Below are 60317 nucleotides of genomic sequence, written 5' to 3'. Positions count from 1 at the left end.
CCCTATAAAATGACCTGAAGCAAAAATGCCAAAGCAGCCTTTGCTGGTCAGAGGGCTCCATTAACCCCACTGGTAAGCCCAGCTCAAATAGCAATATTTAACACATATTCTAATATTTAACACATATTCTACTTAAGCCTGAACACCACCACAAGTGGGATTCAGACATGCATTGATGGGTCACAAATCTTTCAATCCAAACCTTCATCTCGTGGTATTTGCTGGGTCCCCAGGACAAAGGAGGAATTGAGACTGTGACTCCATGTTGTTAGAAGGCTATTATATTATATTATGCTATACTAAAACTATACTAAAGAATAGAGAAAGGATACAGATAGAAGGTTACAACGAATGATAATGAAAACTCGTGACTGCTTCCAGAGTCCTGACACAGCTGGCTGTGATTGGTCATTAAGTTAAAACAATTCACGTGAAACCAATCAAACAACCACCTGTTGGATAAACAATCTCCAACCACATTCCAAAGCAGCAAAACACAGGAGAAGCAATCAGATAATTGTTTTCATTCTTCTCTGAGGCTTCTCAGCTTCCCAGGAGAAGAAATCCTGGCAAAGGGATTTTTCAGAAGATACGACAGTTATCTGTGTGAGATTGGGATTTAACTCAGCTTTTCCTCATTTAATGAACTAGATGTGGTCCTCCTCCAAACACCTGGTCATGAGTGTCTGGTGAAAAGCCAGGTAGCACCTCTCTGTGCAATATTAGAAACAACACATTCGTTGTAACATGAAAATTCAGTGCAGAACTGCAGGTGAGGTGCCTCAGACCTACATTTCACAAGTGCACCTACACAATGCACATGTGCTGTGGCCTGAGTAGCAGCTGGTAAAGTCCAGGGTAAAGAAGCAAAAAGGGCCTTTGCATGGTACCCACAGCTGTTTTATTCAGCTGTCTGGTAAGATATTCAGGTCCAAGGCACACACATATGGAGGGGCCAGGGGCTGAACCTGGTCCTGGGGCAGTACCAAGATGAGATCCAATCAGGGAATAGGGAGGGATGGCTCAAGGACATAGGAACAGGAAGATGAACCAATGGGGTCAAACAGCTTTGAGGGGAGCTTCTTGTGTCTCTCTAACTTAAGGGATGCTCCCCAGGCTCCCCACACATGTGAGCCTTAGAATATTTAAGCCTGAACCCAAACTTTCCTCATACCTCACTTTTCCACATCTACACAATTAGGAAGTAGAGGATCCTGCTTTACACATCTCCAGAGGACTGCATCAGGGTCACTCAGGAGATGAGAAGAGAACCAAAGGCTTTGGAAAACATCAGAGGCAAAAGTTAATAGTCACTGTGGAGGGTCTCAACTAAGCAGATGTTTCAAACATGTGCCTAATTTTAAAGTGCTGAGTTTGATGGCAGTAGATATTACAGTGGGCAAAAACCCAAGACAGAGCTAAGGAAAAAAGGCTAGTGGACAAAACAGGAAGAAAAGCAGAGCATGAAAAACATTATTTCACATGCTCTCTTAGTCTGTGTAATTTACCCTAGGGAGGTCTCAGCAAGCAAGCTAACTTCAGACCTCAATTACAGCACATGGGCAACTTTATTGCCCAACAAAAAGTCCATTAGACATTTATAATCTCATTTTATTAAATTTTCCTACTCATGATATTTACTATGGGGTGTGTATGTGTGTGAGGTTAATACAAAAATCTATATTATATTTGTATATTAACAAGATTAAAAGCTCACCTGTGTGGCAGGTGTTGCTGTGGGCACATACTTGGATTATGGATTAACCAATTGCTATAAAAAACTGGAGTCTATCACCAAACCTAAAGCAAGGAAGGCAGATGCTTTTCCTGCTGATCATCTAGCTCTGATTGAATTACATCAGGAAAGAACAGCTTTGTTTCCTTCATGAAATCTGATTACAGAAAGAGAGGGGTGACATCTCACACAAGGCAGTGAAGCTTAAAGGACAGCCTGTTCCTCTATGGTCCCTTCTGCTGGCTACTTTGATCTAAGTTTTATTGTCTGGGCTTAACAACTTCACCTTTGATTTCACAGGGAACTTCTTTGGAGGCATTTTCCTACTGCAATTGTCCAAGTCTTTTCAGAGAAACCACCAATTATCCAGGATGCTGGGAATTGAACACTTGTAGTTTTGGTGAAATAGAAGATTACTCTCACTGGTATTAAATATGTATGGGAAGACACATTAAAGACTCAAGTTTTGCTTTCTAAGAGCGGTACTTATTTAAAAAAAAAAAAAAAAAAAAAAAAAAAAAAAAAAAAAAAAAAAAAAAAAAAAAAAAAAAAAAAAAAGCACTGTCAGCAGGTCAGCACATCATGTGAGGAACCAATTCACTCCTAAAGGCAAGGAGACCTAACACAATAACACAGTAGGGGCCAGACTGGCTTCCCAGCTCACTCTAGAAGGATGCTCCTTGTACAAGGCCATTGTTACACCACCGCCCAGTTCAATACTACAGTGTTACAGTTTTACACCAGACACAAACCAGCAGTTCTTTCCTGGGAACTAACAAATCCAGTCTGCTTTTACCCAGAAACCTACACAATAACCCAAATTTTAAGCATAAAAGTCCCTTCTGGTCTTACCTAATGTGACAGGCTGCGTAACACAGTCCTTACAATTAAATTGTAATTTCTGCATCCAGCCCAGCAACCTGTGGTTGTATTAGAGGTAGTATTTCACCTTACACACACACCTGCTACCCAGCAGAACTTGGTCTAAAAAATGCACTCAGTTTTCTATTTTGACGTGAATCTCCACCCTCTTAAATGCTGATGATCCTTTGCCAGTGAGATTGTGCAGGGCAACTGGCCTCCTGGGCAGTTTTCCAAATTCAGTATGATGATGTAAGCACTCACCAGATCTGAAAAAGACTGTTTACTCACCTCCAAGAACAAAATACAAGAAGTACAAAGGAAGATGAGGCTAAAAGCATTTTTGAAGTGTGTTTCAGGTCCAACAGAAGGCTGGAGCCGTTGCTTAGGATGGTCATCCTGTAGTTTCCCTCTAGTTTGTACAGCTGAATAATGACTTAATAACTAGAATCTATCAGTTTACTGACACTTACCAAACTTCCAGCACATGTGCTAGCCTCAGCTCATCCCCACTAAATATTTATAAATAAGATGGCAAACCAGTTATAGTCCTCCCTCCTCCTTGGATAAGATAGGAAACAAGTAGATATAGAAATCTAGGGGTTCCAGGATTTTTTTTAAACTTTTAAACAAAATAAAGTTATATACAAGAATAGGCAGCAACAAAATTATAAATCAACTGATGTGGAAAAGTCAACATCATCTCCTAAACATGCAACTGAAGCTCACAGCTGGTGCGAAAAAAAAGAAGGCAGCATTGTGTGTTAGCAAAGGCAATGAGCAGGGACTGCAGGTTTTATTCTTAACTCTCCCACGGATTTCAAGCTCGGCTGCGGGCAGATCACCAAATATCTCAGCTGATCATCTACAAAATAAGGACAGCAATATTTTCCTAGCCCAACAGGATGTTTTCAGAAGAGTGCTTGGGAGGCACTCACTGCAGTGATGGGGTCCATGAAAGCCTCTGCACAGAACAAAGACAACACCTGCTCCACTGGTTAATGGGAAAAAGATGGCTGAGACTGTTAGAAGGAATTTCTAGCATTAAAGGGCAAGCTACAATGGCCTCTGGCTTACAGTTAAGAAATTCAGCATCAGTGCGCCATTCTTTTGTACAACTACTGTGGAAAAATTCAAGTATAGGACTAGACAAGAAAATGCAAATAAACTACATCAATAGCTGGAATTCCAGATCAGAGGCAACATTTAGGTTTTCTCTTATAGTGGGTAACATATATTGTTCATGACAAAAATATCCTTTTGCAAACAAGTTCATGGATGATGGAGGTAAATGGACATCACAGTTTTTCCCCAAGGATTGCAACAACTTTAGTTAACTAAGACACTTTTGAAAAGCATTTCTTATGCCTTGTGATTCCATTTTATATATATTCCTCTCATATTCTCTGTGGGACATAATGATAGGTGGCTCTTCCAGTGGCTTGCTGGACTTATCCCCATGTACTTAGTATTTGAAAAATGCCAGCTCAGCCTTGAGGTTTGGGGCTTTTTTTCTGACCATCTTCTTTTATTTTATGCTGGGAAAATTGTAGCTCTACAAATATAGAAGAGGCTTTGAGTTCATAATGAAATATGAACTTTAAGGAAGTCTGATGATCTGGTGTTTATTCCTGAATTAGCAATAGATTTCCTGTGACCTTAACTTCATCACTTAGATACTTCATGATCTATTTCATCTTTTAAAAAAGATAGCATATGTCTGCAGAAAAGAAATCCAGAAAGGCTTCGGATTCCCTTGGATCCAGGGAAACATCAGACCTATTTCAATTAACAAAATTAATTTTTAATCATCATTACCTTTGGTAAGGCAAGGTTCTGTAATATTAGGGTTAGTTACTACATCTTTGCTTTTTGTAAGGTTTTCTAGTTGTTCCTAGGATTTATGCTGCATCAGTCCCCTGGTATTATGCAGTCCTGGTATTAACTTTTGAATTCATTCACCAAACCAAGTTTGAAAGGAGAGCTGAAGTGTGAGAGGTATGAAAGTCATTTTGTGACATCGGTAGCAGGCAGAGCAGAGTGCCTGAACTAAGTGTCCTCATCAAGGGAAAAATCAAGTTATCCGACCTACTTGGCTTGTCAGTGAGCCAACACAAACTGGGAGAAGGGCAACACATGCCTTCTTCTTGTCCAAAAAGCTAAAGGCTTTAGAAATGAGATTAAAGGGAACCCAGCAGAGTGAACTGCATGGAGAACTACAGGGAGCTAATGCAAGGTCAAGTATCAGCAACACAGCACACACAGCTCAAGCTCATCTTCCTGGGTATAATGGGAAGCTGAAGGAGCATAATGTTGTTTTTGCTATCCCTACTTGTACAACACTTGCACACTGTAAATATTTGTAAGCCATCAGACCCAGCAGCACATGCTGTAACTACAAAAGCTAGGTTTGTTACAGCCACGGGAATTCTTCCCAGGGAAGCACAGAGAGGTGGGCGGAACAGGATCTCAGGAGCAGCTGAGCTACCACCACGCTGGGGCAGCTTCACAAACATCCAGACAAAGCAGGTGACTGTCAAATCCCTCCTGAAACAGCTCTCCAGCAAAGAGGAGCCTGCTCCCTCCCAGATACAGTGCTCAGAGCTAGGGAGCAACCCCAAGTCCAAACTACAGCTTCTCCTACAAGTAGCACACAGCAATTACACAGCATCAACACTTCGCTCCTCTCAGCCATTTACATATTTGAGTATTGGTTTTAAAAGTATTTGTCTGTCTCTTGTTGATCTGAACAAATTGCTTACTCTAAAGTTCTTCTAAACTCACAACTTTCATGTCTTAAGACCCCTGTTCTTGTCCTGTAATGAACACCTTCCCCCAACTATTTATTTTAAAATGTCCAAAACGGACAGAGAGAGATACAAAGGGAAGTACTATTACAAGTTACAGCAAAGCAATTATCTTTTGATCTCTTTCAGATGCTGTTAGCTCATTCAATTCTCAGTACACTACCAGCCCCATAATATTTGTCACCTAATATTACTTTTTCCCTGCCATATATTGGTGAATTTTAACAGTGCATATTTATCTCAAATTGTACTTTACTAATTTTGGTGATTTGCCCCAGTTTATCAAGGTCATTTTGAAACAGCATCAAATAGAGTGTATTGCTTAGAGACAGACTACAAAGCCAATTTTACTCCTCCACCCTTGAACCCCAAATTATTCCTACCTGGAATTCAGAAAACAAGTGGTTCTGCATATTTGTAACAACTTCAGATTATATCAAAACCAGATGATTCCTGGAAAGCTCACAAGAGTTATATACATTTTTAATTAGACAAAAAATCTAGTGGAAGAAAAAAATCATTAACACCTATATGGACAATATAGGCAAACAGCTATTTTTATTTTGTTTTCCATAAAAACCCCAAGACAGAGCGCTGGAATGATTGAATCTGATGAAAGCACCATGTTAAACTACAGAAGCTGGGGTAACACCCTATATTATTCCTGTTATACAGGCAGGTGAAAAGATAAACTATCTAGCAAGATAAGAAACAGCTCTGAAATGCAAGGTAAAGGTAACTAATCTATACCCTGCACCATTTTCCTACAGACTCTCTTTTTTTCTTTTATATGTCCATTTAAATTTTTTTTCTGCACTTTAAGAAGTGCTGGAGGGACGCAAACCAATATTCCCCAAAATGTGTCACATTCATAGCTGAGTGTGCCTGTGAGGTTCATCACTGTATTTCTGTATTTTTACCAAAAGAATCAAAAACACTTCAGTTGAATCCTTCCTCTCCTTCCACTCCTAAATCTTTAAGCAATAAAAATTAATGGCAAACCAGGAAGAAAAAAAAATACATGAGGAATCTCAAATTAGCCTTAATTAGGTGATTAAGGTCTTCCTTCAGAAGCTAGAAAAATCTGATCCTGATTTAATAACACAAGGTGATCTCTATGCTCTGGCTTTCACATGCTCCACCTAAGCATCTACAACAACCACTGCCAGAGGCACCTGTTCCAGAACTGATTTTGTTCTATCCTTAGTAAAACCCCACCTTCCAAACCACTATATGCTACCAGAGAATACCATGGACTCTGCTAAATTATGTGTACAATCTGCCCCAGCTGAAATGCTCTGAGAATGCTTTTCCACCAGTCTCTTGAGGAAAAGAGAGATGAAGGAATACCTGGTTTGTAGAGATGGAAATGCAAATGAAAATCAACCTTCTCAAAACCATCAATGCTCAGTTCCAATGAGGTTTCACCTTAAAACTGGGTGTGCCTGGTTTCACCTTAAAACTTGGCACAGAGGAGGCTATGTGCCTCCAGAACTGGAAAATAACAAAGCAGTGATCTTTAGCTCTGCATTTTGAAACCAAGCACTTATATCTCACTTGCACGCAACCTCCTCCATGGGCTCAGCCTTTAACTGGCAAAAACAATGGGAACAGAAATGCCTGGCACTGCAGAAATCAGTAACAAGGGAAAGGCAAAAACAAACCACAGGAATCATTTCAACACCCCAATTATTTTCATGGTTCAAGAAGAAAAAAATTTTTTTAATAACTCAAACCTCAAATTTTACCTAATGACGTACATTCATTTCCATGATTTATACAATTATTGCATAAGATTTGTGGTTATTTACATCTTCCAGTTCAAGTGACATTAGGTAGCACAATTTTGTATTAAATTATAGTTACACTTTCAGTTGATTACACAAGTGTGAAACAAGAACAAGACAGACTATTCCCTTTAGAACACCTTCTCCACATTTATCCAGATGTAAAGATGGCATAATGGAAACAGTTGTGATGTTTATGGTAATCCCACAGCAATTTGTCTTGCTTTGGTAGATTGTAGTGTAATGTTGTTAAGTAATGGCAAAAAAGAAAAAAAAAAAAAATCAACCACAAAACCCCAAAGAACCTTAAGAGGCCAGAAAAAATTATCAAACTGGTAAGCTGATAAGAACCGGACACTTCATTTTGGCAAGGCAAAGCTATTTCAAGTATTCAGAAAAGTAGAAAACAAAACTTTTTTTTTTTCAGTAGAAAAGTAAAATATGCGTGCTTAACCACTGTGTAATAAGTCCCAATACATTGGTGGCAGTGATTATATATCCCACTAGAAGGAACAGAAACCATCCTGACATGAAGCCATACTGAACAGAACAAACTCAAAACTCAGAAAACTGTGTGCTGATGCCTTGAGCAGCTTGCCATGATGAGTGCTTTAAGTGCATGACTGAAAATAAGCATGATGATGCCACTGAAACCAGTGCAAGTGAGTTACTGGGGGGCTTAGTCTGGAACAGAGACAAGAGACTGCATGCAGACAAGGGCATGGCTTAAGAGGCAGGATTACAGAAGCAAGAAAAACTGCAGGAGTAGCTCAGAACTCAGCTCACATTTGTCCCACACATATGAAATCTACAACATATTTTGCTCTGCAGCACAAAGAAAATACAAGCAGAAAGGTAAAGAAACAGAAAAGGATCATTAAGTAATTTCTGAGCAGTAAGACAACAAGGCAAAAATATGATTTTGACCTCAAAAAAAACATCGGCACCATCATCCTGGATATTTTGCTCTCTTTCATGCAGAGAGAAATGGCAAATGACGAAAAAAGATGAGGAAAGGTACAGAGGATGACTGCTTGGTACTTCTGAAAAAACCTTTTTTAACTAGAAAAAGAATCAAGGGACTTTTTATAGAAGCCAATTACCTCCCCCCAAGTCAATACAGAGATGACCACAATAATGTCTATTTTGGTGACAAGTGTCTCGAGGAGAAGGCAGTGCCCCAAAGGGCAATTCCATTTGTACATATAAAACCAGTATTTGTGGTTGATTCTATTCCTCATAGCAGTTTACTAGTTATGTGGCAAGAGATTCAAGCAAAAACCCCTTTACAGAGGAACACTAGGGGATAACAAAAAGCATGTGGACACAGCTTACAGCGAATCTTCCACTTTGGATTTGTTGAGAAACTTAATGGTGCACAGCATGTGGTTGTTAAGCCATAAAGGAATGTGATCCTGAAATACTGGTTGAGCACCTTCAATTCCCACAGGCTCAAATTAAAATTTCAACAGTTAAGCACTTTGATTATCCCATTCAACCTTTTTTTTTCCTCTTCCCCCTTTGAGTGGGCGACTCCAGTGATCATGGTACAACATTCCAGCCAAAGCTGATTCCCCTTAGCTTTTTCATGAAATACAACACAGTGTGGAACAGGACTTGGAAGAAAGTGAAAGGAAGAGGTTCAGTAAAGAGTAACATGAGAATACTGACTCTGAAAGAGAGCTTAGTTTTACCACACTGAAAACCACGAACACAACTGCTCCAGTCCAGGCTCTAACAGCTCTCAGTGACCTAAATAGCACAACCAGCATGAACCCCCCATGGAAAGCAAAGAAAAACAGAGGATGTGCAAAGCAGGCAGTCCCTGTTACCAAGCTGGAGTTGATTGTGCTCTGACGCGATTAACTCCCAAAAATTTGGTAAGATATGCTGGTGTCACATTACAATAAAAATAGTGTCTCAGCTCTCACTAGAAGAAGATTAAGGATTTTGTTCTGGTCCTGCCTAATCTGTTCATGAATTGCAGAGTGCAGCCCTTGCCACACTCGGCAGCAAAAACAGGCAGTCCATTTTCCATTTTCTTGTGCTAAAAAAAGTAGCAGGCTTAGTGGTTATAAAGTTCATGTTTTAAAGTGCACTGTCATTTTAAAGAGACTTTCCCTATTAAAAAAGTAAATAAAACCTTCTGATATCAATACCCTATAAAAATAACAGCTGCAATACTCCTTCTGAAATTGCAACTCAAAATCAAGTTAGCAGGACTCAAATCTTTTTCAAAAAAAGATATGAACCCAAAATAAAAAACCTTTCTGCAGAAAATTCCCAAGCAAAATCTCACATAGTGTCCTACAAGCCCCTCTCCTAACAGCATCTCACAGAAAATCCATTCAGTTTCTTCCAGCTGACAACCTCAAGAAAACAGAGGTCTAAATAAATCAGTCCTTCCCACCAGTCACCTACATAAGTGCAGGTGTGGGTGCTGGTGCAGCTTTTCCATCAACTCCTCCTCTGTAGGTTCTTCCAAAACATCTCTACAAAGAAAAAGCATGAGTTGTTAGGGGCAGCAAAGGGAGCTTCCCAGCAATTGTTTTTGCAATGCTTATACTGAGATGTAACATGTACTTGTTTCAGGAATGAAACAAGGAATTAAAATTACAATAAGCTGATTCTCCCTAAAGATGCATCTAGTTGCAAGTGATCCATCCTCTACAGATGTGTCATGGAAACCAGCAGCTGTTTTCCCACAAGAAGCAGGGAAGCAATTTCCTGCACACAGTACAATACAACTGAAGGTCAGTGGATTTGTTTTCCTGAAAAAAACTCCCAAATGAGAACATGCTCCCAACGCTACTATTGAGTATCCAACATGCACCACAAGTTCCACTAATGCACGATCATCAAGTATTAACTCACCACCCACAATTTCATAATAAGCCAAGAACATGCATCACTTGTTTTTTCCTCCCTCTGCAGTTGCTCCCCTCACCCCCAGCACCTCTTCTCCCATCCTACAATGAGCACAAAGCATATAAAGGTTACACTACCAAGTCAGTTTAAAGCAGGCCTAACTACGGCACTTGTTGGATTTCTCCAAACAAACAGATTAAACAGTTTGCTTCAGAGGGAGGAAACAGAAGACATGTTGCAGCCAGCACACATTTCTTAAAACAGACAAAGAAAAAAAAGAGACATTGATTATCAAATCCAGCCCAACTCACCTGAACATGAGTTCAACTGTCCTCTGGTATTCAATATCTGAAAGAGACTCTCGCTGGCAGCGACGGTCCCACTTGTGAATAAAGTTCTGAAATGTAAAACAGCAAAAGATAGAAAAGCTTCTTCTGATGGCACCAGAAAAGAGATTATATCTGGTCACTATGTTTGCAGATAAGATTTGGGAGGCAGGTGAGGTTTGATTTTATATGGTGAACACTGATTTATTTAGGCATCAGCTTATTTACTTGGTGCAGGTCATTACTGTGACCTACTCAGGCCTTTGTTCAGCAATGAAATAACTTTCTCATCACAAAATGAAAGAAGAGCAGAGCAGAAGACAGCCCTGCTGCCTTCAGCTCCTAGCAAGGACTGCCTCCCTAAGACAACTGTGTGAACTACCCTGATATGAATTCACCTGATATGAATTTCTTCCTCTTTAAAAACCCAACAATATATAAATATACTGCTCGTCCAGGTTTTGCCATGTTCCCTTACCCATTTTGAATAACTCTGACAGATGAATACCTAGGGAGTATACACACAGCTCAGGCAAAAAAAAACTCAACAAAAACAAAAAACCAAACAAACAAAAAACAAAACACCCCAAAAAACAACAATCAAAAAAAAACAAACAAACAAAACCAACCAAAAAAAAAAAAACACCAACAACACAAAAATAGTGACATCCTGCTCTCCTGCAATGGAATGCTGCATCTTGGCTCTGACAACAACATTGGGCCACAGCCCTACAGAACATCTCCAACAAACTTTCATAGGGTTTGAGATCGGGTGAAGTGCCCTCTACAGGCTCTCAGTTCCTTCCACTACCTATAAGAGAAGTCTACAATGGTGAACTTGGAGGAGACTGTTATGATTAGCATTCCCTTCTCCATCAGAAGTTTGAGCATTCCCTTCTCCATCAGAAATTTGGATTTGCAGGAAAGTATGCCATGAGGAACTAGCAGAACCACACATTCTTCATGGCATTGCTAAGGCAACTGCACTCCCACAGTTTCTCTGAAAAACTCTAGAATATGATCTCTTGAAAATAACTGATCAGTTCCACTTCTCTAGAGTAGCACTGAGCAATGGTAGTAATTCAAACTGGGGTGGGAAGAAACACAGGAGAACCAAATAAAATAAAAAATTTAAATTTAAATTGCTCACTTCATTTGCTGATAAATTAAAATGCAAAAAAGCCATCAGCTCGAATAATTAATGCTGAATTTAAATGGCAACATATAAGAGACGAGTAACTTTATAATACTTTAAATACTTCTCATTTTTCTAATAAGGAGAATTGTACATACCCAATAAGACAACCAGTTTTGTGACAAAATTGCAAATAAAAACATACAATTACCCAGGAAAAAGAAAACAATTCCTCAGCTCCTCGGGCACAGGGCAGCAAGAAAAGTAAAGTAAGCACACACACAAACCCAACACAAAGTTGTCTGGCTTCTTTTCATTTCCTGCACAAATTAGAAGCCATTTTCAGGATCTCACACCAAATAAACACACTTCCTTACCTCCAGAAGTAAAGCCACAAAGAGATTAACCCAGATGACAGAGGAGATCAACCACCAGGCCACAAAATAGATCTTTGCCCACCTGCAGATCAGATGAACAGACAATATATAAAGGAGGCAGTAAATAAGCTCAGCATGAGCAGAGCACCATGAAATCGTATTTTTTTCCTTGAACTATAATACTACTACTTTTTTAATGGAAAAGGGGGTCTGAATCAAAAAATTAAAAATAAAAAATGTTTGCTTTTCATTAAGTTAGCTAAACAGACTCACTCTCCTAAGTTAACCAGCCAAGGGTCACTGGAACAGCTCAACCCAGGCACTATCCCGTTCATTCAAATATTCCCCATAAAGTCAGTAAATACAAATGAAAGGTATGTCCAAGGTTTCAAGTCTAGAAAAAATTGTTCACCCACATAGACAACACAGAAGCATTAGACTTATTTCCTATATATCAAAACTGGTTCAAAAAAAGGTAAGCAGCACCCCTCTGAGCAGATGGTAGGAGCTGTGCTATGTGTACACTTCTTGTACAGGCACATTATAAGCTGGATTTATATGGGACTTCAGTATTACTACAGCTACTTACGGACTTGAATATCTTGAAAATGCATCCAAAAAGACTTGCCAGTTGTTCACCACCATCACATCCCAGAGGGTCACCACTGCTGCCTAAAGAACAGGAGCAGAACAGTGTTTAAGGGGCTGTATCACAGATCTAAGCCTCAGAAAATGAGGAGGAAAGACAAGCAGAGAGTAGAAGAACAAGGGATTTCATCCATGATTACACTCACAGCAAAGTCATCAAAGTTGTTGGGCCAATATTCCAGCTGTTCATAGGTCCCACACTGCAGAGTGCCATTATCATGTGTGGTGTTGGCAGCACTGCAAGAGATTACAGGCTGATGTGAACACAGCTCCCTGTGAACTCTGCTTTAGAATTCTTCTGTGCCCCTTGGAGAAAGTTAGATTATCTCATACAGGCAGAAAACAAGGGAAATAGTTCAAAAAATGTATTTCAGATAAAGCAGGGTTAAACTACAGATAAGCGTTTCAATGCAGCAAAAAGAAACAGAAGGAGTAACAGATAGTGAAGCTGTGTGATTTAACATTAAAAGTAAGGTGGCTGCGAGAATGAGAGCAAAAAAACCTGAACAATACCAACCACAAACAGCTCAGAGGTAAAAAGATGCAGATGCTTTGGAAAAACAGATTCATTCTGAGCAGTGATGTTTAGAATCTTACCTGGTATTTCCCAAGGGAACAACAGCACCTTTAAACAGCATTATTCCAGTTATAGCAAATGCATAGAAAACCACCTGGAAGGAACACAACCAACTATTAGCTTTGAATATTTCTGTCACAAAGTAAGAAAGCAAAATGCAATTAACACAGAATTTATATTAGTACCACAGTTGAGGTAATTGCATCAAGAACAGTGCCTGTAGCTTTTAAACTGAAAATACTTCTCAACTACTTGTTCTTACTTTTTAATATTCTACCTAACTTTCAGTTATTAAAATGCATAGAATAATTTTATCATCTATTTTACTTCTCTGTGTCTCAGAATGCTGATATTTAACTACAAACATTGCAGAATAGCAACTTAAAATCAAAGCTCAGTATCAGTATTTACAAAGAACAACCTAAATATCTGAGTTTTCTGCTAGAGTCAATGAAAATAAACTTCTAGTGAGTTTACCTGAAAGACAAAATGATGTCATTATTTTATATTCCATCAGCACTTCCCTAAAAAATGCTAATTAGTCTAAAAATAAGGTTTTGAATAAAACAAAGGATTTGGGAACTCGTGTCTTCTAATTGTTAGAAATGCAAGTTTCTTTTTAAAGAGACACCTTTCAGTCTATAGCAGTTGCCTAGGTGATATTGCAATTTTTATCCTAAAAAGATTGTTCTAGAAATAACCTACAGTTTTGCTTTGCTTCTCTGAGAAGGAACCATTTATTCCAGGAAAGCTTGAAGCAAGCTGAATCTTCAAACAAAAATCTGGTGTGGGGCTTTTTTGTTTGGTTGGTTTTGGTTTTTTTTGGTATTTTGTTACAAAACAAACCCAAGAATGGGAAGTCTGGAATAAACAGAAGAGAGATGACCTGGCCTACAAACTTTGAACGCCACTGGAATAAGCTGAAGCTGACATTTCATAGCCTGCTATTAGATGGGGTAACAAACCTGGCACTAAAATTAATTTATTTTATTCTTTTAAAAAATAAGTATTTAAATCACTCACTGCCTGAGAAATTAGCTAATCAGTTACATTATTTTATCTGCATGTGTGTTCCATGCTAACATTAGGAAAGATATTTTGCATCAGCTGGCAATGGAGTCAGATTTGACTACAACAGAAGCTCAGTGAGAACTTCCATGTAGCCTCAAGTAAAAGCAAATTAATTGATGGAAGAGGCAAACACTATGGCAGACTTGTCTCAGAAGTGTGAGTTGTACAGCACAACAAGGTTTTTACCACCTTAGATTTGCCCCTACCAATATCTTTAATTCAAAGTGCAACATAAACCAATTTAAGCTCTATCCTCTACATATAAAAGGAGAAATTATTAGTGACAAAAATAGATATTCTGGTATTGTCATCTTATTACAGGGGTTCCATACTGTTGTCTCCTTAGCACAAAAGTTTCACACCTTCTTGCTGTTTCTCATGGGCATCTCCTCAGAGCACTGACTCCTCCTTCTTCACAAAGCAGCCAACTGACTCCAGTTCCCCTCTCACCCAGCCACCCCACTCTTTTATAGCATCTTCTTCTCACTGGTTACAGCCATGGCCTGGTAAAGTCGGGCCTGCTCCTAATCTTTGATAATTGGCCCCAGCTGCAACTCCTTAGGGGTGAGATTACTTTCTACACTATCTTTATTTTCTTATATTCTATCCCCCTGCATTCTGGTTAAATTGCATGCTAGGTATATAGACTAGAACAACAAATCATTATCTTTAACCATTCAAATTAAGGTACCCTAGAAAAACCCAAGAACAATAGCAGAACCAAACCTAGCCAGGCACTTCTTTGCCCTACCAGGAAGACACGGTTGCAAAACCAGAAACTCAAGAGTTGGGAAAATTTATGTAATGGACATCACACATTGTGATCCACCCTTTAATCATATTTGTTGAGTCTATGTTCTACACAGACACACCTAAAACAGGATGGCAGAGGCTCTTAAAAAATCATGTCCAAACATGCCATCTCAAGACCCTCTCAGCCAAAAACATTTTTAAAGTTGTTTTGCTATTTAATTTAACATATGCAAACCATGTAAGGAAAACTGATCTACTTTTAGCATGGATTAATTTTTACTTTGAATCCACACTACCCAAGCTAAGGCAAACACTCAAAGGAAGCTTTAATTAATCTTTTAAAGATACTCCTCCTAAAGGAGGCACTGCCACTGTGTGCTGGCTATCACAAACCAGTTTATTGTGGCTTTCCAAGACATGCCCTGGAGAAGAACTGGCTGGTTAAGGTGAAATGTTACTGCTCATGGTGATTGTACAAGAACCTTGTTAACTATGTTGGTGTCATATCCTTATTAAACTATAACAAAGGAAATTACCATCTTGCATCATGACTTACCACAAGGATTCCTGCAAAGGCTCTTAAGTTTTTCACCAGATCCAGCAGAGTAGTAACAACCAAAGCCATGAACTAGAACAGAGCAGAATTTTGAACCTATGACATTCATCACACTTCCAATCCATATAAAATTTTTACTACAAGGACAAAAAATCGTGTCAAAAGAACTTGAGCTGGTTTTCTTTGGTGAGGAAACAGGCAAGAGTCAGTGATTTTGTGAAGGACTGTGCAAAAGTCAGGACAGCTAGAGCTGAGCTATTCCACTTACGTGTTAGAACCTGAAAGACTCTAACAAAATTTATAGCTTGACCACCAAGGAGACCCAGGTTGTAGAGGGAAGAGCAATCACCTTCATGTTGGGGATAATCCGCAGGAACCTGAAGACAATTAACATGTTCACCAGACGCACCATATCCCACAGGGACAATAAGCCCATGAACTCAGGCCTCCTAGGAAGGGCAGAAAAAGGAACAAATCAGAGGAACAGCCCATGACAGAACAACACAGTTAAATCTACTGGGCTACAGGTAAATACATTGATTTACTTAGCAGGAATCTCAGCTACACTAAACTAATAACTGATGAAGGAAGGTATCCCCTTTAGCCTGGGCTCTTAAATATGTACAGAGAGCTCTCTGAAGAGCATGTTTGTGCCTTGTGCTGGGGAGGAGGCACCAAAGAGGATCCTTTCAGAAAACAAAGTGTATCAGAAAGACTGCTAGAGTTAGATACTTCAGGAACTTGCACAAAGAAGGGCATTAATCCTTCAGGGCATGCCTGGCCGAAGAAGGGCTTTGAAAGCAGCACTAGGTCAAAGGACTGTCTTGTCAACCTTCTTCCTTATGTGTTAACATTCCATAGGAGATGGGCATACACTTTAAAACCCTGAATTTTGGCTTTTACAAGAGCATGCTGAATGCTTCTTGGCTGGAAAGGAGGGCAGGTGGTGGGGATCTAAAGCTGCCAATGGCTTGGTAACACATACTAAGTCATGATTTGTACCTCCAATATATTCAACTCCAATAATGAATGAAATAATTTAAGATAACACTGCATAGAAGGCATAGTCTAGATAGCAGCAATATCACTGTCCTGCCCTGAAGGTGGCAATGGCTTGGTCTGTGGATGTGACAGCAGCACACATCAGGACTCAGAGGGAATCATCTGGATTGTAACCTGCTTGCAGTGACTGACACAAAGACCTAACAAGAATTTCTGGTGCTCCAAGACGACAGAGCAAGCAATTGCTTACATTTAAGAATCAAAGGGCAGAATCAAACACAAATATAATGATAACATCAATAATTAACATAATTAGTTAATAGTCTGTAGCAATTACTCTTCTGGCAACTATCACTTCTAGGTGATAGGAATACAAGTAGTATTCAAATATAAACCCTTCTAAAACCATAAGGTCTGACTTGTCTAACCCTGTTCAGATATTCTAGTGAAATTAAGAGAACTTCTTGATTGTTGGAATGTTGGGGGACACAAGACAGATGATGGACTTTGTACCTGGTTAACATAAGAGATTTGATAACAGGATGCCTTGGCAAAAGCAAATGGAACTTTGAAAATCAGACCTGGATTGCAAGAAGATTAAATCAAAGTGGTTTACCAGAAAAAGAAAATCCCATTAAACTCTGCAAACAAGAGATGCTGTTATATGCAGAAGTTTGTGTATGTGATTTTAACCTTATCATTGCAGTACACATTACTAGTCTCCCTGAAATAGTATATAAGTGTTTGTATCCCAGAATAAAATCAGATTCTGATCACCAAATCAGTCTCTCTGTCTCTCTCCATCCCTGACACTTGATGGCAACATAACAAATATTCTGAAAAATCGGGGATACAACAAAAATCCTGAAAAATCAGGGAGTGTCAGTGTCTTAAGTGTGAGCTTGCATGAAGACACAAAGTAACAGAATGTGTTATGAATCACTTGTGAAGATTCAGGAAACCTTCCAGAATTCCTTTGCCTTCCTCTCTTCTTGTGGAGACGGTTTTCAAATGTTAAGATGAAGCAATGATATTTATGTTTTTTACAACAAAAAAGAAATCGGGATAGTTATCCAAAAGCTGTTTGAACTTAAGAAAATCAAAAAACAACTGTTTGCTATTACAATATCAACAAATAGTGTTTAGTCCATGGGATTTTCTTACTACACTTTCTTACTGCATTTTACCTTCAGTCTACACACAGGGTTGAAGAGCTCTCATCAGCTGTTTGGGAGTTCATCTAACTGGATTAATGGACAAGCTGATACCGAAACATATTTGGTACCACATACACAACCTTATTCCCACTCCTGCACCCCTGGTAAGCACAGACCTGCCAAGATATTATTTTAAATCACATTACAATTAAAACAAATGCATCCTTCTCAGAAAAGCAATACACAACTCTAAAGCACTAGGAAAAAAGAAAGATTTTTTCACTTATCGATATTGCATGGCATCTAGTGACTACAAGGGTGCAAAATTCTACCAAATTTGGTAAATTGAAGACTGGGCTGATGATCACAGCATCATGACATGTATAAATGACATGTGTGTGCTTCCCTGACCCACCACAGCCACTGAGCAAAGGGCAGCAGGTCACAGATGTTACTCACCAGCCAGGGTGAGGAAATCCATACACAGCAAAAGTTGCAATCTCCAAAATCTTCAGTTAGGAAAGAAAAACCAAAACAAAACAAAAGTCAAAACTTTATTTTATAAATCTGAGTTGCAGAAATTATGTAAGCTTCTTGACAAGAAACATTTTCAAGACCTTTAAGCAACTAACTGGACTCACTTTAAAGCTCTGAATTGTTGTATTTGCCTAGTTATTCTCCAAACAAACCAAATGTACATAGAGCATCCAACAGTGACTCACAAAAGGATATACAGTGAAAACCATTAACCATTAACTTGACCTCATCTGCCACAGGGCTGTCAGGCTTTGACCAAATAATTGTTATAATAGTCTGACAATTGTTTTTAAATTTAAAGAGAAAAGTGGTTTTAAACTATGGAACAGAATGCCTCATGCAATTATACCAGGAGCTGAATTTTTCCAAATAAAATGTAAAAGTCTTCTTATCAGGAAAAGCACCTTTTCCATGGATTTAAATAAGCCTATCTTCAGAACACAGACATTAAGAGAACCATGTATTACCATGCAAACTTTCCAGCCACAGAAACCCTCAACACTGGCTCATGTTGTTCAGTTCAGCAGATCAGTGCTAAAAAAAAAAGCAATCCCACCAACTCTTGAAGTTCCCTAAACCTCCCGAGCCAACAAATCCAAGAATGTGTAAGCAAACACAACACTCACCAGCAAAATTACAGTCAGAAGTCCATCAAATCTATTGCTTGGGTAAGACAAGTATCTTTTCAAGCCCATTGCTAAGATTTTTAGCAGCATTTCCAGCAGATAGTACAGGATGAAGAAGCAGTTGATAGCCTTCACCCCCCAAAAGAAAAACAACCATTAAAATTCCTGCCATCTCAGGGAACAGCAATAACTGCATGGAATATTGTTGCATCTTACCCCCAGGAAGAAGTCATCTCTTTCAGATGGCTGCTTATCTGCATCCATCACCAAAACCACCTTAAACAAAAAATATTTTATGAATCTGCTGCTTTACTGCTACATTAAACAGATTTTTAAGCACAAGAACAGTCTTTCATGTTTTGCATAGACCTTTTCAAGCAGCTTAAATTACATTTTTAACTGCAAGTATTCCCTCTTAACACTTTGCATGACTAAAGCATGCCAAAAACCCAACTGCTAGAAAAAGCAGTTATTTAATGAAAATTAAAGAACAAAAGCAGAAATTAAATTTTTAGCAGAGAAAAACCAAAAAACAATGACAAAAAGAAAAAGAAAGAAAACCACTGCCCCACAAGAAAAAAACCCCTTTACTTACACAAATAGAAATAATGTTTGCCAGGGCTACCACATTCCCCAAGTAGCCAAAGTAGGGATGGCCAAAGGCAAACTGCACTTTCTGCATAAATTGGGATTGGTACTCTGGACTGGGAGGGTGCTGAAAAGAACATAAAGGATTTGCTGAGTCACAAAGCATAAGCATTTTAAAAATAATACAATAATTTTAAAAACACACCCCGTCTCAGATTTAAAAACCCCAGACAGTTTCAAAGCAAATCTTCAGGGACACAGACTAATTTTGACATTTCATCAGGAAAATGTTTTCCAGCTGTGGCTACTAACAGCAAGAGACCATTTTGATTATGGCACAGCACAAGGTAATGGCAAGGGAAGATAATCCAACCTCTCTCCAATGCCCCAAGCAGATAAACTAAACACCAAGCTACTATTTGTATACATCCCTTCCCCATTTCCCAACATTTTATTCAGAAGTCTTAGATACATGCAAACATAGAAGAGAACATTTCTTAACCCTGAAATAATTTAGTGTTTTGTTTTTTTCTTCCTCTCTCTCTCTCCAAGTGGAGAAAACTGCTTTCTGCCCATCTTCATCTGAACACTGAGAGAATCCACATTTTGTTCTTCATTCAGGGACTGGGGGAAAAGACTGAACCATTTTGCCTGAACAACTCACTTTCAAATGCTGACAGAATAAACAAAGATGTATTTTGTACATTTAGCACCACCTAACAATCCCAAACTAACGCTATAAAAGCCCACAGAGCAATTTTGTCTGTGGCTATAAAAGCTGCTCACAAAAAGCTTAAAAATCAATGTGACCACACCTTGTGTTCACATGTTGCAAACTTTGTTTATACACTTTATACTAGAGTACTCTCACTTATTTTTGCACAAGGTCAGACTACTTCTGATGCTTTATAAATGATGATCGCATCCATACTTGCTTAATGGCATCTTTGTCTAGTTCTTCAAAGAGCTTCTGGAACTGGGCAGCTGACAGCTGGTCACAGGAGCACATTTTGAGTGACTTCACATGAAAGAGAAACATTCAGATCAACATCTGCAATAGGAACATCTGCAAAGTTTGCCAAAACCCCTCAGACTACCTTGGAAATCTAGGAATAAAGATGTAATTCAAGCTGTTTGAGTAAGGTTCAGTATTGCTCTGCTTTAACACAACACTCAAAGTGACTGGAGGACATGTCTGGCCTTTTCTGTTTTTCCTCTCTGGGATCACACGCTCTTTTGACTCACTAAAATTTTAGTACCATGAAGTAGTGCCACTATTCTGTTATGATCCAAGGAATGCTGCAACAGAGAGATCTTTGGATTTGCTAGTCAGGATTGATAGTCACCAACGTAAAGGCTACGAAAATATTTAAAAATTTATTTAAATAATATTTTAAAATATTTAAAAATAAAGTTCTTACTCTCATGATGGCTTGCTTGCAGCGAGAATCCATCTCAGCTTTCTGCAGCACCTGTAGTAAGGACCCAACACTGACACAGGACCTATTTAAAAGAAAACAGAATGGGCCCTGCTAGAGATAAGTTCATACATGGCAAAATTACCTGTTCTAAATATATTCCTACCTCTTTGTTTTGAAAAGCAAACGAAACTAGAAGTAGTAAAAAAGGAAACAGACCCCATAGAAGTCACGAACAGTGTGGTATGAACATCCAGTTGCAGAAGAAATAAATAAATTAGATGAGCAACAAACTGCCATTTTCGAGACTACACCCTCAAGTAAATATATTAAAACAAAACAAAATTACCAAAAAATCTACTTTTTTTTTTCTTTTTTTCTCTAGATAATCTACTGTTCCAAGGTCCTTCACTTACTGTTGGGCACTAGCAGGAGTCTCTTTCAGGGAAGACAGCACCTCAAACGCAGCCCGGATTCCCAGCCGCCTCCTGAAGAGCGAGGACTGAACTGATTTCTGAGCAGTAAAAACACCACAGAGGAAACAATTTACTCACACTTCAGGCACTACTGTGTCCTATGGCCAAATAATACACTGATCCTCGGGCACACATCCCAGATTTGTGATTAGAGATCAGAACAGGAGACTGCCCTAGGCCACACTCCTTGCAAGAACTCCATGTACAAGGAGGAAGGAAGCAAGTAAGCAAACAAGTCCCTGGAATTCAAGTAAGCATGCAGGTTATGGTTTATTTTCTATTCTGAAGCGCATAGGCATACGCCTCTTCCAGAGGCACTGGCAACAGCAAAGCTCAAGCATTCACAGAAATTCACACTAGCATGCAGAGAGAAGAGTTAGAGAGCTTGTGCCACTCCAGCTTCTTGCCTAAAAGCACAAATCCAGAGCTATGTTTTTTCAAGGGTTTTTTAATTACAGGAATCACTTTCAAACTTAGTTACTTTATTAATAGTCAGATTGTGTCATGCTGTCATGTAAGAAAGAAGAAAATTGAGAAAAATGGGATGAAACAGAAGAGGAGGAAAGGATTACCAAAAATCCTTTCTGCACATAGTCTGTTTACTCACTCCTCTGCCACAAGAGGGTGGGGGCCATTCATTCTGACTAATATTGCCTTGGGCTTATTATCCAACAAACTTCACCTTCTCTCTGAAACTCTACTAGAAAAGCTACTGGGCCAGTCTGGGTAAGGCCTGGTCTAGTGGGAGGTGCCCCTGCCCATGAATGATCTCTAAGGTACCTTCCAATCCCTTAATATTCTATGATCTGCAACAGCAGTTATATAAACACCACAGCAGATTTCCTTCACACAGTTTAAGTTACTCAGCCACTTGTCCTTGGTCAGTCATACAACAGTTCCTTTCCCCCCCCCATAAACAGTCAAAATTGGAGATCCACAGCATATTTGGAAATATGCAAGCAGGTTTTGCCACCAGAGGGGATCAAGCTGTAACAGCACATAAAGGGAAAAATATCTGCATCAAAGAGCATTTAGTACCTTAAAACTGTATCTGCAACCAGAATGGGAAGGCTCCTTTAATACCTTAATTCTTCAAAGGTCCAAAGTTATGGCACAACATAGAAATTAGGAATGCTTTACTCACCAGAAGGTACCCTCGAAACTGGTTGTATATTATTGCTGTAAGCAAGTTCATCAAAAACAAGTTGCCTGTTGGAGAAAAAGAGGTAGTAAAATTTACTGAAAAGTATCTGTTTCTCAAAGAAGTTTCAGCATATGCAGTAAGTCAAAAGTAAAACTTAAAGAAGGTTATTTTTCTTGCGTTTGATTTCCCAAAGGTTTTTAATGTTTGAATATACTGTAATGTATATTCATGTTACCAAGAAACTCCAAACCATAAGCACCTTCCATGAAAATGATCTCACAGACACTTTGCAATAACTGGAAGAATCACAAAAGTGAGAAATTCATGATTAAACTTTCCTAGAAAAATAAAACAGTGTAGATGGTATGCACAAGTTGAAAGTGCATTAAAGACAAGAGGCAACTTACCTAACACAGTGAAGAGGATGAAGAAGATGGAATATGCTCGATTCTTAGAATACGCAGGTATCATCACTGAATCAAATTTAACAAAAATAGGAAATAATATTTTAATGCTTGAGATGCACAATAGAGACCTCTAAGAACTTTTGGTAATTGGTAAAAGCTCTCATAGGCTGGATTTTAGAGTGGCATATATAATTGCACCACAGAAAGGCAAAAATCAAGTTACCAAAGGCATGAAAAACCTTTACACAACCTTCCTGTGGCTGTACTAAGAACCAGCAGCTGAAAGAATGGTTACAGTATTCTGAACAGAGCAATCTTACTCTGTTGTTCTTCAAAAGGAGAGACAAGTGTTATTTCTGAAAGACTGCTCACCATCAGGATTATTTGCAGTAGTCAGCAGGACCAGCAGTGACGTCAGGGAATCCGGCAAATTCCGGAAATACACCACCCACTCCTTATCCTGCTGGTTATCCTGGGCAAAGATGTGTTCATTGTTAAGAAAAATACCAAGGAACCACTGTCTTAGCAAGGAAGGGGGAAAAAAGTTTACATTTTTTTAAACAATTAATATCAGTCAACAATCAATTTCTTAAACACCTGATCAAATCTACCCTGTGGAAAAAGCAAAAGCCAGAAAGTTAATAATTACACATTCTCTTAATAAAAATTAAGAGAATGTGTAAGAACACAGAGCAATCACATCACTTACTAATACTAACAAAAAAGCACAAGTAAGAGCAGGAAGGCCCACATGAAATTATGTATAGCTAGCATCTCAGACCCAGGAAGAACAATCACGCCACAAACGGACAGTGTGGGACTCAGAACCTTCATCAAAAACACACTGGGAGGCTGATCTCAGATCCTTGGATCCTCCACATGTATTTTTTTTTCTGAAGGTCAAAAGAGACAGATAAAAAAAAAAAAAAAAAAGCGGAGTGCGAACAACAGAAACATGAGTCAGGCACCACAGGACAAACAGCTCTGAATCTGCTGCAAAGACTGGAATACGTAACTCTAAAGGACATACACAAGAAAATGCAGAGTCATGAATTTCATTAATAAACCTACTTTTAGAATTTGCCTGCAGTATTTTGCCATGTTAGATAAAATTAGTTTGTATGGATGTCAGAGCAGCACACCAAAATAGGAAAGTCCACTCTCTAATTTGTTATTTTTTACCTCAATGTATACACAAGTGATTGGTTTAGGTATAAAGTTATAAATATACATCTGCTGGGGAAGCTTATAGCTGAAATTAGATGTGACAAACAGAGGTAATACAAAGGTCCAGAAGGCAACTAACAGTGGGAAAACAGACCTCTGCTTCTAATTCCAAAGATTCTGTAACATGGGAATTCAGGGAATTTGCTGATTGTGAGGAAGACTAGAAGCTGGTTTAAGAGCAAATTACAGCAGAAATGAAGGTGCAAAATTGAGATTAAGGATGGGACAAAATTAATGGGAGAAGTAGGCAAGAAATTGTAGTGTTTACAGTAACATATTTATGGAAGGCCTTAAAAAATAAGAATAAAAAAAAACCCTATATAATCTGAGTGTGATACACTAAGATACAGAAAGTCTAGAACAGAAGGAACATATCAAGATTACCGGAACACAAAAATAATTTTAACCACAAGATTTCAATTTTGCTTTTCAGAAGCAGGAAGAGAGAAACAAGAGGAAAACCCAAACGGATCAGAAACCCAAACTAGTACAGGCAAAAACCTACCAGGGCATGGCCTGGTAGAAATACCAGTACTGAAGAGTGAGAAAACACAGAAGAAACTAAAGTTAGCAAAAAGCTAGATAGGGAAGATAAAAAAATAAATGAGTGATAATATAAATGAAAGAGTGACAAGAGCTTTGGAGACAGAACAGCACAGAGGGTTTCAACAAAAGCAGAGAAAGTAACTCAAGGGATCAAACTGGGTCAATGTATAAGGAAATCTCCTGCATACACAATACCATGCACATGTTAAAGCTCTCCAAGTGGACTTCAAACTCATCTCAGTACATCTGACAACGTGACCTTTCTCAGGGAAAACGTTTGACTATAAAACTAGACAAGAAGCTGCTGTGCAAGTACAGGAAAAAGGCACCCAGATCTACCAGAGCAGGCAGAGCATTAATTACCTTTGTTCGAGCAAAAAGCAGCATGGCAAACATGGTGAAGAGAGACAGGTGAACAGCCAGTAGTAGAAGAACACTGTTGGAAAGCAAATATATCCAAGTATTAACAGTATCTTTGTCTTATTCTTAATATCCTCTTCTAAAAATGCAAAATTATGCCATATAAAGAAAACCAGGTATGTTTTTAAGAAGTTATATGGAGATAACAGGAGGGGATGTGAGTTTTGATACAAAATAAAAATCACACTTATGTGCCTCAGTTCTTCCCTTACAAAAGGGTTTAGAAAAGCAGAATCAAAACTTCCCACTTGACTAGCATTAAAAAACCTATGTCAAACACACAGTCAGGTCAAAATCTAGAGATCCTGTAGAGACTAACAGGAATCAAAAAGTTACCACAACCTTCACCCTCTGCGACCTGATCTCACTGAGCACTTAGCTACCCAATCCAGAAGGAAGCTGCTCAGATGCCCCAAACTGGAACTCCAGGGCTAACAACCCTCTACTCCCAGCCATCCTGTGAAAGGATGTTTTCTGTGCTTTAACCCACCTGGCCATTTCAGGCAATGTGCTGTTGATACTTTTTAATGTTTTCTTCATCATAGAGGAATTCTGGAGGAGAAAGAAGGGGCGAAGGATTCTCCTTATTCTCACACTCTGCAAAAAACAAAGGATCAGACACTGAGTTCCTGCAAGACTGGCAGCTCAAATATTTTGAATGCAAGTTCGTCAGTAAGCACTGGACACACACATTGACTAAGCAAACAGCAGAACAGAAAAAGAACTGAACTCTGCTCTTCTGAGCTCACAAAAGAAGAAAAAAGATTCCACACCTCATTAAAGTGAGGAGAGATTGCTTTAAAAACACACATTGACATTTCAATAGTTTCATCAGGCCACTAATTGGAAACAATCTAACTTCACTGCTCAGTAGACATAACAATCTGGCAAGAGATGGCATTTTTGTATTTTTTGCCAAGGTCCATCTCAAGAAAGGGATTAATAGAGAGCTACTTTCCATAAAAACAAATATATATTCTAAAAATAAGTCCTTAACTTCAATTTTCAGACTGTTTTATAACTAAAGGGCCTGGTAATTACTTAGCAATTTCTGTCTCTGACAAGACTCAAGCTGTCAGGGCTTTTTTCCCCCACAACACTGCAGCAAATTATCTTTTTGATTCTTGCAGTCAAGACATTTGCAAGCCTTCAAATTATTCCTGTCACTTATTTGCTACGTCAAGCGTTTCAGCATCTTGCACTTTATGATCAGTCTTCTGTGGGCCACACTTAGCAGCAAAAAAAACCCATAGAAATTACTTTATTTCTATTCTCTTGTTCATCCATCCCAGCAGTTCAACTGCTCCTTCTGCCACCGCTTTGTGTTGGGAGACTCCTGTCCAAACTCCCTGTCCACTATCTCACCTCAAGATTCCACATTTTAAGATCATGTCTCTCTCATTCATTTCCCAGCATTTTTACCACATTAGTGTTCTCTTAACAAGGATTTCAAGTGCACAACAACTCATTTAATGTAAATCTGTGGCAGGCAAAGCCAACTGGGAGAGTGCAGTATTGCATCAAGGAGGGCACTTCTAGAACCATTTCCAAACTTGATGTTGCTCTCAAAACACAATTGTTTTGAACACAGCACAGCTTCAGGTTAGAAAGCTGATGGTAAACTACCTAATTACCTTTTTAATTACCTTTTTCTTACGCTTCACTACAGAGGCTTTGCCATTCACTCAAGTTAAGCACATAATTCTCCAATTGCATTTCAAAATCGGTGCCAGGCAATGAGTCTTCCCTGCACCCTTCAACTGCTGATACACTAAAGCAATGAGTGCTATTTAATTTCATCAACAGACACAAAACTTACATTAAGAATAAAATAGAATTCTTTACTAAGCTAAATTACACCAAACTTTTTCTGTGCTTCAGTGAATTATCCAGCTATGAAAGATCAAAGTAAAGCTGTTCTTACCTCTTTGCAGAAAAAACTCAGTGACACAATCCAATCAGCAAGGGAAACAATTAATGTCAGTATATAAGCCATTAGCCATTTATTTTTCCAAAATTCTTTCCATCCAATTAAGTAACTCTGGACAAGGGAAATAGAAGGAACAACCATAACTTACTTCAATAATAAAATCCAATACCCTAATAAGTCAGCACCAATTTTTTTCCAAGCGTCTGCAATTTTACATTAGTGCTCTTAAAAAGCTCTCCAAGATCCAAACAAAAATACATTGTTGAGGAATTTTTCTCCTACAAGAACTAAATAAAGGTCAGCAAAAGTTGCACAAAGATCATGAGAAAGAAATTCTCTGAATGCAAGAAAATTCCCCACTTAATAAACATAAAAAAGGGATTTTCCAGAAATAACTATCCTAAGAAAGGTGAGTTTCTGACAACTTATATTTTGTGTAAATGAACCGACATATATTTATTATATTCCCTGATTTTGTAGCCTAATACAAGCAGCTAAGCCAAAACACTTGCACTCTGAGCAAAAATTATTTCATTTAATTAAATTAGGAAAATCAGGTTAAAAAGAAAGGGAATAAATGTCTTAATTAAGTAAATATTCACTTGCTAATTTCTCCTGAAATGATGGTCTAATAAAGCAAGGCAATTTTATCCTGCAAACTCAAGATTTAAAAAACAATTCTACCACACACGTACTGCTTCATTCAGTACCAGATGAAGGAGATGCTCACCTTGACAGACACATCAACCACGAACACCAGGAAGCAGAGCAGCTCCATGCTCTCCGTGAGGCCGCAGGGAGGATTCCAGGCGGGAAGGCGGTAGCGCACATCGGACGTGATGGTGAGGGAGGAAGGCTCTTCAATGAAAGCCAAAGCCAAGATTACAGTAATGGTTAAGCTCAAAATCCTGTTTGGACAGAGATTAAATCAAAAATAAAACCAACAAAACCATAAAAAAAGTATCAAAAAACACCACCCCAAAACAAACCACATAATCCAGCCACAAAATGAGTCAAAATAATAACAAAATACTTAAGAGTAAAGCAATTTTCTTTGAAGAAAACCAAGCTTTATGATACCATATTTCAATCAAATGGGTTAGACCACAAGGCAGCACTTGACTAGCATGTTGTTGCCTGCACTGGAGATGTAACGGCTGACCACCAAATAACATGAGGTGGTGTCCTTTTGAAACTGACAGCAGCAAACAATCTTGCTGGTAATCCAACATGTTTAGAAACATACACTTTGAAAACTCTTAAGGCACAGTGCTTTAAATCATGCTAATTACTCCACTCATGCAACAATGCTGTGGCTGTTTCCAAAGAGCTATCTCTGTCATCAAACTTCCATAAAATTTTCTGTTTTCCACTTCTATCATGCTCACATGTGGTCATAAGAACTTACTTGCTTCCTGGAGTAAGTTCTTATAAAGATAAAAACACAATTAACTAATTATCTTACAAATTAGAAAGAGGAAGAGTAGTTTTTCAGGAAGACTAACTCCTAAACAAAAAAGCAAAGAGAATAACCAAGTTCTTACCACTGGCAAGTCCTGGAATAGTACCATCGATAAAGCCACAGGGATTTGGAGTCCACACGGTGATTTATAGATCGGTACTGAAGGCAGGAAGCAAAAAGGATCATTCAAACATTACATTCAGTCTGGCTCAAAAACAAACATCAAGTGACCAAAGCAAACCAAATTAGTACATGTTATTAATTATTAAAGTATCAGGTCACCCATGATCACAAAGGTGCTCTACATGTGCGAAAAGGGGAAGATTGTAAAGAATTTCTGCTATCTAAAGACCACAGAGCTGCTCAAATAAACTGTGTGCCGGTCATCTCAAGCAAGCACTGTCATCATTCCAAATAACAGCATTTGTAATAATTCAGTGACTGTCACAGACATCTTTTGTGAAAAATCCTTTCTTGGGATTTTTCTCCCTTCTGAGAAGCTGTGGCCTCAGCAACAAGATGTAAACAATGGTTATCTGCTGCTGTGGAACACAACAGGTGGATCCGTGATTGGTCTCCTGTGGATGTTTGGATTTACTGACCACTCACGGCAGAGCTGGGTCTTGCTCTTTGCCGGGAGACAGATCTTTGTTATTCATTCCTTTTCTATTCTTAGCTTAGCTAGCCTTCTGAGAACTTTTCCTTCTATTTCTTTTTAGTATAGTCATAATGTAATATATATCATAAAATAATAAATCAAGCCTTCTGAACATGGAATCAATATTCTCGCCTCTCTCTTCACCTGCAACCCTTGTGACCACCGTCACAACTGACTATTCTATGTACTCGCCAAAATGGTCCACCCACTTAATTCCCCTCTCCAACATTCATTCCACTCATGGCTATTCTTTTGTCTTTCTCCTCCAACAGGCCATAAAATGCAAACAAATTAATTCTGAACAGAAGAGACCTCAACCAATGTCTTTGAATAAAATATGCTTCCAGATCAGGAAGTGCCTGTGATTCTTAAGGAATCCACAAAATTCATCCCTCCTCTGTGACAGATCCTGGGCTGCTCTTACTCTGCCCCTGTTGAGCAGATGCTTCCAGAAAGGTGGCCACACCTTAAATACATCTGACCCCCAGAAATCTCCCAACCAAGCAGCAAGAGAACTCAAGAAATGCCCTTCAGCATTCCCACTGCCTAGAAGAAAACAGGATCTAGGAACCTGCAGTAGTGGTCAGTAAAGGAGCAACAAAGAGGGAATCAAGACTTCAAAAGGCATCAAGTTCAGCTGAGGAGTTCCAGCTTCACACTTGAAGCCAGTCTTAAACTCTTGAGCTTTTACCAGCTCTTAAGATGTGCAAGTAGTCAGATGGAGAGGCAAATTACAGGGTTTGCTAAAATCGTTTCTCTTAGCAGTAGGTTAGTCACTAGCAAAACATCCACAATCAAACCAACCCAAACAAATAAACAAACAAAATAACACCAGGAAAATCACTCCACAAACCAGCATGTCTTCTGAAACCCTGAAAGAGATTACTTCATTGTGGGGAAAAATATATTTCTCCTAGGCAGAAGTTCACTGAGACTTGCATACCACAGGAATTTGGAATTCTGATTTTGCTTTGTGAATTGAGATGGTGGTTTACAAACATTGCCTGAACACAGAAGAACTGGCAGAGTGTGTGACAAACACCCAGCACGGGAAGCATAAAAGCTAACAAAAAAATTGTTACTTACTTGTATTGCATCTTCAATAAATACTATGGCTTGGTTTATATAAAGGTCATTATCAGCTCCAGCATCTATGAAGTAAAAAAGAAATAAGAATCACTTGCTGTATTTTGGATAAAACTGCTTATCAGTTAAGAGAAGGTGCACAATCACAGTTCTCATGACCAAGGGCACTGTACACACACAAAAAAAAGAGAGTTCCTGCCACATCTGCTCTGTCAGCAGCACTGTGCATTACATTAAATATGTAATAATAATATCAAACACATCATGCACCTTTCTGTGTTTTGTTAAAAGGTTCTCTTTTAGGTTTAAGTAGCCAGATTACACTGGTGGTTAAGTACCACAAAACTACACAGAGACAAGTCCTAACAGACAAAATAATGGTAATTCAAATTGTTCTTTGACAGAGTATACAGTCAAGCAAAGCCAGGAAAATCAGGCACTATTACTATGGCAATTTTTATTTTTGTTTAATAAAGATACTGTGGTATTTGTTCTTCCAAAACCAGCAGGAATCTCCAGTCATATGAGAACTAAATTAAGTGCTTTTTAAATTTGTTCTGAGAGTTACTATTACCATACCAAACAGATCAGAGCTCAAGACACAGCAAGGGGTGAAAGAACACAATTTGAAATAAAATACCACTAAATTAGTTACTATGACACTTTTAAAAACCCATAATTAAGAAGTCTATGTGAAAATAGACACATAAAAAATAAAGGGCAGCCATTTGTGTTTACTTGAAGTAAGACCTTTTGGGAACTTAGCTGGCAATTAAGCAAAAAAGAGAAATAAAGGTTGTTAAGGTCAAAATAAGGAAGGGAAAAAAAAGGAGATATATAAAAAGAGATAAGAAATTGAGGGGGATTCCAGATACGAAAAACATATGCTAGTGTAACCTTCCCACAGAGGGGAAGAGTCCCAAGGAGCACTTCGCACCATCTCCACCCAGGAGACAGCAATGACAACGCGGGATACACGAAGGAGTCGATCCCAGCAGAAACACAATGCCCTCCCACACACACCAAGCAATGCCAGAAACACCATTCATGAGAGCCACAGACAGTTTTATGTTCCACATGATTCAGCAGCATCAATTTCCTACAAAGACTGCAAAGGGTTTTCAAATGTCATCCTTTATCTGAGCATCAGCAACAACAGTTTTGTACTGATCCTGATATGAACCATGGCACGAGAAAGATTTGAGCATAAACAGGAGACAAGCCAGGCTCAGGCAGTAAAGACATTATTTTTTTTTTATGACATCTCACACTAGTGAGATAAAACCAAAAGTTGCTTAAAGGAACCATTAGCTAAAAGGATTGCAAGGACAGAAAAAGCTTTAGGTACTTGAAGCACACCGCAAGCCACTAGTGTTGATGCCAAGGATTTTGGAAGGGCAGAATCTAAGTGGCTGCTTACAGTATAAAAATAAAACAGAGAAATTAGCCAAAAATGTTTACTATAGCAATTTCTCCACACATTCTACCATGGATATCCAACTTATTCTGCAACTCTTAGTCACAGCAAGTGACACTTAGTCACAAGTGATGATTAAAGCGTTAGTGGCTCGCTTTGGGCACACAGAATCCATCCCAGACCCTGAACTCAGCGCTAGCGTCTCGGTTTGGGCACGCAGAATCCATCCCAGACCGCGCTGCACTTCTGGAACTGCACAAAAGAGCAATCAAGTGTGAAGGTTCCCTTAGGTGATGCAACATCCTGAAAAAAGAGAACCTGAGGTCTCCAAATGATTCCATCCTGGGAGAATTGAGATGTCACACATAGGACAGCCACTGGGTTCGAGAAAACCTTGTCAGCAACTTAGAGGAAAACCCTAAAATCACATAAGCAACTAAAGAAGCCTGGGGCTGCAGCAGCAGCGCACGTCTCGCACCTGAACCCAGCGCTGACGGCTCCCTCAGAGCCGTCCCCGCCGGAGCTGCCGGGAGCAGCCCGGGCAGGGCGGCCGAGCCCCGCAGTACCGTGGGAGGCTTCCTGGGCTTCCTGGCGCTCCCAGGAGCGCCCCAGCTCTGCGGGAAAGACAAGAGCTCCGCCTGCTCCAGCGCCCCGGGCACTCACCGTCCTCGGCGGCCGAGCGGGCACCGCCGCGCTCCCGCCACAGCCCGCTGCCCGCCCGCCAGCGCCGCGGAGGCAGCAGCGGCTCCGCCTCAGCACCGGCCTCCATCCGCACCACCGTCCGCACCGCCGCCACCGCACCAGAGCCAGCTTGCGATGGGGCAGGACGGGGCGGGAGGGGAGGGAAGCGGGGCTCGGCCCGCCCCGGGCGGCTCCGCCCGCCGCATGTGACCGGCTGCGAGGGAGAGCGGGAGCCGCGGCCCGCAGGGCTCCTCCCGCCGGGCCCGGCGCTGCCCCGGCGTTCGCCCCCTGCGCGCCATTTCCCGCCCGTCCCTGGGGTACTGGAGCAGGCGGGGTGTGGGGGGCAAAGTGTCGCGTTTTCACATCCCGCACGTCAATTATGGGCTTAAAAAAATACATCCCCGATAAGGTGTTGCACATTTTTGCCTCAGGCTGGTTGCAGGCTCCTGGCTGGGTGCCTCCGGGCAGCTGAGGGGCCGCTTCCCGCATAAATCACAGTCCTAAAAAACCGTCCACATCCCTGGTTGCAGAAAGTACTTAATTTGTATTTAATCACCTTGGCATTCCATGAGCAGCCGTGAATGTCACTCATGTTGCTTTCACTGTTAAAGATGCTTCACTTTTGCTACTCGCCCGCTTTTCTCACGCTCCCATTCACTCGCCCTTCCCTTGGTCAATTTCATAAAGCTGCAATTTCAAAAGAAGCGTCAGGCCAATTTGCCAGCGCTTTTCTGCCGCATACTGGGATCTGTGGCAGCATAATGGTGAACACGAGAGCATATCAATCCCTCATTTTAGTATTCTAGCCGGGCAAGTAAAAGTAGACCCATCCTTTGCTCTTTAATTGAAAGCTACATTTAGTTTATCGAACGGAGTGCTCTTTACTTCAGTGAATATTTCACACATTTACTAGTCAAGACTGTTAAAAGGTGACTCTTAGTTGTAAGAACTAGTTGAATTGCAAATAAAGTCATGGACCAGGGAGCAATGTTCACTGTGGACAATGGTGTGTGATAGGCCAGCTCTCTTTCTGGTGGTAGCTGGTGGTATGTAGGGAAATCAACAAGCTCATAGCCAAATTCAGCCAAATGACAAAAAATTGATTGGTCTCTAAGGGCCACCTTTATTTAACTCTGAGACGAACACGTATGATTTTATATATACGTTTGATAAAGAGCAATGGGGTAGCCTTTGCTTTCACCTGCACCACTGTTTAGTCAAAAAATAAGTTTAACACTGACTTCCAAATAAGTCAGGGTAAGACCCAGCTGAAGATAAAAACAAAAAGTCTTTGATGTTATCTTTATATTGTTGTGCAATGGATTGACCTGGGCTGCTCCATCACTCCCTTCCTCCGTTGGACATGGAGAGAAAATATGAATTAAGGGCAGGGAAACAGAATTTTCATAACAAAAGTATTTTAATTTATTACCAATCATAGTGAAACAAGATAATGAGAAATAAAGCTAACCCTAAAGACAACCCAGCTCTCCCTCCTTCCTGGGCTTAAACTTATTCCTGATTTTCTACCCCTCTCCCTCACTGGTGTAGCGAGGTAGAGTATGGGGTTATGGTCAGTTCTCATTGCTTCTGCCACTGCTTCCTCCTCAGGGCAATGAGTCCTTCCCCTCCTTCAGCCTGGGGGTTTCCCTCCCACAGAGAACAGTCCTCCACAAACTTTTCCAATGCGAGTCCTTCCCACCAGCTGCAGTTCTTCAGGAACAGCCTGTTGTGGGTTTGCTGCAGTGCCACAAGTCCTGCCAGGACCCTGCTCCAGCATGGGCATCCCACAGGTTGGGCATCCCCCTGCTCTGGTGTGGGCTCCTCCATAGCCTGCAGGTGGATCTGTGCATCCCTGTGCCCTCCCTCCATGGCTGCAGGTGGGTCTGTGCATCCCTGTGCCCTCCTTGCATGGGCTGCAGGTGGGTCTGTGCATCCCTGTGGCCTCCCTCCATAGCCTGCAGGTGGATCTGTGCATCCCTGTGCCCTCCATGGGCTGCAGGTGGGTCTGTGCATCCCTGTGCCCTCCATGGCTGCAGGTGGGTCTGTGCATCCCTGTGCCCTCCCTCCATGGACTGCAGGTGGGTCTGTGCATCCCTGTGCCCTCCCTGCATGGGCTGCAGGTGGGTCTGTGCATCCCTGTGCCCTCCCTCCATGGGCTGCAGGTGGGTCTGTGCATCCCTGTGCCCTCCCTGGGCTGCAGGATCACAGCTGCCTCACCAGGGGCTGCAGGGGAATCTCAGCTCCAGCTCCTCCTTCTGCCCTGACCTGGGTGTCTGCAGCGCTGTTCCCCTCACATCTCCCCCTGCTCTTCCCTGGCTGCAATTACTTCTGCACAACACCTTTTTTCCTTCTTAAATTCTGTTATCAGAGGCATTACTCCCATCACTGGTTGGCTTGGCCTTGGTCCATCCTGGAGCCAGCTGGGATTAGCTCTGCCTCTGCTGCAGGAAGCTTCCAGGAGCTTCTCAAAGAAGCCACTTCTGTAACCCCCCCTGCCACTAAAACCTGGCCACACAAACCAAATACAAGTAGTCTCTAGTAAAAAGTGAACATCATCAGCTAGATGTTAGAATTATTTCCCATTCTCAGTAGGCAACAACGCACTGATAACATTGGAGCTAAGTGTTGATAACAGTCAAACTAGAGGCAGCAGTGAAAATTTCTGGATAGTAAAAGGCAAATAGGAGTGACCTGGTACAGCATTAGCAGGTAAGAAATAAAATGCAATTTGTACATGTGCTGTAAATGCAATTGCTAAAAAAGAAAAGTGTCTGAAATAGATTGGGTAACAACGCTAACTGTAACAACACAGAAGACATATGTAAATATTGTGGGTTTGTGCTCTTATTTTTTATTTGAATGAAAGCAAATGTTTCCTCTTCTGTGATTGTCCAGAAAGAGAAACCAGTAACTTCCAAAGGAAACAAAGAAATAAGAAGTCTTCAAATACACAACAAATTTTTGAACTTCTCTTCAGAATTCATCCACTCCCTGTAGCTGGAATTGGAAGTGTCCAACTAACTGTGAAGGAAGGCAAATCACAGCTGGGGGTTTTCCATTCTTCCTGCAGCATCTTTAACTCCAAGTGAATCAACTCCTGAGTTGTGGAAAACAAATGTGGAGAATGTGCCCTTTTTAGCAGACATTTTATGCTAGCACAATATAAGACTATTTTAACAGAAGTCTCACTGGGCCTGAGCTCTCCTGTTGCTGCAGTTAAGAATATTGTTTGCCCAGAACTGCAGAAATGCATTTCTTGTTTTCCCTATGAGAAGTGCACCTTTCAAATTAAAGTTTAAAAAAGAAATGGGAACAGCTAAACATTAAATGAAAAGGCAGAAAAGGGCCTCAGACAAAGGAACAAACCCATCCTTTTTTATTGCTCCACAGCACTGAACAAATTTAAAAGATCAGTTTGAAGACATTAAATTAAAAATGGATGTGGGTAACACTCTAATTGAGCTCAGAGGACGCTGGTTTTATACTTCACTCTGCAATATTCAAAGGAAACAAGAAGTTAAACTCTAAATTCGACCTCACTAACATGAAGATTATCCATCTGCTTCAAGACAGACATGCCTCCAACAACTTACAGAGTTTGACTTTGTGGCCACTCAAAACACTGGACCAGTCTACAAAGCCAGTGCCAGGTAAATAACAAAACATGTAGAATAAGAACTGAGTCAATTAGCATGACAAAATGACAAGTTTATTGCAAAGTAAGGTGAGTTCTTAAATTAAAGGCAATTAACTCAAAAAGTTGAAAGAGATCCTTAATGATCCCTTGGCCAAACTACAGTTTAAGTATATTGGGAGTAAAACAGGGAGTCAATTAAAAGAATTGATTACAACAGTCAGCTCAAGAACTGTTAAGCAGGTTATCCCTGCTCATTATCACAATATAATCCAGTTTTGAACATTCTGTTTGGCAAATTAATTACCACGGTTAAACAAGACAGGAAGTCAGTCCACATCTTCAACTACAGAAATTCCTTCCTTTTTTTCTAGCTTGGATACCTGCATGTAAAAAAGAAACCAAAAAATAAGCTGCTTCTTCCATCAACATCTCCTACTGGTTGTAAAAGAGACACACACAGATCAGGTTTTTATGAAGCGAATAAATCTTTTGGTTTGACCAAATGCAGCTAATCTTGTGGTGTAACACTGGAAAAAGCAGAGGATGGCCTGCAGATATCTCGTCCTTGCAGGCAGATTTGCCAGCTTTCTTCTGGCAAATCTGAAGGAGCTGCATCACAGTTCCTTCAAATTGTGGCAGCTATTAAAATCCCAGTGAGTATTTTGGCACCTGGAAGTGCATCATTTTTGCTCTGACCACAAATCCTTTAGTTCAGACACAGCTCCAAGGCAGAAGCTACAGAGTTCGTAGGGTTGTTCTAAACCCCCTCAGCCAGGTAGAGCAGAATGATACGAAGATTCCAAGAGCAAATCTCGTAATTCCCAGCAAATGATCTTAAATTATGATCTTAAATTCCTTTTACCCCTGTTCCTTCTACAGCAAATGCAAAGGGCATTTCGCATTAAAAATGAGTGGATAACTAAACTGGCTTGACTACATCCAAAGCAGAAAAGTACTTTCTACAAATCCAACAGATTTCTCTATCATTAGCACTCCAACTTGTTTCCATTCACAAATGAGCTTGAGCTGTAACATGACTCTCCTACAGGAAAACCTGGCATTACCTAACTAAAGGTGGGTTTTATGTCAAGTTTATGCCATATTTTCACTGTCCTGTTACTATGCTAGAAAAATTTTAAGTGCAGATTGAGTCCCAGAAGCAGAATCATCAGTGGCACACTGTCCCAGAGAGTGATTCTCTTCAGAATTACAATTGTGCTGAACGCCTTCATTAAGAAGAAACTCTTCCTATATTCCTTTTCTTGAATAGGGCAGATTTGACTCAAACCACTGCAAGTTATCGTTTTCCAATCTTGCAAAGAGCTGCAGGAGCTATCAGTTCAGGTTACTCTAATCTACACAATAAAATCCTCCCTAAACTTGACTCCTGGTTCCCAGGAATAAGTTGCAATGACCACTACCCTTACAGAGCACAACTGCTATTACATACAAATCTAGTTAGAGAATGTAAGAATATCTGCACCATTAAAAGATCTTAATTACTATAAGCATAAAATAATTACATTTTGGTCCAGACCCTACAAAAACATTTTCCCAGACTCCCACTGAGACCAAAATAACTTTTGTCCTGGACTTCAGTGGGAAAAAGTCCAATGTGATGTAAAAATCCCCCACTATACTACTTTACAATTAAGTACTGCACATGGTAGCATTTATCCCAGGTTTCAAGGTAGTAAAATACTATTACAACATGTCTGGCATTTCACAGATGAAGGAATTAGTATTTTATTACATGTATAAACATATTCTTAAAAGCAACTGGGGCATAAAATCTCTGCCAGAAAAACTTCAAGGTGCTAAAATTTTTCACCCCAGCATTTGTGCCACAAAAGAGACATTAAAAATAAGTTTGAAGGGGTGGCTAAAAACTATAAAAAGTAAAGCATGGTTTCAATAATTGCCTGGGCCCCTCCACATCTCAGTGCTCAAACTGAGCATGGTACCATTACTACTGCTGTGTTTGAGCAAACATGAATTTGTGAGTCAGCTAACTTGAGATTCAAAAAAGGAATTGTTGCAGAAGCAGCTGGGAGAAGCACTCACAGTGAATTGCTGCCTCTTACACTTGCTCTCCTCACACTGACGTGGGTCAAGTCTTAATTCTGCAATTAAGCAGATCCCTTCAGATAGGTCCTGAACTGAAATCAAAACCCAAAACTTGTTTATCCCATTAGCACAGGACCTCATGAGTCTGGGTACACCTATTACTTTCAGTCCTCAGTACACGTATTCTTTTATTTTCTTCTTGTTCTTGTTTTCATAGCAGTATGACAAAAAAGAACCTAAACAGCCTACACTGAAATCAGGGGATTTCACCTCACAGTTATGTGAAAAGAACAATCACAGTTATTTCTGTAATAACTGCTACCCTATGTGCTAGTTGTCTTTTCCTGAGATTCACTGGAACTGGGCTTGACCCACTTTGAATAATTTAAATGCAAAATCATTCCAGAAGCAGAAGGCATTTACCTGCTTGTCAGAAGGCATTTACCTGTTTGTCTATACACCTGAACTGCCAGGACCACGAGATGTTGTAGAGGAAAGGCCTCAGGTCGAAGCGGTTGTCCTCTGGACTGTAGCTTTCAGCGTGGTAGGAAGGAGTGAGGGTGGTCATTTTGTGCCTGTTGACTGAATACATCCTGAAGAAATGCTTAACCTTGGATGCCACCTGGTGTACAAAGAATGTAGCTTTTAACCAGATGAAGTTTCTTAGTATTTTAATTTAAAAACTGAGAGGAGCACAGTGTTTTGGAGACTGTTTTCTACTTTTACACGGTCTAGATATTCTTCCAAAACAAGAGACGTTTTTTGTCTCAGAACACATAACCAAAGGCTTCAAGAGTAGTTGGTCATCTGTATTTTAGAGAACAATTTTCCCCAAGGTATAATTCTGAAGTAATTGTTTTCAAATTACTCAATTAACAAATGTTTTAGCAATTTGCAGCATGAGACAACAAGCTCCATTTAAGAGATGCAGGCCACCTTTTCCAGCATACTCTGCTGCACCTGCAGAATAATCTCTAAACACAAAATAATGAAACTATTACTTTCAGTTAAAAGGAACCTGACCTTTCTCCAAACATGCTCTATTTTGGCAAAAGCATTAAACTACTTGATTTTTTTTCTCTTTGGTTTTGTTATTACCTCTCTTGGAGTAAAAATTTCCTTCCATATATCAATCAGCTTACAGAACATACTGTATGGTCCAGCCTTTCCAATTTTCCTTAATTTCCCATAGATTGAGAGCTCTGCATATGTCATCCCCATATCTGCCTGAAAATGCACACAGAAAGTCAAAGAAAATCTTAACTATGCAAATTTTAATGAATACTTTCATGGAGCAATAAAAATAATCCACTTAAATAAAAGAAACACCAAAATGATATTGTCAATATCAAAAAGACATAGTAATACTATGAGCAGAAATAAAAAAAAACACTGGTATTTCTCTGAATTGGGAGATTGGAGGCCACAGAGGCCATTTTATCAGTCCTCTCCTTTTGAAAGTGATAGCAAAGAAAAGGATGTGGGGAAAAGAGTGCTTTGCCACCAGTCATTTTCATAGCAGTAAGGCCCTCACTTTCTAGTAATATTAAAAAAAAAAACATAAAATAAATTGCATTTTACAACACCCATTCTTTTAAGTGCCAAGAAACCTAAAATAATTCAAAAATGTTAATTTGCTGTTTTGGAAATTATTGTCAACACAGATAGGGTTCTAAGTGTCCAAAAATCTAAAATAATTCAAAAATATTAATTTGCTGTTTTGGAAACTATTGTCAACACAGATAGGGCAGGTGTGGGGAACTAATGCCTTGTTGGCAGCTTTAAGACTGGTTATAACCCACCTGTCAGTAAGCATGGTTACATACAGGAGTAAACAAGAGCTATGGGACAAACCCCAGATTTTGGGGTAAGGCTTAAAGCATTTTAATGGCACTGCTCACTATTACCTTCTTACCATAATATTTTCTGAAAAATCCCTTTGCCAGGATTTTTCTCTTGAGAAGCTGAGAAGCCTCAGAAAAGAAATGTCAACAATAATTATCTGATTGCTTGGAATGTGGTCTTGAAGTTGCTTACCAACAGGTGCATCTTTGATTGGTTCCATGTGAATTGTTTTTAATTAATGACCAATCCCAGCCAGCTGTGTCAAACTCACCAAGTCTGTCACGGGTTTTTATTATCATTCTCTTCCAGCCCTCTGTTTGTATCCTTTCTCTATATTTAATATAGTTTTAGTATATAATTTTTTGAATATAATATCATAATATAATAAATCAGCCTTCTGAGAACATGGGGCCAAATTCTCATCTCTCACCTCATCCTGCGGACCCAACAACACCGCATTACCTCATCAGTTTGAGCCACTTGTCCATCCACCAGGGGCTCCAACTCTGCAGTGGGTGGAGCTGACATTATACTGAAAGACAGAGGGAAAAGGAAAAATATGGATTCCATGCAGTCTTATCAGTGTTGGTTTGTTAAAACAGCACTTCATCCCAAAAAACGAAGCACCTGGCTCAGACAGTTCCGCCAGTGGAATGAACAAACACAGTCACTGAATCATTGCTCACCTCCTGAGGGCTGTGAGCTGGAAGTTTTCAATGCAGTACTGAATGAAGCTCTTCAAATCAGTCTTGCTGATGCCACCAATGGGGTTGATATCAGCACTGGAGCAGTCGTACTTGGTCAAGTAACCACGGAGACTGAGCAAAACAGGAAATTTTATACAGCAACAGTTAATAATAATGTAACTGCAGCATAATATATAACCCTTGACACTATAGAGAATTTATATGAAGCATAAAGAAAGGGAGAAACAAACTGCAGATTAGTAACATATTTACACCTAAAGGGCAACATGTTTAACTGCAGCAGGGCTATCCTAAAGCCATGAAATTTCCAGATGATACTTTAAACAATCATAAAGCACTGCAAAACTATCCATGTTGAGGCAATATGTTCAAAACAATTAAAATACTGTGATGACTAATTAAAACAATCTCAGATCTCAAAACACCCACACAACCAGCACACAGCTTTAGAGGTTACCACTCCCACAATCTTACAGGGATTGCTTTAATCTTCAGATACCAGCTCTACTAACAGTACTCCAGATTTTAAGGTCTGCTTTTTCAGCTAAAAGTTCACATCTTCATTCCTAATACAGTAATTGAAAATTCAACAAATTGGGAAGTTAGCCTAGTGAATGCACAGGTAAGCTCTACTGAAAACAGCATTTTATGGGAAATGCTATAGCAATACTTTGGCTAAACCTCTGAAAAATACACAATTTCCCATTCAAGCTGATTTATCTATTTTCATTAATTTCACTGTTACCAGTGCATTCTTAGGTTGTTACCTCTTCTGAGCATAATCTACAGAGGTATTTGGTAGAGTGGCAGGAAATGACAGTGACCTGTTACACGTGGGTTTGGATTCCCAATTTTCACCAACCTTTCATCCACATTGGCTGTTCCCAGCACCAGCAGTCCCCCTGGCATCCCACGAGCCCACAGTGTCAGCTGAGCAAACAGGTAGGCAAGCACCATTCTTATTCTAGCCTGCAGAGAAAAATGAAAAGGAAAGCAAAATTTACATAGCAGAGTGATTTCTCCCCAGACACTTTTATTAATCAATTGTCTAAACAAGCTCAAGAAGAATAAAATTTGGGCAGGGTAAGCATTTTTTGTCACTATACGACATGAAAGAACACAAGCGCACACTGCTGCTCTCAAGGTGAAGAAAAAAGGAAGATTATTTTCTGACTTTAACATTTATAGTGTTCTAAAAGTGACAGTGGATTGGAGGGTGACAGTGTCACCTCTCCAATGACACTGGACAAACCAACAGTCTATCACATTTCTCTTATAAAAGAATGCAAAACAATGAGTTATTTACAGAAAATGTGTGAGAAAGTTAGTTACAAGAATGTAAATATCAGAAAGATTAGAAAATCTTAAAGAATTAGGGTGACCAAGCATGACTGCAAGAAGGACAGTCTTGTGGAGAAATTGCTGAACACAGTCAGGAAATCCAGGTTCAGTACCTGCTACTGCCACAGACTGAGGAAGTTTCTCCTGGCCAGCTGCAAATTGGGGAGTAGTTGCCATTTGCTACCTCTGATAGCACTAACAAGGATCCATGATGGATGAAGCATGCAGATAAACCATATCCTTTTATAGAGTAAATAAATCTCTCTAGTCTAATAGACAACATTTCTAAAAAGTTTACATTGCTTTTGTCCCCATTCTGAAACTCAGCTTTTTCTAAGGATGGCAGCAATGCCAAACCAACCTAGGATCCAGCTCCAGCAGAACTGTTGGTAATGTTAAGCAAATATCCACACTCCCCTGTGACCTAAACCTCTCCTGTTGCCCAAAAGCTGACAAAGAATTCAATGTTTGCTTCCAGAGCAAACAGCTGGATTTCTCCAGTAACAGAGAAAGATCAAGTCCTCAAATTAACAAAAACTACCAAACAGGATAACTAACACTCGGGAACTAAAGCAGAGTTGTTGGTTAGTTTAGAAAATAAAAAAAATCAACCCAAAGCCCACAGAACCAAAAGAGTGTGATGTGATTCAGCCTAGAGGACACACACCTGCACATTCTGGAGTGCCAGGCTCTCTCTGCTGCTCCCTCCATAGACAGAAAACTTGGGAGTTCGACCTGTCACCACACTGAATATCTTCACAACAACTTTCACAGCTGCATCGATGTTCAGGCTGATGTGGTAGCTGAGAAGAATTCAAGCACAAGTGACTCAGCCAGCACAATCTGACTAGATAAAATAGAAAAAAAACCCACCAAAAATCCACCCATCAAATGAGGTTTTAAGGTGCTAAAATCTCAGATCTGGTAGGAAGAAACTTGGGAAAGAATAACACTTCTCAGAGTCTGTTTCCAAAATTGCATGTCCTTTGCCAAATGCTTCTAAGTTGGCATCATTTTAACACTTTAGTAATAACATCTGTAGCATTCCTACTTAACCCACTTCCTATTCCTCTCTTATTTTTTTCCCCTTTTTGAGTTTGAACATTTTAGATGTAAGTCTTTGCCAGAACGTGATGGTTTTTTCCCACCACTTCTGAGCTTGTACCTGCCTATTTGCTCAGCCAGCAGCTTGGCCCTGTTGCAGGTATCCTGGGAGGAGTTCTCACTAGCCATGTAGCACGTGGTGAGGACACGCTTGCAGAACTCCCGAGGATCCTCAGGGATGTAGGTCCCATCATTCACAATCCTGCGTGTATCAGCCAGCACATCTGCATCTGAGGACAGAGCAGAAGAAACAGAAGCGGAGTGGAAATTATTGTGCTCCTGCCTTTGCAAAATGTGCAAATATCTTGTACACCCCTTGTATTCCAATCAAGCTTTACAGTGCCCATGATAAATTGACTACCACATCTATCTTCCCAGAAAAATTTCATCTATCAAATAAAAGAATTGCTGATTTTTCTTCTGATTTTGAGCACAGAAGTGTTAAATCCTTTAGATCTACTGAAGAATTTTCATAGAAAACACGATCCAGTATGCACAAAGACTTAGCTAAAAGCATGAAGTCTGCTTAAAGCCAGAACTTAAAGAACTTAAACCATTCCTAACCATGCTTTGTAGTGCTGCTTTTAACAGAAGGGGAAAATTCTGAGAATAAACTGAAGACTACATCAGCCAACATTTGAACAATAGTTTAGACAGAAACTAGTCTGAGTTCCACATCCAGTTCTTAAACCCAAACCAGAAACTATTATGCCAATTCAGAGAATCTGAATTTGGACACACATTTTTACTGGAATTTCTGAAGAGATACAAAGGACGCCATTAGAACAACAAAAAAAGGGTCTGCAATTAATAAGCTCTTGCAGCTACAGCACCCAGCTAATATTAACTTATCCATAACCATTAATAAACACAGCTGGCCAGACACACAGATTTACTTACTGCCATTCTTGACTGCCAGGCAAACCTGGTGGCACATGGAATAAACTATGCAAGCTGTAGCAGAGCTGTCAATTCCACCACTCAGAGGTAGGAGAAATCCTGCCTTCAAAACAGAGCAAGGAAGAGGTTCCACATAACAAAATAAGGAAAAAAATATGTACTGTACCACTCAGAAACACACTCCTGTAGAAGAATGACAAGCATTTTCAAGACTTCATATTGTTCAAGGCTTATGTATTATTGAGGAAAAACAGAACAAACCACCCAGAGGAAATCCTCTAAACTCTCATCAACTGGGTAATCAAATAAGCAGTCAGTGTAAAACCCTTTGCCTAGAAAAAATTCCAGTTGTCTTTACCCTCTAGTAAGACAGAAATGCTAATAAAAAAGGACAATATTTTTCATATATACTTTACTATTACACTGAATGACAACTTCATGTCACTTTGTTGCACTCAGGAAAGCACAATTCCTAAGGGAAAGGTGCACAGAGCATACTGAAATCACACTTGGAATACAATTTTTAAGTCTGACTGAGCTACCAGTGAAAAACTCAAACTTTGCACCTTGGACTAACATCAGTTTGGGTTACCAGCAGCACAGGAAAACAATTTGGATTGTGCCTGTGGCACAAAAGAAGTTGTGTATTGCAAGGGAAAAACAAACCCAGTTGTTCTTACCTGTTTGCTGCGCCTTAAATAGTCCCAGAGCCAACATGCAGGTCCAAGGCTGAAATTACAGAACGTGACTATTCTAAGAAGGTTAGGGAATAACACCTAAGCAAGTCAACATATTTACTGTGGTCTTCCAATGAGAGATTTCCTTTACTTATGTCTGAACAACATCTTATCTCTTTCTTTGAGTTTTGTTTTTTTTTTTTTTAAACCAAAATAATTTTCAAGCAACAGATTCAGCATTTGATTACCTGATCTCCTCCTCAGGACTGTGGTGTCTCCACTGGATTGGCATACAAGTAGGAACAGCTAAATCATCAGGACACGACAGAGCAAAGTTCACTTTTACTCTGGGATAAGGATTCACTTTACTTGCCTAAGCAATAGTACAGAAGAATTCAGAAGACACCAATTTTAACATAGTTTAAAAAAAAAACCAGCTCTCTAAGATACTGTGAAAAATCAAGACATGCAAATACTTCTTACATCCAATACCCATTCAAACTTGGCACAGTTTGCAAACACAAAGAGTTCTTACCGCCAAGTTACGAGATGAAATCTCTGCTCTGTAACTTCGAACATCCTCCAGGTCCAGAGTGGCAACCAGCACCTCCTGTGGAAAGGCTTTTAACATTAGATCACTCTACACAAACAGATAAACAATGTTGGGCAAAAGAAGTGTCATCAAGAAATGCCACAGTATCAGTTGTGGCAAAGGAAAAGGCAAGAAACGTTACTGGGGAAAGAGATGGAGCTTGCACATAATGTGAGGAAAGCTAGATGACAAATCTACTTTCTGAAATCAAAGTGATACCTTGTGCCCACAAGACTGGGTCATAATTAGAACATTGCCTTATTTAAAGGAAGAAAGGGCAAAGGCTGCAATCTCAATTAACAGAGTTTCTCCTCCTCATGGTGATTGCATACAAAAATGTTTTCATGAAGTTCTTCCACTGTGAGAGTTCTTCCTTCATCACAAAAGCAGGAGAGCTACTGTAGATAATTAGATGTAGTTGAATAGCATAATTAAAATACACCCTTCTTAGTCTAGAGATATGGACCTAGATCTGAAATGTTTGGAAGTGTTGAGCATAAATGTTCCAGCAGCTATGGGGTGAATACATTACCACATCATCCAGAGAGAACTGGGATCCTTGTGCAACTGTTTCTCCATTCATGGAAATCATTGCACAGCCATCATAATACAGACGATCACCATCACAGCCTTTCTGGTTTGCTAAAATATATATTCCACCATTCTGCCAGAGAAACAAACATGCAGGGAAGAGGAAAAAAAAAAGCTGTTCAGAATGTAGCACCTGACAGGATGTTTAAAATCAAAATGTTGTTTCTCTGCTCCTGCTCTCCTTACAAATTTCCTCTCCCTTTACATTGTGAATAATTTATGGCTGGGATTCTCTCTTGACAGGAGTCTCTTAGTAGCAAGAGTCATTCCCTCAACCCAAACAGAGAGAGCTGCACTTCTAAATTAAAATTCTGAGTTCAAACTGAGGTTGGGAAAAGCAGGAAGGCGATGACAGAAGCTGTGTTTGGATATCAGAGGAGAGAGCAGATACTGTTAAATATAAGCAAAGCACACTAAACTACAATGACAAAGCAGCTTTTTCACAGTGTAATGTACACTCATTGCTTTATTTTTGTGCCTATCACTGTTAGATAGGATTACAGACCAAATAATAAGTGTCTTCTCATCATTTTTCAAACACACAGAACTTTCCAATAGAAAAGCACACACCTTGGCTGTGGCAGAATTCACCAAATCCACCCGGGCATGAGCCTTCCGCAGCACGTGGTGACTCCCAGAAGAGTTGGTGAAAATTTCCACTCCATCAAGTCCCATCTCAATGTGAGGGCTGTCAAAGAAAAAGGCACAAAAATAAATCACTACTGTGCTGTGAAAACTGCAAATGTCATTAAAAAATCACTGACAAACAGAAACATTTATGTCACTGTCAGTTTTCTGCATGTCTTAGCTCAAACAAGGATAGGGCTTTCAAAAATACCTGTTTTCTTGCATTGCCCAGCTCCTCTGTCAAAGACCAGCAGTGGCTGCAGAGGTCAGGAGGGCTTTTGCTCACTCTGTTCTAAACAAAATGCCTTCTACTCTATAGAAGGCCAGATCTCAAAGAAAGAGAGAATAATCTTGGTCTGAAAGGGTAACATGGATATACACTGCTTGTCCCATTTTCCTTGTCTTTTAGTAAATCCAAAAACAGAACTACAAGGAGAAGATTTTTACTACTTTTTTTTCTTTTTCCAATGTCATAAGAAAGAAATACTAAAAAACAAAAATCGCATCTTCAACACACCACATCTGCAGTTAAAGGGAAATCAATGTAACTGGGAGATTTGGAAAAGTATCAGGAATGTGAGCACAAGAGTTACCTGTCATTTATTTCCTTAGGTCACTCTTTTCATTCTGCTTGTTTTTGGTATTTCTTCCCTACCTTCTTGTTTCAAGTTGATTTAGTTTAACAACCAACATTTCTTTGCCATCCCGCACCTAGCCTAATGAGGTCTTTCCCATGATGTATGTATTGCTCCTAATTATATTTTATCTTACTGGCACTTTCTGAAAAATAAATTACACAGAAGGATAATAAGCAGATCTCTACAAAAATTTGATTCAGGCAGCTCCAGGGTATGTTTTAGATTACTTTTTATTTCCTCTTCTCCTTTACCTGTTTGGTGCCCAGAGTTCTTCACATATTTCTGTTCCTAGGCAGGTATCTTTGGTTGTTAGCACTGCATCCCCAAAAGGAACAGTTTCCTGAGGAAAAACAAGAACATTCTTACACACATGCAGTAGAATAAGCTGTTCAATTCAAAAACTTGAACTACAAATCTTAAGAAAACATAAATTTGAGTGCTTACTTATGTGAAATTAGTGACACAATATCAATCACATTATACCTTCTTTCATTTTATACCAAGTCGGATTAAAAAAAAAATTTAAAAAATTCTGAAATGCAAATTTCTGGACTGATTGAGATTTCATGTTTTTATTGCAGTAGTATACAGATGCAGTGCTTAAGGACAAGTATTAAACAATCTACAAAACAGAGACTGTCTGTTGCTAGAAATCACACTCATGCTTTAGTGGGAACTAGCATAAATTTTAGATCCTTCTGAGCAAATAAGGTTTAAATGATTTTTAATTTAATTTAATTTAATAAAATTTAATTTTTTAACCTAAAAACACATACTCAATTCTAGTCCCAAGCACAGATAAACAGTACCAAAATTGTGCAAAATATGGCAATCAAGGTTCTGTATGTACAAATAACTGAGGCAGATTTAAAATTTACTTGCTTTGCTGCCACACACTAACATAAATAATGTTAAATTATGCTGTCATTTAATGCAACTTAGAACCACCACTGAAATATATGAATCTAAATCACGACTGGCAGCAGAATTTTGGAGACTACAGTTGTTAATTGCTGAATCTGGAAGATGCAAAATTAAAAAAAAAAAAAACCAACAGCTTACCTGTCCAGTCACTTCCTGAATTATCCTGGGCAGAAAATATTCCTCCACATGTCTAAATCAAGTTAAGAGATTGTGAATACATCATTACATAAATCACAGCATAAAACCTGGTTCTCATCTCACCTTCTAACATTGGTTAAAGAAACTCTATTGAAGTTGCACAGGGCTGTGTGTGTTTAAAAAATGAAAAAAAAAAAAACTTCATATTTTCTGTGGAATTAATCAGAAATGCTAACATTTTAAGACAGCAACATCTGTATTTCAGAAAGGCAATGTAAGGAATGCCCCATACTGGCTAGAAAGCAGAGCTAACAAAGAACACACCAAACAAGGCAAATGCCAGGTGCAAGTTTCTCTTTTTGCAGGGTTACTACACAAGCAGTGCAGAACCAGCTGGGGCTCAGAGGAGGATCAGAAGTGCTTTGCTGAGACCCTGGAGCTGGAAACATTCCCTGACTACAAGAGGAGTGCACAGCATCAGAGATGAGTGCCAGGTGTGTTCTGCAGCATCATAAGGTAGGCAGCTTTCATTCACTGCAGAAGTTCTGACAGAGCTCATCCACTTCAGTGTTTGCCAGCTCAGGACTGGGATGCAGCACTCAGGAGACAAACAGAGCCCCTCCAGTCCTGAGAGTCCTGAGCTGGCTGTTCTTAGAAAGCACACACCAGGAAAATGGCACTCTACACTGGCTGCAGGATCAAGCAGCCCCACTTTTTTTCCCTCCAGCTCAGCAACTCAGAGTTTGACTGCTCAATAAGCTTCCTAACCAAGCTGCAACCATGTGGCTTGGCTGACTCTGTCCTGCTGCTCTCCCTGTAGCAGCCAGTGAGTATTTGCTGTAGATATTTCAACCCTGCTGCTGTGGCTGCAAACAGCAAGCTGTGTTTTTTAACACAATTCCTAGAGTTGCCAGAATACCTTGCTTTGCTCCATGGGGTGAACCATCTAAGTTCCCTGTAGTTTCCTGAATTTGCCAGTGATATTTTTGGTCTGATCAGAAGAATCTTCCTTAAATAAAACAAAACAGAAAAACTGGGTTAACACAGGATGTACAGCCAAACAAGCCTATATATGAACACTGATTAAGAACAACTTCTTTTCTTCTTTTATAATGTAACATTTTTAAAGTTTCTTGCAGACTCAAGGGGTTTTTCTGAACTTTTCCAGAAAGCAGTGGGAATTCAGCTTCCACAAATCAGAAAAGAAAAAATAGATCATGAGAAACCTTAGTTGTCTCTCAGAATTTAGCAAATATGAAGATAAATCCATCCCTCTAAGTAGCACTGAAGAATCTTGCTTGAAGGCCAAACTGGTGCGTGAAAAGATAATATGTTACCTCACAAAACATATCAAGAACTACTCACTTATTTAAAAAGATCACTCGACAATTATAGCGAACATTTCTGTGCATAACAGGCCTGTGAAAATAAGAACCAAAATCAGCAATGACTACACTCATTAAATGAAATTATAAAAAGCTACAGAATCTACTTTACTGCAAAAACTATTCAGAAGACCTCACTGGAGGAAATCAAGCAAAACAATATGTGACATTTTAGCTTCTAATTTTTTAGTTAAAGTAGTAGCTAGAAAAAATCAGAGTTACTGACTGTGGTGTCAATCTCAGATATATCAACTACTACCTGAGCCTTAGGAACATGAGCAGCACACCAGAAGATTCCCCATGGCTGGGCCAGGTTATTTAATCAAATGTGACCTCCCATGACACTGCCAACCCAGTTCAAAATCAAACCAGCTTAACACAATTATATCAATACTAACACATTAATTTTACAGATATAATTTATCACCCTTCCTTGTGTGTCAGCACAAGGCTTACAATGGCTTCAGTGAGTTTCACATATACTTATGTTGTCTGTCAGTGAAAACAGCCCCCACATTCCCACAAGACAGTCAATTTATAAAACCCTTTGAGTCACACCTCACACAAAGTCTGACCTGTGACAATAAGTACGAGACATTAAGATTTCCAATATATTACTGTAATTATCCAATATATAACTGTAATATATAACTGCAATTACCCTATTTCTCTCTTGAAGGGATTAGCCACCAGCAATCTTCGGAAGGATTATCTTTTAGAAAGTGTCTGCATGTTGCAATCCTGGTCATGGTAATTAAAAGAGGAAAAGCAGTGCAGTTCCTAAGATAAGTTTGAGAGTTTGGTGCAGAGCCCTCACTATCCAGAGCATGGCACAAGCAGCATTCCCTAAGGACTTATACCTTTATCACAGGTTTACAACAACAAAATAAACTTACATTCCCACATCACAGATAATATCTTGAGTAGCTGGAGACTCCAAGAGCTTTTCCAGAACTTGAAACGAATGCAAGAGTGTGTCAGACTCATAAAAGTGATCTGAGCAGCCATACCCACTGTGTATAGAAAAAAGGAGAAACCAAAAATTCAGCAAGATGAGCACCAGAGCCAAAGAACCAACACTACTTCAGACAGGGAGCATTTCACCCACATACGTAATTTATATAGAAAATGAACAAGCAATGCTGTCAACACCATCCCTATTTACAGCATTTAAAACTCTGCAGCGTTCTATATCACCCCATGATACTCCTTCCAGGACAGCAGGCAGAAATCAAAGCACTACAGCTCCCCTGCAGGAAAACTCACTGAAATAGGTTAAAAATTGTCGCTTCCAGTCAGGTTTCCAAGACAAGAGACCCAGTCCTGCGCTCAGCACTACAGTGATTTTCTTTGCCCCTTTGACGGCCGCACGCTCCAAGCACGGCTCTGGGCACTGCAGCGCCTCGGGGCCAATGCTCTTCCCGACTTTCTTGCACAGTTCACTGGAATCGCACCAAAGCAGAGCCAGCAAAGCGCCCTTACCAGATTTCGAGCTCTGGCCCAAGCCGGTACCGGGCTCCTTTGCTCTTGGCGATGTCGATACCTGCAAAAGTGTTGGGAGTGCAGTGCGTGAAACAGACAAGGGCTGCCCTGCGCCGCCCGCGGTGGGAGGGAGGGAGGGAGGGAGGGAGGGAGGGAGGGAAGAGGCTCCTAATGGCCGGGGGCAGCCAGCCAGCCATCTGGACACTCACTTCTGAAAATCCTCTCCAGGTTGCCCTCAAAGTCTAGAGCCCACTGGTTCAGGGCGCAGGTGGCCACGGTCACCGCCCGGCCCATGACGGCCTCACCGCCTTCCGCGCTGCTTCCGGGGCGGTGCCGGGCTGGGGCTGCCGGTCCTTGCTCCGGTCCCTCCTCCCGGGCCTGCTCCGGTCCCTCCTCCCGGCCACTCCTCCCGGTCCCTTCTCACGGTTCCTGCTCCGGCACCCGCAGCAGCCCCTGCACCGTCAGTGCTCCAAGCACGGGCTCCATGCAGAGCCGCTGCCCACCCGCGCTGTGGCGCCTCCGACGCCGTGCGCTGCTGGACGCCGTTCCGCACTTTCCGCAGTTTTATTTCCCCAGAGCCCTGGATAACGGGAATGCAGCTGTAGCCCGTTTCTTTAGCCTGCAGCTTCTTTTAAGAAGTGTCCTTCAAACCGAGTTCAGAGTTCGGGTGCTGAAGGTAACTGGAACAGGGTGTTGTTCTCATTTCAGCATCATCCCAGCAGCTTTCAGGGTGCCTTCAAAAGCCAATCTCCTCTCTTATGTCCCTCATGACATATTTTGCTGCTGTGAGCCGCCTTACACGTGGGCGGCCTTCTTTCTGTACTAGAATCAGAATTATTTAGGTTGGAAAAGACCTGTAAGATCACTGAGTCCAATCACTAATCCAGCACTGCCGAGCACACCACTAAAGCTTGGGACTAAAGCATGTCCCCAAGCACCGCATACACACGGCTTTTACCTCCAGCAATGGTGACTCCACCACCACCCTGGGCAGTCTGTTCCAATGCCTGCCAACACTTTCCATGAAGAAATTTTTTAATCTCTGATCTAAACAGGCCTTGGCACAACTTGAGGCCATTTCCTCTTCACTTGTTGCTTGTCAATTGGGAGAAGAGGGTACAGGCTACAGCCTCTCTTCAGGGAGTTGTAGAATGAAAGGTCCCTTCCTTGAGCCTCCTTTTCTCCAGGCTGAGACTGCATCCCCCCTTCCTCCCCCAGGTCCATTCCCTTCTCTGGACACACTCCAGCAGCTCAATGTCTTGAATAACGGTGCCCAAAACTGACCCCACAAGTCAAGGTGGGGCCTCAGCGGTGCCCAGAACACAGGGATGGTCACTGTCCTGGTCCTGCTGGCCACACTACTGCTGACAATGCCAGGATGCCATTGTCCTTCTTGGCCACCTGGGCTCGTGTTCAGCAGCTCTCGGCCACCACCCCCAGGTCTTTTTCTGGAAATCGCACAGAGTGGTCAGCACAATGTGGAGAACTTAGTAACGCCTCAAGGCGGCTCAGTCTGGCTTAGGGGATCCATGCTGTGACCCAAGTGCAGATGTAACCTATTTCCCTGGACACCATTCTCCCTTTATCGGCGCGCCAGGGTTTATCCGGTACGCCGGGGTTTATCGGCGCGCTGGGGTTCATCCGCGCTCGCTCCCGGCGGAGCGCAGGTCCCTGGGCAGGGGGCGGGGCCCGCGACCCTCGCGCTCCTCGGCCCATGGGACGAGCGCGCGCCACCAATGGGGAGCCGCTGAATGGGCGGGCCGCGCCGGGGATTGGCTGACGCCGTGGGGCGGGGGCGGGGCCCGGAGGGGCCGATTGCTCCTGAAGGGGCCGCAGGTGGGACAGAGGCGGAGCTAGGGTGGCCGTGGGGAGCGGAGTGAACGTGGTGGTGCCCGATCAGTGATCCCTCATCAGTGATCTCCTGCCAGTGATCCTCGGTGAGAGAGCGGCTCCGGCCCCGCAGGTGAGTGCGTTCCTTCCTTACCATGTCTGGGATCCGGCCTGGAAGGGAGCAGCCGTGTGGGCAAAGGGAAGCGGCGAGCCTCACATCGCTTCTGAAAAGAACCTGCGGGAGGAGGACTGAAGGAAATGGCCTAAAGGCGAGGTAGTGGAGATTGGGGTTTGATGCGAGAGAGTTTTTTTGTGGTCAGTCGTGGGAACAGGTTGCCCAGGGGAAGGTGGATGCAGAGGGTAGGGCCGGGCTCAGTCCATAGATAATGGACTAATTGGGTAATGGATTAATGGAATAATTATCCATCAGATAGTGGATCGGGTTCGCCGTAATGAGATACGTAGAGCTGGGAGGTCAGTCCATAGTGCCAGTTATAGGATGATGATCTTTAGCATAACAAGTGTTTGATCAGAATGAAAGCAAGCTACAGTGCATGTTCCACAAAGATAGCTGAGTGGTGCCAAGTAAATAATTCTCCATTCCCACTGATTTTTTTACTTAGATGGGATTATGTCTTGTTTTCTATGGTGTAAATGACATATATGGAGCAAGGACTCTGTATCTAATTGACAGGGTCCCTTACCAATAATGTTACAACAGTAACAATTTCTCAAATTTAAAAAGGCAGTTAAGTTACAAAGGTTTAGGAGAATGTGGTGCAACATTTTTTTCTCCTTTTATGTCTACATGTAAGTAGTAAGTGATTTATTATCTGTGCATCTTAAAAGAAATTTCCAGTTAGTAAGAAGTTTAATGGATTACTTGGATATCAGTGTTTTGATTAGGTTTTTCTGAATGTAAGTTCATAGGGAATTAATTGGTGAAAGTTTTTTGCTTCCTGTCCTCCACCCCTAAATTTTGTGTGGTCTGCAGTCTATGTAATATATTTTAGTAACATTGATTTGTGATTCTCTTGTAGAGGTATAAGAATTATTGAGAACCAGCTGGAGTAATAGGATTCATATTTTCGTTCCTACAGGACATCATGGCAGCCCATCAGGAGAAAAAACTTGCTGAAGAAAGAAAACACCAAAACATGCAAAATGATACTAAAACATCTCAAGGCCAGTGGGGGAGAGCATGGTGAGAGAGGCCAATGACCCCAAGTAGTCCTTGTATTTCCAATTGCTTCACTCTTACTCTTAGAGATGCTGTATTCCTTTTAAACTTCCCTCTGTTAGTAACAGCTTTTTGTGTTGCTCTGCTCCAGAAAGCTCATGGGTAATTTGCTGTAGCAACAGGTGCTGAAGAAAAGTTCTTCAGGTTTTTTAAGGCAGAGAGTTTTCCAGACGGTTTGGGTTAAAACACACTCCTTGCAAAAAAGAAAAGCAAGTCATAAAAATTGGTCAAATTTCTGGTTCTTTCAAGGAAATAAATATTTCCTGAGGTTTGGAAAACAGGCATTCTGGCATCTGTGGCTTTCCCTGCTGACAAGTCCTGCTGCAGCAAGTTTTTTGACTCATGTCCCAGCTGTCAAAGAGTTGGGCAGGTATTAGTAGGGCATTGTACTGCAGCTGGGAGCAGCAGCAGTGGCACAGGAAATCCAACGTATGGCTGTCCAAGGTCTGTCTTTTCCAAGTTTCCAAGCTTTGCATAATGTTCTTGGGATTCCATTATCACTTCCAACTGAATACTCCACCAGTTAAAGCCATGATTGCCATCAAAAAACATGGAGTCTGTAGTAAAAGTCTGGTTTTGGGGGGGGAGTTTTTGTCTAATCTCTTGCTCTGATCAACTAACATAGTTTTAGAGCAGTTTGTGGCAAAGTATGTTCCTTGCTGAGCTTTTTATGGCTGTTTGACCCCCAGACATGTCTGTGCCTTGAACACACATTTCCAGTTTTCATCCAGTTAAGTCCAGAAGGTGCACTGAAAAAATTGTCTGATGTAATTCATCTGTCTGAAACCTGGGGAGACAAAATGCTCTGTTTTGGATTACAGGGAGGTGGACTGGTTTTCCTTGGCAAGCGTCCTTTTCCTGCTGATGTTTGCACCGCTGATTGTGTATTACTTCATCATGTCCTGTGACCAGTACCAGTGCTCTCTGACTGATCCACTCCTGGACTTGCTGACTGGGAATAAGCATCTGTCTGACATTTGGAACAGGACTCCCATGCTGACCTACAGGGCTGCTGCCATTTATTCCCTTTGGGTCACTTTCCAGGTACATTACCGAGCTATGATCTGGATGCAGTGTCTGCTTTCTCCCACAGGTGTTGGATGAATCCTTTTACACAAAGGTTGCACTGGCATTTACTCTCTGGTGTTTCACAATTTCCAAGGTGTTATGTACTTGGAAAATAAGTATAATGGGAATATACAAAAATATTCCTTGTGTGACATATTCCTTAATGAGGTTTTTGAGAAAAAGCACAATATATAACAACAATATCCATTTGTTTTAAATTAAAACACAAGAAATAAATCAAAGGACAAGGATCTGAATGTAGTTACCAACTGTCCTCCCTCCCCACCAAAAAAAGATGACAGCCTTACATGAAATACATCTTTAGAGCTGTAGAGTAGCTTAGATGTATTACTAGCCTAAAAGCACAACAGCTAAATATTGCCATTTTGTCTTACCCAATACTTACTAGAAACTTAGGAGAAATGTTATATTTGGTATTAATAAGTGAGGGATAGTGTTTTGAGGGATTTTGTCTTGTCTATACTTAGTGTGAAGGCATTCTCTCTCTTTTAGGTGTTTTTGTATGTGTCCATTCCTGATTTCTGCCATAAATTTCTGCCTGGATATGCGGGAGGTGTACAAGAAGGTGCTGTCACCCCTGCTGGTAAGGTCTTCCTTGGAATACATGCACACCATGTAATCTTCTGAAATTAAAGTATTTCTGTTCTTAGAGTCTTTAATAACCCATGTGTAACCAGAGGAAACATGGACATAAATGCTCTCACCTTCCTCACATGTTCAGTTCAAACAAAACTAGAAAGCAATCTAGGTCATCTTTTAGAATAAGTTATAGCATTTCTATCTCTTATAATTAGTAAAACTCTTGATCTGGTAGGCACCACACCAGCAATGGAAAAGTACTGGTTGATAGTTTTGGTACTTAATATTGTCAGTGGACTATTGCTGGTATTTGACAAGATAGTTTTACCTGCTCAAGCTCCCTTAACCCAAGGGACTTGGACAAAATGTGTGATGTGAACTGTTACTGGTGGCTTGTTATTCTAGTCAGTTGTGGGGAAAGTCTAAATTCAGTTTTGTGAGGAGAAAAACTCAGTAGAACAAAGCCTGATGGGTACAGCAGAGTCTAATGGAACTTTCAGAAAATTAAATACCTTTCAAGGTATTTAACTGGGCAATGAGGAGAGAGAGGTTATTTAATGAGCACTTGATTGAGCTTCTGTGTATTCTGTGCATATTAATTAAAACCTGCATTAATGTAGGGTCACTAACACTCCATTTTTTCTTCATATTTTAGGTGTTGTGAATAAATATGAAATAAATGGACTTCAGGCCTGGATCATTAGCCATGTGCTTTGGTTTGCAAATGCTTATTGCTTCCACTTCTTCTCACCTACCATCATTTTTGACAACTGGATTCCTCTCCTGTGGTGTGCCAATATCTTGGGATATGCAGTGTCCACCTTTGCAATAATCAAAGGCTACTTTTTCCCTACTAATGCAAAAGACTGGTATGTGGATTTTAGTAGTGAGAGAATACTAGGTATCAGAGATTAAAATTGTTAAATAGAAATAAGATACATAAATTGTATGACAGAGTATATTTCACTGGCACAGAGAACTAGGCCAGTGTATGGCAGTGATTCATTCCTTCACTAGCACCATCCCCTATGTTTCTTGCTCCACACCATGGATCTGGCAGCCTCAATGTCACAGATACACCCATCCTAAAAATAGAAATAGTTAGACTGTTCAGAAGTGTTACCAAGAGTAAACTCAGGCACCTCTGAAATTCTACAATTTAGGTCTATTAAGGTAATACTTTGATCGGGCCAGTTTGTGTTACCTTACACAACATTACATGGTTTTATGATTTTTATTATCACTACATTCTTGATCTGAATTGTGTAGGCAGAGTAGCAGTTAGCTGTATTTGTATATAACTTAATTTTTTTTTTTTTTTACAGCAAAATCACTGGCAACTTCTTTTATGACTACATGATGGGGATTGAATTTAACCCTCGAATAGGGAAGTGGTTTGATTTCAAGCTGTTCTTCAATGGGCGCCCTGGGATTGTGGCCTGGACTCTTATCAACCTCTCCTTTGCTGCCAAACAACAGGAGCTGCACGGTGAAGTGACAAACTCCATGATCCTTGTCAATGTCCTCCAGGTAAATTCTGAGGAGGAAATTAAGAAACAAGTTGGGAAATAAGCTAGTATGAAAGTAAGAAAAAAACTCCTTCCATGGAAATGAAACTGAGCCATTTTTCCTGGCCTGAAACAAGCTCATTCAGCAATGGGACTTCAAGTTTGAGATCATATCACAAGGCAGAACAGGCATTAAGCTGATGCTGTTAAACACGGTAACTGGTGACAGTGCTCCGTTATTAATGTGAAATTATTATGTTGCAGGGTATTTATGTTCTGGACTTCTTTTGGAATGAAGCCTGGTACTTGAAAACCATTGATATCTGCCATGACCATTTTGGATGGTATTTGGGCTGGGGAGACTGTGTTTGGTTGCCTTACCTCTATACTTTGCAGGTAAAAATGTGTACACTGTGTATTTGGGCTAACAGGAGTGAAACTTTCCAGAAACATTCTTTCTAGAAGTTGAATTGTACCTGAAATGTTTCTGTGTAGTCCCACTGTTGAGAAATTATTGCAACATTCTTTGTAACAATTCTCCCCTAGGAAGGCTTCCTGTCCCTGCATGGCTTTGACATCTTTTCCTCTCCTGCCCTTCTTTTTTGCTCGTTTCTGTCATTGACAATTGTGTCTGCATACTTTTCTAAATCGTTTCAGTCTCCTTTCTTTTTACTCCTTGTTGAGGGTCTTCTGGTTAGTGGTGGTTTGTTTGTGTTTTGTTCCTTGGGTTTTTCCTTCTGTCCAGTTTGCATCCTTGCAACTTCTCTCTTCTTGTTTCAAGGAATTGATCTGGCATGCTGAGCCTCCGTTGGAAGTAAATTGATTGTTTTTTGTGCTCCCCAGGGTCTGTACTTGGTTTACCATCCCGTCCAGCTACGCACAGATTATGCCATGGGGGTCTTGATGTTGGGCTTGCTGGGTTATTACATCTTCAGAATGACCAACCACCAGAAGGACCTGTTCCGTCGCACCAATGGCAACTGCAGGATCTGGGGGAAGAAGCCAGAGTACATTGAGTGCTCCTACATGTCTGTGGATGGCACCAAGTACTACAGCAAGCTGATGACCTCGGGATTCTGGGGCTGGGCACGTCATTTCAACTACACAGGAGACCTGATGGGCTCGCTAGCCTATTGCCTGGCTTGTGGCTTTGAGCACCTGCTGCCTTACTTCTACATCATTTACATGACCATCCTGCTCACCCACCGCTGCATCAGGGACGAGCACCGCTGTAGCAGCAAGTATGGGAAGGACTGGAAGTGCTACACTGCTGTAGTGCGCTACCGGCTCCTACCCGGGGTTTTTTAAGGCTAAAATATGCAGGATGCAGGGGAAAGAAAAAAGAAGAAACGTGCAGGCATACCATGTTTAAAGTAACCGAAGTGAGGCACTGAACTGCACCGTTTTTTTAGAAGACTCTTGTAATTGGAATACCCCTCTGAATCACCCCATTCCCAAATTAACTTGGAGTTTAAGAAAAGATGCTGTTTATTGAGACTCCTGAGAAATCCCAAAGCTGGGAGGTAGCCTTACCATTGGTGGTAGCAGGGTTCTGGAAGCAGTTTGCAGTGATTCAGGAGAGAGGAAAAGAGTTCTGTCACCTCTTTAGGAAAGAGGTTTTCTGATGCAGCTGCTTGTGGCCATCAGAACCTACAATTGAGAACAGCTGCAAAGGCGGTTTGATTGTTGATTGCTTGTCAAGACATGAACAGTGGAAATACTGAAGAAGCTGTTCTGAAATAACTGTTATAATCTAAAACAAAAGTGAAAACTGTCCTAAATTAGTGCAATTTTCAGCACCTGACAATATAGAACATGACCAACTGAATTTTATTTTGCTACTGAAACCAGACTTTGTGAAACTACTGAGCTGAGCGTCCTTGGGCTGGAGTAGAGTTACTTTTTTTTCCTAGTAGCTGCTATGGGCAGTGTTTTGGATTTGAGCTGAGACAATGTTGATAACAGAGGGGTGTTATCCTGAGCAGTGTTTACACAGCATCAAGGCTTTTTTTGCATCTCACCCCCACCCACCAGGGAGTGGTCTGGGTGAGTACAAGGAGCTGGGAGGGGACGCAGGCAGGACAGCTGACCCAAGGAATATGCCAGGCCATATGGTATCGTGCTCAGCACATAAAGCTGGAGGAAGAAGGAGTGGGGGATGTCAGGAGTGATGGTATTTGTCATTTCAAGTCACCATTACGTGTCATGGAGCCGTGCTTTCTTGAAGATGGCTGAACATCTACCTGCAGGTGGCAAGTGTGGAATAGATCCCCTATTTTGCTTTTTTTGTGCACAGTTTTTCCTTAACCTATTAAACCATGTTTATCTCAACCTGTGAGTTCTTTCCCTTTCCTGATTCCCTCCCCCATGCCACTGTGAAGGAGGGAGCAAGGAGCTGTATGGGGATGTGTGGCATTCACATTCTCTGAAAAATCCCTTCGCCCAGGATTTTCTCCAAGGAAGATGAGAACCCTCAGAGAAATAGGAAAACAATAATTATCTAATTTGTTTCTCCTGTCTTTAGATCATGTGGAATGTGTTTGAGATTGTTTAGCCATAGGTGATTGTTTCATTGGTTTCTGGTGTGTTTTCACTCAGTGGCCAATCAGTGCAAAGCTGTGTTGAGATTGGAGAGAGTCACGACTTTTCATTATTACCTTTTTAGCCTTCTGTAAATATGCTTTCCACATTATTTAGTATAGTTTAGTGCAGTATCCATTAATATAATATAGTGTCTTAAAATAACAAATTAACCGCCTGAGAACATGGAGTCAGACTCATCATTCCTGCTTTCATCTGGGAGCAGCACAAATGCAATAGTGGCAGTTTGAGTGTGGGAGGCATGTGTGCCATGATGAATTTCCAGAGGTGGCCGCCACCCTGGACTTCTGCACATCCTGCGCAATACGGAATTTCAGGAGCCAGCAGGCCACTCTGGGCAACAGGTGCCCAAATTCCAAAGCCACCACTTTTCCCTGGGAAACAAAACTCACCAGCCCCTGTTCCTCATGGCAGATTGCAAGAGGTACTTGGCCCCGTCAAACCAGCCCAACTTGCAAGTGGTGCCAGCATAGGTCTGGGAAGCATCTTGCACATTGTGGAATTTCAGGAGCCAGCCGGCCACTCCAGG

General features: G+C 40.6%; 3 protein-coding genes across 4 annotated transcripts; 1 reads left to right on the top strand and 2 right to left on the bottom strand.

Annotated features, from left to right (window-relative positions):
* Nucleotides 1-7104: 7104 nt before the first annotated feature.
* Nucleotides 7105-32371, bottom strand: TPCN2 (two pore segment channel 2). Its single transcript, XM_063158183.1, has 25 exons — nt 32266-32371; nt 30186-30250; nt 28524-28600; nt 27710-27887; nt 26974-27090; nt 25540-25646; nt 24993-25065; nt 23229-23328; nt 22857-22922; nt 22450-22514; nt 21246-21343; nt 20833-20914; nt 20343-20429; nt 19419-19538; nt 19040-19099; nt 18824-18952; nt 18120-18169; nt 15851-15950; nt 15502-15573; nt 13142-13215; nt 12691-12781; nt 12486-12568; nt 11897-11978; nt 10370-10455; nt 7105-9682 (listed from the first exon to the last, which is right to left on the bottom strand). Exons 1-25 carry the CDS (start codon nt 32369-32371, stop codon nt 9604-9606), a joined length of 2247 nt encoding a protein of 748 aa, XP_063014253.1. The 3' UTR covers nt 7105-9603.
* Nucleotides 32372-35114: 2743 nt separating this feature from the next.
* On the bottom strand, nt 35115-51271 carry NADSYN1 (NAD synthetase 1). Of its 2 annotated transcripts, XM_063158182.1 has the most exons (22): nt 51151-51271; nt 50942-51002; nt 50356-50472; nt 49440-49493; nt 48994-49083; nt 48075-48126; nt 47264-47352; nt 46318-46435; nt 45689-45820; nt 45100-45174; nt 44813-44937; nt 44568-44616; nt 43888-43990; nt 43049-43217; nt 42551-42686; nt 41405-41511; nt 40522-40653; nt 40298-40367; nt 39089-39217; nt 38436-38612; nt 36228-36303; nt 35115-35383 (listed from the first exon to the last, which is right to left on the bottom strand). In XM_063158182.1, exons 1-21 carry the CDS (start codon nt 51233-51235, stop codon nt 36250-36252), a joined length of 2124 nt encoding a protein of 707 aa, XP_063014252.1. In that variant the 5' UTR covers nt 51236-51271; the 3' UTR covers nt 35115-35383; nt 36228-36249. The 2 variants fall into 2 exon arrangements, with proteins under 2 accessions (XP_063014252.1, XP_063014251.1); XM_063158181.1 differs by lacking the exon at nt 35115-35383 and having other exon boundaries at nt 35638-36303.
* Nucleotides 51272-53874: 2603 nt separating this feature from the next.
* DHCR7 (7-dehydrocholesterol reductase) lies at nt 53875-59518 on the top strand. Its single transcript, XM_063158179.1, has 7 exons — nt 53875-53975; nt 54833-55055; nt 55593-55683; nt 56335-56548; nt 57005-57209; nt 57452-57583; nt 58031-59518. The coding sequence occupies exons 1-7, from the start codon at nt 53878-53880 to the stop codon at nt 58493-58495; spliced, it is 1428 nt and encodes a 475-aa protein (XP_063014249.1). The 5' UTR covers nt 53875-53877; the 3' UTR covers nt 58496-59518.
* The last annotated feature ends 799 nt before the right edge of the window (nt 59519-60317 follow it).

This window comes from Melospiza melodia, chromosome 6 (genome assembly GCF_035770615.1).
Source record: "Melospiza melodia melodia isolate bMelMel2 chromosome 6, bMelMel2.pri, whole genome shotgun sequence".
NCBI classification, from domain to species: domain Eukaryota; kingdom Metazoa; phylum Chordata; class Aves; order Passeriformes; family Passerellidae; genus Melospiza; species Melospiza melodia.
Note: the sequence above shows the minus strand (reverse complement) of the source record. Positions and strands in the feature narration are given on the sequence as shown.

Coding starts and splice junctions, on each gene's coding strand:
- TPCN2 (XM_063158183.1), bottom strand. CDS start 32,371: ATGGAGGCCGGTGCTGAGGCGGAGCCGCTGCTGCCTCCGCGGCGCTGG. Junction 25,066..25,539: donor ACATTGCCTGAAATGGCCAG/GTGGGTTAAAGC, acceptor GCTTTCCAACAG/TGTTCTTCTACTACTGGCTG. Junction 18,953..19,039: donor GAGATGACTTCTTCCTGGGG/GTAAGATGCAAC, acceptor TGGGGGGTGAAG/GCTATCAACTGCTTCTTCAT.
- NADSYN1 (XM_063158182.1), bottom strand. CDS start 51,235: ATGGGCCGGGCGGTGACCGTGGCCACCTGCGCCCTGAACCAGTGGGCT. Junction 49,084..49,439: donor CGAGTGATCTTTTTAAATAA/GTGAGTAGTTCT, acceptor GTTTTATTTAAG/GAAGATTCTTCTGATCAGAC. Junction 41,512..42,550: donor TGGCACTCCAGAATGTGCAG/GTGTGTGTCCTC, acceptor TTTTCTCTGCAG/GCTAGAATAAGAATGGTGCT.
- DHCR7 (XM_063158179.1), top strand. CDS start 53,878: ATGGCAGCCCATCAGGAGAAAAAACTTGCTGAAGAAAGAAAACACCAA. Junction 55,684..56,334: donor AGGTGCTGTCACCCCTGCTG/GTAAGGTCTTCC, acceptor TTCATATTTTAG/GTGTTGTGAATAAATATGAA. Junction 57,210..57,451: donor TCCTTGTCAATGTCCTCCAG/GTAAATTCTGAG, acceptor ATTATGTTGCAG/GGTATTTATGTTCTGGACTT.